General features: G+C 40.9%; 3 protein-coding genes across 5 annotated transcripts; 2 read left to right on the top strand and 1 right to left on the bottom strand.

Moving 5' to 3' along the window:
* The first annotated feature begins 1,173 nt into the window (after nt 1–1,173).
* pclaf (PCNA clamp associated factor) lies at nt 1,174–3,165 on the top strand. The gene is made up of 4 exons (XM_079412464.1): nt 1,174–1,420; nt 1,816–1,902; nt 2,090–2,267; nt 2,371–3,165. The coding sequence occupies exons 1-4, from the start codon at nt 1,234–1,236 to the stop codon at nt 2,405–2,407; spliced, it is 489 nt and encodes a 162-aa protein (XP_079268590.1). The 5' UTR covers nt 1,174–1,233; the 3' UTR covers nt 2,408–3,165.
* A 543-nt stretch (nt 3,166–3,708) lies between these two features.
* On the top strand, nt 3,709–10,800 carry LOC306866992 (small ribosomal subunit protein eS17). Its single transcript, XM_079412463.1, has 5 exons — nt 3,709–3,784; nt 4,641–4,792; nt 8,428–8,533; nt 10,144–10,209; nt 10,681–10,800. Exons 1-5 carry the CDS (start codon nt 3,782–3,784, stop codon nt 10,756–10,758), a joined length of 405 nt encoding a protein of 134 aa, XP_079268589.1. The 5' UTR covers nt 3,709–3,781; the 3' UTR covers nt 10,759–10,800.
* A 4,595-nt stretch (nt 10,801–15,395) lies between these two features.
* On the bottom strand, nt 15,396–58,265 carry srpk2 (SRSF protein kinase 2). 3 transcript variants are annotated; one of them, XM_079411620.1, is made up of 15 exons: nt 57,860–58,216; nt 41,744–41,901; nt 41,121–41,229; nt 37,580–37,667; nt 32,962–33,049; nt 32,771–32,877; nt 31,055–31,220; nt 30,948–30,973; nt 30,109–30,364; nt 26,899–27,654; nt 25,585–25,685; nt 25,390–25,497; nt 25,246–25,315; nt 20,947–21,039; nt 15,396–17,227 (listed from the first exon to the last, which is right to left on the bottom strand). In XM_079411620.1, exons 1-15 carry the CDS (start codon nt 57,895–57,897, stop codon nt 17,043–17,045), a joined length of 2,349 nt encoding a protein of 782 aa, XP_079267746.1. In that variant the 5' UTR covers nt 57,898–58,216; the 3' UTR covers nt 15,396–17,042. The 3 variants fall into 3 exon arrangements, with proteins under 3 accessions (XP_079267746.1, XP_079267745.1, XP_079267747.1); XM_079411619.1 differs by lacking the exon at nt 20,947–21,039 and adding an exon at nt 20,227–20,319 and having other exon boundaries at nt 15,399–17,227; nt 57,860–58,265; XM_079411621.1 differs by lacking the exon at nt 20,947–21,039 and having other exon boundaries at nt 16,915–17,227.
* Nucleotides 58,266–72,089: the final 13,824 nt, after the last annotated feature.

Below are 72,089 nucleotides of genomic sequence, written 5' to 3'. Positions count from 1 at the left end.
TCTTCCTCTCCTGAAACCACTCTGATGAGGTGATAGAATTCCTCTACTTTCCAAATAAAATGCTGTTCTCTCTGTAATCCTTCTTTCCATTATCTTTCCTATATGTGAGGTCAATGCTATTGGCCGATAGTTCTTTGGATTTGACTGGTCCTTTCCAGGTTTCCTAATAGGAATAATCACTGACTCTTTCCATCCAGAAGGTAACTTTCCTTTTTCCCAAACTTCATTATAAAAGCCTAACAGTTTTATAGAGTTTATATACAGTTTAATCTTCATTTCTTCCATAGTAAACGGAGCATCCATTGTGCTATTAATTTCCTTCTGCCTCTCCATCCTTCCAGAATAAACTGATTTTATTAATTCCCTTCCTCTCTTTCCCTCCTCAGTTAGATTGTTTGAGCTATGGATTTCAATGAGTGCCTTTGCTATCCTTTCTTCATCCGATGCTGCTGCCTTTTCCTTCATAACAGGGTATTCCCATTCTCTTCTGATCCCTCTCATGCTTTAATCATGTCCATACCCCCACACAGGTGTTGAGCTCCCGATTTTATTGCAAAACTTCTGCCAGCAATTTTTGCATTCCGTATAATTTTCCTAACCTTTGCTTGCATTTGCTTATATTTAATGAAAGTTGGAAAAGTTCTTCTTAAAGTTGTTAAAGCGTTATTTCTTTCTTTAACTACTGCACTGCATTCATCTGTCCAAGGGACCACCTTCCTCTTCAGTTACTTTAGGAATGGACTCATTAGCAGCTTCAAGCAATACTGTTTTCTATTTTTTATCAATCTCCTCTTGATTTAAATCTATTGTATCTATTTCCCGCTCACAAATAAAACTAAACGTTTCCCGATTAGCACGATGCACTTCCCAATTCTTTTGTCTTGTTGTTTATTTTCCTGTAAAATACTGGATAATGGTCACTCCCTGATGTTTCATAAGTTACATCCCACTCATATCCCTGCTAAATTATTTGACACCAGAGTTAAAGCCAATACTGGCATATTCCCTGTGTCTGGTCCTTTTCCCATCATTTAAACAAACCGATTCCTTTTCCGCTAACAAGTGTTCAATCGCCTCCGTTTACATCTACAACAGCCTGTTAATGTTTCGCGCCGTTTTTCACTGAATGAATCTACTTCCGTCCCTTTGGCCTCCATTTCCGCGCCTGACGTCATCGGTGACGCGGATGTTTATGCCGTGTTCTAAATCGCGCGCTCGTTCACTCCCGTTACCATGGAAGCGCTCCTTCACCCACAGTCACATGTCCCGGATTCCCGCCCACCCATTGGCTGGCGGCCCGTGACGTCACGCGACCTGGCTGCTCTTTTAAACGGCGGCGGGAATCTGGGTGTTGTTCAGTTGGTGTCCGGCGCGATGGTGCGAACTAAAGCTGACCGCGTCCCCGGAGCTTACAGGAAAGGTGAGGGAAACCCGTCCTAACATCTCTTTATCATCATCTGATGCGACTCAGGGTGATTCGTGCTGTTTTTATATCTATATGAACGGTATTAATCTGTAAACATGAACCGCGGATCGGTCTTTAAGCACCGATGCTACTCTTAATGTAACACGTAAGTCATGAAATTAGTGTTTTTCCAGCCCGAATCGTCTCATTATTATTGTTTGAACACTAAAAGTCAGTAAGTGTCCGTGAGGTTTGTTTTTAAAGGAGTTTAATTCGGATTGAATGAAATGGCGCCACTTTCACATTCATCCGCGTCGCGCTCCGGAAGCGGAATCACTTTATTTCTGACCTCGCGCCTTGTTGCGCTGTTTATTAATTGTTCATCAATAATTTTCTATGTTTTGTTGCAGCCGTTGCCGCTTCTGCGCCCCGGAAGTCCCTCGGCGCTTCCGGATCCGTGAACGCGCACAGCAGCGGCGCGCAGTCGGGCACGCCTGGTGAGTGCGCGCACGTTTAGAGTTTATATCATAATGCATGTTGAATATATCAGTCGTGAAGGTGTTCCTGCTGATGAAGAGCAGCACTTTCTCTACAGTAGAGTTATGACTGATCCTCCAGCAGATGTGTGGGTCATTACTGCAGTAAAGGGACTCTGGTTCTGGTATTAATGCTTGTTGTGCTCAGCTGCCAGTAAATACGCCGGGGGGAACCCTGTGTGTCCACGGCCCACGCCACCCTGGCAGAAGGGCATCGGAGACTTCTTCGGCGGCCCCAGCAGAAAACCAGAGAAGGAGAACCTTCATCCTGCGTCTGATGATGAGGAGGAGGCCGGCGGCAGCGGTGTCGCTAAAGCACCCAGGAAGTGAGTGCTCAGGACTTCCTCTTCCTGTCTGAGGGGCTGCTCAGGACTTCCTCTTCCTGTCTGAGGGGCTGCTTGAGTCTGATCGGTGTTCTCTGTGTTTCAGGTCCAGACCCATCGTTGATGACGAGGAGGAGGATTAGTTTCATGTTTCTGACTCCTGGCCATTTTTAGTGTAAATCTTTGTAAATACTTTTAATTGGATGTTTGTTCATCTTGTACAGGTTTAATAAAGTGATTGTGGTTTTTCCCAGAGTTCTGTGTTTATCTGATCTCTTCACTGAATGCTGTCAGAGTTTATTAATATTTGATTCTAGAAGTGTTTAAGTCAGCAGTCGTGTGTTTTTGCTGTAACTGAGGAGTTTAATCTTCAGAACATGTTTATTAGTGATTGATCGAGTAATAAAGAGTTGGGGGTTTTCTTCATTAGACTCACTGCAGCTATAGTTCTGCTGCAGATTAGGCAACTTTAATAAATCAATCCATAAACTGAGGTTGTAAAGTCACTAAAAATAAGTTTAACACTGTTTGTCTAACTGCAACAGTTCTATCATAAATTGATCCGTATATGTTTAACTTTAATCAGTGTTTCATCAATACAGCCCACATCTGATTAAAGACACTGATTTGTTTTGAGAATTGATGTCTTTAATCCTGATCATTAACACACTTCCGTCAGCATTATGTGATGAACATGACTCGGAGATTAAAGTGATTCTGCAGTCTCAGCTTGGTTTGTTCTGCTGAAGGGTTAATGCTGTTATTAGTGTTTATTAAATCACTCTCGTCTGTTATTCACTCCAACACTCTTATATCAGTTCTGTTCAAAACCACAGACTTCTTAACAGATATGCAGTTCTATGCTTTAATGTCTGTTTGTGATTAAAGTGTTTCTTTGGTGTATTTATTTATTGCTGAATCATGTTTAATGTTTTCAGTCAGATGCACAGCGAGGGAAAACATTACTTCTTGAGTAACGGCAGATAAAAAGGATAATATGATAGTTTTGTGCGTAAAACTCATTTATTTCTATATTAGATTTGGCAGTGTAATAAGAGAAATGTACCTAAACTAAAGTTTAGAGATCCATAAAGCTCAGATGAATGATAGTTATATTATAGTGCACTGCAGAAATGAAGACAGAAATAAGTGTTTCTACTGAACTATCAAGATCACAGTGTGCTGTCAGACAAGCACTCTTCCGCAAGCAGACCTGTGTTTACTGTGATTTACTGGGGTATATTTGAACGAGTGATTCCTGTGTTTACTGTGATTTACTGGGGTATATTTGAACGAGTGATTGCTGTGTTTACTGTGATTTACTGGGGTATATTTGAACGAGTGATTCCTGTGTTTACTGTGATTTACTGGGGTATATTTGAGCAGCTGTGTGTAATGAAACGCAGCTGCAGTGTCGCTCCTCCGCCGCTGGGGGGCAGTGAGTGGCGCTCGCGCGGCTCTGTCGGCTCGACTTCCGGTCGGGCTCTTTTTCTTTCTCTTCCGCTCTCCGGATCATCATGGTGGGTACCTGATTGTTTGACTGCTAATAATCTGCAGTAATCCTCGTCTCTCGCCGCTCGCTGCATGATCGCAGACAGAGGAGTGTGACGCGGGGTTTCTCTCTCGCGCGCGTGTGTGAGTATGACGCGACAGATGAGCGGCGCGTGAGATTAGAGCGCGATAAAAGAGCGCGAGCCGCTCTCCGTAATACTCTGATAAAATACTCTGATACCGCGAGTGTTTCTCAGTAATACTCTGATAAAATACTCTGATACCGCGAGTGTTTCTCAGGAACGCGTGTTAATCAATACACCTGATCAGGTATTGCGGATCTGATCGGCCCATAATGCACTGCAGCAGACACTAGCATATATAAAGATAAGGATATGTTTACTCTCAGCGTCTGCCGCTTTAACTTCTCCAGCAGGACGGATTCTGATTGGCTGTCAGTGTTAGCATCGTTCATCAGCTGGGAATAATCCTTCTGAATGATTCTAACACATCGTTCCTCTGGGACTTGATCGTCTTATAGCTGTTATAGCTGTTATAGCTGTGTGAGCGGGCTGTTCTCGAGCTCTGCTGCTGTGACATCGGTATATATCAGTATATATGTGTTCTGATCTGTTCTAATCAGTATATATGTGTTCTGATGTGGTTCTGATCAGTATATATGTGTTCTGATCTGTTCTAATCAGTATATATGTGTTCTAATCAGTATATATGTGTTCTGATGTGGTTCTGATCAGTATATATGTGTTCTGATCTGTTCTGATCAGTATATATGTGTTCTGATCAGTATATATGTGTTCTAATCAGTATATATGTGTTCTGATGTGGTTCTGATCAGTATATGTGTTCTGATGTGGTTCTGCGCAGGGCCGCGTCAGGACTAAGACGGTGAAGAAGGCCGCCCGGGTCATCATAGAGAAGTACTACACCCGGCTGGGGAATGACTTCCACACTAACAAGCGCGTGTGCGAGGAGATCGCCATCATCCCCAGCAAGAAGCTGCGCAACAAGATCGCCGGGTGAGCCGCACTGCATGCTGGGATACAGTCTGTGAGGGTCTCGTTTGATTATTAACGAGCTGTTAGAGGTTTAGTGTTAATCGCTCGGTCCAGACTCGTTAGTTCCATTGAACTGTTAGTAATGAGCGTAGTTTCTCTGGATGTTTAACCTGCTAAATCAGCTCTCCACTAACTGAGGCATAAAAACTAATTAAATTAATAAAGTGAGCTGCAGTAACTGAAGCTCTTCAGTGTTTCGCTCTCGTTTCTGCTGCAAATATCTAAACATCATTAAATCAAGATACTTCACTTAGTTTCATCATTCAACTCTTCGTTTCCGAGAAACTTAACAAAATGAAGTGTTTGATTGAAATAAGAGCAAATATCTGCCGGAGCTTGTTTCTCTTTGAATGAAGTGGATTTTTTCTGAGCACACGGACGGATTTGTTCTTGTTTTGATCATAAACTCGCTTCATTTTGATCAGTTTCTCAGGGAACATGAATGAGTTTGTGTTTGTTCTCCTGTATATGTCTCTTGATTGAAGGATCTTCAGACGTTTGCAGAAACCCTGAGGAAGTTTGATCAGAAGAAGTCCTCTTCGTAGTGTTTGTGAGAGATTCAATCTTTCTTCTGTGAGTTGAAGAGCGATGGCGATCTGTTGGAAGATGTACGTTCATCAGTCGTTAGTGTTAACGAGCAGCCTCTGATCTGGTTTGTGATTGAGCTTGAGTCGTGTTGTTAACGAGCTGAAGCTCGTCAGTCCTGTGTCGAAAGTGACTGTGGAGTGACTGTCTCCAGGTCATTGATATCACAGGAAGAGGAAGTGAAAGTCCTTCCCGTGTTTGCTGGATCCTGTTCCTCACAAACCCTGAATCTTTCACACAATCTTCTACTGAAATTGAATGTCTTGGTTTAGATGAAACTGAAAAAATGATCTGATTCATCTAATATGCAAATCAAAGCTGCATGTAAACGTATAAATTGCTCATAAGGCAGTTTTCATATAAACTCCATTTGTTTCTACTCCGATGTCTTGTTGAAATATAAACATTTAAACAGTGGCTATAAGTTATTATATATATATTAGCAAAATGCTTGTCTCTACAGTTGCTGATATTTCTACTTGAGTTTATGGACACAGAATGTCCTTCCTGAGGAAAATGTGGTGTTATGAATACCTCACGCCACATTAAAGAGCAGCAAAACTATGTTTATTTATTGTATTTTGTGATAAAATTAACAATTGAGGCTTTGTTTCATATTTAAAATAGCAAAGCTTATTACAACCATTGGATGGGAGACATTCTACAAATAATGTTTATCTATAAATCTGTGTTCATCACCATGAAGCTTGATTAAAACACAGAAACAGATATTGTTAATGTAGCGCTAGCGCACAGCATCAGAGAAACGCTAACGAACACTCGCTGTGTCCATCAGTGGTTTCTGACCCTGGAGCACAAAACCAGTCATAAGGGTCAGTTTTCTGAAATTGAGATTTATGCATCATCTGAAAGCTGAATAAATAATCTTTCCATTGATGTATAGTTTATGATAGGACAATATGACTTGGTTCACACTGCAGGTCTTAATGCTCAGATCGGATCTTTTGCTGAAATCTGCGCTGTTCACATTGTCATTTAAATGCGACTGCCATCAGGCTCATGTGACCCGTATCCGGCCCTGAAGTGACCCGCATGCACAGAAGATGTGACGTCAGACCCAGCGCACTGTTTGAGGAAATAAAAATGGATGCTGCTCGTGTTAGCATGTGTTTAGCCATTTTTAAGTTGATGTGCAATCAGAGCCTAAATAACGAAGTGATATTATTGTCTGTCACATTTCAATGATGTAAAAATCGCAGGAAATGCGACATGGCTGTTCAGACTGAAGTCTCATTGTGAAACATTGGATATGTATCCGGTTTAGGACCACATATGAAAGTGGCCTGGGCCTGATTTGTGCTGTTCAGACTGTCATAAGAAAATCAGATATGGGTCACATCTGGGTAAAAAAAAAATTGGATTTGGGTCACTTCAGCCTGCAGTGTGAACTAAGCCTATTTGTCTGAGATACAACTATTTAAAATCTGGAATCTGAGGGTGCAAAAAAAAATATTGAGAAAATCTCCTTTAAAGTTGTTCAAATGAAGTTCTTAGCAATGCATATTACTAATCAGAAATGAAGTTTTGATATACACTCACCTAAAGGATTATTAGGAACACCTGTTCAATTTCTCATTAATGCAATTATCTAATCAACCAATCACATGGCAGTTGCTTCAATGCATTTAGGGGTGTGGTCCTGGTCAAGACAATCTCCTGAACTCCAAACTGAATGTCAGAATGGGAAAGAAAGGTGATTTAAGCAATTTTGAGTGTGGCATGGTTGTTGGTGCCAGACGGGCCGGTCTGAGTATTTCACAATCTGCTCAGTTACTGGGATTTTCACGCACAACCATTTCTAGGGTTTACAAAGAATGGTGTGAAAAGGGAAAAACATCCAGTATGCGGCAGTCCTGTGGGCGAAAATGCCTTGTTGATGCTAGAGGTCAGAGGAGAATGGGCCGACTGATTCAAGCTGATAGAAGAGCAACTTTGACTGAAATAACCACTCGTTACAACCGAGGTATGCAGCAAAGCATTTGTGAAGCCACAACACGCACAACCTTGAGGCGGATGAGCTACAACAGCAGAAGACCCCACCGGGTACCACTCATCTCCACTACAAATAGGAAAAAGAGGCTACAATTTGCACGAGCTCACCAAAATTGGACGGTTGAAGACTGGAAAAATGTTGCCTGGTCTGATGAGTCTCGATTTCTGTTGAGACATTCAGATGGTAGAGTCAGAATTTGGCGTAAACAGAATGAGAACATGGATCCATCATGCCTTGTTACCACTGTGCAGGCTGGTGGTGGTGGTGTAATGGTGTGGGGGATGTTTTCTTGGCACACTTTAGGCCCCTTAGTGCCAATTGGGCATCGTTTAAATGCCACGGCCTACCTGAGCATTGTTTCTGACCATGTCCATCCCTTTATGACCACCATGTACCCATCCTCTGATGGCTACTTCCAGCAGGATACTGCACCATGTCACAAAGCTCGAATCATTTCAAATTGGTTTCTTGAACATGACAATGAGTTCACTACTAAAATGGCCCCCACAGTCACCAGATCTCAACCCAATAGAGCATCTTTGGGATGTGGTGGAACGGGAGCTTCGTGCCCTGGATGTGCATCCCACAAATCTCCATCAACTGCAAGATGCTATCCTATCAATATGGGCCAACATTTCTAAAGAATGCTTTCAGCACCTTGTTGAATCAATGCCACGTAGAATTAAGGCAGTTCTGAAGGTGAAAGGGGGTCAAACACAGTATTAGTATGGTGTTCCTAATAATCCTTTAGGTGAGTGTATTTATGGTTGGAAATGTACTAAATATCTTCATGGAACATGATCTTAATATCCTAATGATTTTTGTCATAAAAGAAAAATGTATAATTTTGATCCATACAATGTATTGTTGGCTATTGCTACAAATATACCTGTGTTACTCATGACTGCTTTTGTGCTGCAGGGTCAGGTGTGTTAGTGATGCACAGCTAGTGTAAAGCAGCGTTGGGCGTCTGTGAATGACGTGTGTTTCTCTGCAGGTACGTCACACATCTGATGAAGCGCATCCAGAGAGGTCCAGTCAGAGGAATCTCCATCAAGCTGCAGGAGGAGGAGCGCGAGCGCAGAGACAACTACGTGCCCGAGGTGTGTGTGTGTGTGTGTGTGTGTGTGTGTGTGTCTGATGAACCTGTGTCGAAAGTGACTGTGGAGTGACTGTCTCCAGGTCATTGATATCACAGGAAGAGGAAGTGAAAGTCCTTCCCGTGTTTGCTGGATCCTGTTCCTCACAAACCCTGAATCTTTCACACAATCTTAAACCCTATTCGCACGGGATTAGTATTATCTGGGACCATGTGTGATTTTGAAATTATCCCCCACATCTGAATTTCGTGTGGTGCATTCACACGGGATAAGCGAAGCCTGTGATTTTACTCAAAATTACTGACTTATCTCCCGGATACCCGGATGTCAAGGCTTTGAGAGTCCCATTCTATGGTCCAATTAGATGGATTTAAAAAAAATGAAACTATATAGTTTTGTGCCCCGTGTCATTTACACTTCACCAGGTTATAATGTCAAGCTTTATGCTTGATTTATTTGTAAAACATTAAACCTTTTCAGCTTTCTGTGTCTGCAAATTGTATGGTGTAGCGATATGACAGCACCCAAAATACTATCAAACACTCCAACACAGCTCCGTTCTTTGCGAAAGATGGATAAAAAGGCGCACAGGAAACAAAAACCTTAATGATATACGACCCACCAAATCACAGAGATGCCGATTGGCACGGGATTAATATTATCACAGGACCTCGGTGTTCAGGGAAGTATGGTAGGTCATTTACGGGGGAATTCTTACTTTACAAATTACAGACATGGCCGATTCAAACGGGATTAATTATTACAAATGACTGGAGGTCACCAGGTGATACTAAGCCCTATTCGGACAGGATTAGTTTTACAGGGGTAGATGGGGTAATGTAACTATCACAGGACGTCTGTAATATTAATTAGAAATCTCAGTAAATCTCTTCTATCAGAAGTGGGAGGGGTAACTCGATTTACGCCCCGTCGTCACCTGCCTGTCGTCACCTGCGTTTTGTTACTTCCTGAATGTAAGTGCTCCTCATCGTTCTGTAACAGTACAAGACGAGTGATGCGCTGATGATTGACAGGAGGCGTGACTATGTATACCCCTTTTCCACCAAAGCAGTTCCAGGTGCTAGTTCAGAGCCAGTGCTATTGCCGGTTCTTAGTTGGTTCGACTGGCGAGCGCTTTAAAAACCGGTTGCTTTTCCACAAGCTAGAGAGCCAATACAGAGCCAGGTCTTACATCACTGAATACGTTTCATGTTTCGGATCACTAGCGCGGCACAACAGGCATCTGTACAAAGCATCAGCGCCACGCAGATCGATGGATCGGCACACAACACACTAAAGCACCGCGAGAGCGCTCCTGAAGCATAAAGAGCCGTCTGCTTTCCAGTCGCTCCCGCAGCACCCCGATATGCCTCGCACCGACCGGTCCACGCAGCGCTGATCTATCTTTAGTGACATCTGTAATGATTACTGAGATAGTGCATTCGGACGGGACTAAAATAACTGAGAAGCTCTGGTAATAATTACTTTACCCCACCTCTCCATGTAAAACTAATCCTGTCTGAATAGGGCTTTAAAGTGACCTCAGTTGAGATGTTTGAGAGGAGAGCATGTGACGTTTAGATGATGATGATGATGATGCTGTGTCTCTGCAGGTCTCGGCTCTGGATCAGGAGATCATCGAGGTCGACACCGACACCAAGGAGATGCTCAAGCTTCTGGTGAGAATCGTTCAGTCCTGTGTCGAAAGTGACTGTGGAGTGACTGTCTCCAGGTCATTGATATCACAGGAAGAGGAAGTGAAAGTCCTTCCCGTGTTTGCTGGATCCTGTTCCTCACAAACCCTGAATCTTTCACACATGCTTGTTTTTGTAATGTGATGTTTGTGTATTCTCATGTGTAGCGCTGCAGCTAATGATTCTATTGATAAATCCGCTCCTCTGACATCATCGAAGCGTTACTGTAACGGCTCGTGTGACACTTCAGCTTTTGCCTTGTTTGACAGGAGCTAACGATGAAACGCTCTACTTTTGAGTGAATTACATTAATTACATGACTTCAGTGAAGCAGAGAGCTCTCTGAGATTGTGACTGCTGTCATTGCATCGGTGTCAGCTGTAGGTTTGAGTGATCATGGTCTTGGCACAGAGTCATTCGTTCTCTCCTCGCTAACGGTGTTTCTCTCTCCGTCAGGACTTCGGCAGCCTGTCCAATCTTCAGGTCACTCAGCCTCCGGTCGGCATGAACTTCAAGACCCCTCGTGGCGTCTAGACATTTGTAATATATCTCTTAATAAAACCTGGGAAAAAACAACTGATGCTGTGAAGTCTTTATTTCTCAGGATTAACATTCACACACTAATTGTGACCGTTTGATTTCGTTCATGCAATTTTAAACATGTCATTTTTTTGTGTTATAGCAGCTTATTGATGGTTAAAGGAAATAAGACGGAGCTATTAATGCTTCAGATCTTTTGTTCTAACTCTCACTTTGAAATATGTTTGTAACTCTTTAATATGATCATCTGGAGAACTGTTGCAGCCTGCTAGTGCAACTATTTTAAAATATATATATTTTTTCAATAACCTTTTTTTCCCTTTTAAATATACATGCAGTTTTTAATACCACGTGTGAAGAGGTGCCATGGGAGGGTAAATCTGCGACAGCTGGTTTATCAGCAGTATTACTGAAGCAGAGCTGCTGTCTGGAGACTGAAGGAGCGCCACCTACAGGAATCACAGATAAAGCACACCTGATTCTTCCTGAGATAACTGGCAAAAGCCTGAGTTTAAGTTTGTGACGTGTATTTTGTCTTTTAATTTTGTAAAATGCTCGGAAAATAAACCATTTTAAATTAATCTGACGGTTACAGCGTTATGATGAGATGGTGAAACTATGTAAAAGTAGTGAAGCAAAAAGATTAGTTAAGGTCTTTATATCATTTAAATGGAACCCTCTATATTACAATTTCTCTTTGATTATTTTCTTTATGTATTGTCCTTTTGTTCTAATCTGTAAACAAAAAATATGGTGGCTACAGTAGCCACGCCCCTAACTCTCGCTATTGGTTGAGCTGGATGTATTAGGTGTGTTCTACAGACAGCGATCGGCGACAGCAGCAGTCAGGGGCGGAGCTGAAGACTCACTCTCGCGGTGTTTGCATACTCTATCACAGATGAAGTGAATAAAATGCAATAATTGTCAAATACACAGATGTTTCAGAAACGTTTTCATGAGCAACAGAAGCACTTTTTATATACTGCTTAATACAGCGCCATCTGCTCAAGAATAAAGTTCAATGTAAACTATTTAAATACTAATAAAGTGGGGGTATATATGCTTTCATTAGTTTTTCTGATAAACGGGACTCAATATAACATTGCGACTACTGTAAAAAAAAGCCTTTACTGTTCTAAAAGCAGATTTGTGAGCTGTATTTGAATTGAAGATGTTACAGTTCACACCAGACGCGACTTGCGCGAATAAATCTCGCTATTATTTATAGTTCACTCTGCAGGCGACTCCAGTCTCGATGAGAAATGGCTGGCGTGGATTTTGTTGAAAGGATAGTTGCACTTTATGTGCTGTGGAAACACTGGACGCGTGTATTTCAGCCGAGAATGTCTGCGTTTATTTATAAAAACAGCGCCTATTTGAGAATGTGCTTCGCTGATTTCTTCGGTCACCGGGCCTCGTGCTCATGTATGCCGAAGAGAGGAGCATCACCTCGGCTAGTCCTTCTGATATTTTCCGCTGGCTCTGATGTCTCTGTAGTGGATAAACAGAAGATATAATTCGTTTGGGGTAAATCTAACAGGTAATCTGGTCTATGGTACAGCTCCGGGTATCCACATACAGGACGATGATTTTGTCCTCTATTGTTGTTTCGGATTTAATCAAGTCACTACTAGAGCAAGGTCCTGATTCAGTGGCGTAACTTTGCTTTGAAAAGTGCTGGGGACACCGCACAACTCGTTTTGCTATTTGTTTATTTAATAACCGAATTTACTTGGGGACTGAGTTCAGAGTTGGAAATGCACTTAATTTTCACTTTGATGTACACATGCATCACATTCACAAGTATGTCTATAAACATCCAAATAAGCAAAACGTAACATTCACAATGTTTTGCTTATCACAACACATCCAGGGTAGAAAATATCAATCAAAATACGCAAGATAAATATGGTGAACTTACCATTTCATGGTCAGCTCAGCTGCAGCGTATTCATTAATTGCACAATTGTGTGTGTGTGTGTGTGTGTGTATTACGATTCATTCTACTTTGAATTACTTGCATATTTTCTCTTAATACCAGCAGACAACTTGCTAAAAGCAGGTGTGATCGATGCACGCGCTGAACATGGAAGAATCAACATTACGTCAAGAGTTAAGACAAGCCCACAAAATGTTTCCTCATCCAATCAAATAATTTACCCAATCCTGAACTAGCAAAACCTTGTGTAAAACATGAATGAGTTAATTTGTGTTTAAAATGGTTAAACTAACTACTCGGGGAAGTCGTGGCCTAATGTTTAGAGAGTTGGACTCGTAATCCAAAGGTTGTGGGTTCGAGTCTCGGGCCGGCAGGGATTGTAGGTGGGGGGAGTGAATGTCCAGCGCTCTCTCCACCCTCAATACCACGACTGAGGTGCCCTTGAGCAAGACACCGAACCCCCAACTGCTCCCCGGGCGCTGCAGCATAAATGCTGCCCACTGCTCCGGGTGTGTGTGTGTGTGTGTGTGTGTGTGTGTGTGTGTGCATGTGTGTGTGTGCGTGCGCGTGCATTTGTTCACTACTCACTGCTGTGTGTGTGCACTTGGATGGGTTAAACGCAGAGCACCAATTTCGAGTATGGGTCACCATACTTGACAATACGTCACGACTTTTTTTTTTTTAATTAAATAAATTAAATTGTTTTGACAAATCTTTTTTATTACGTTTTTATAAAAGCTCTATGTTTTCCTCCCCCACCCCACATGGTAAATGTTGCTACCTATAGCATAAATGTTAAAACATCAACAAAATGTCCAAAAGAAAGTGTGGAAGTGATATAAGAAGCATTTTAGTGAAGCAGCCACGCACAGTAAGTTACTTTGCTTAACACGAAAACATACTATATTTAAGTTACGTGAATATAGACATACTGTTGGTTTCTGGCGGCCACTGGAGCACGCTGTGATTTAATACAAAACTGAATTAAAGGACTATGAACTAAAGTCATAACATAGAATTGTCCTGTTGCCTAAAAGTGCTTTAACTATTATTCAGCCTTCAATGATGGACAAATGCCAATATATTGCTTATGATTGCAAATGTAAACATTTAGATCCTGGGTTGAACTAGTAATTTTTTCCCCAGAATCAGACAAATGTGCCTATAAAGAACAAGAACAGGGAGCAGAAAATGTAGAGGTAAGAGTAAGACTAAAATACAGTATTAACATTGTAGACTACAAATAAATTTTAAAAGAGGTACAGGATCTGTAGACTAATTATAGGGAAAGGAAACTACATATCCCATGACTCATATCGCGTATCTCACGATAGTTTCACAACGAGACTTAATATTCATCTTTGAGGACGTTGAAAAGCTTCTGACCGGCGGAAAAGTGTGTTAAATTAATGTATTAGATTATGAAGAGTGACGATTTGTAGATGGTCCTTTTCCTTTAATACATACCTTTCGCAATCTATTTTTCAGTTACTTTTTAAAAGTGGTGGGGACAATATCGAGCCTGGTAAAAAGTGGTGGGGACATGTCCTACCCGTCCCACCAGTAAATTACGCCTATGTCCTGATTGGTTAACGCGGCGCGAATATCCGCCAAAATTCAGATTTTTCAACTTGTGCGAATCACGCGTCAAACGCCCGAAACGCTCAATTCGCGCCGCAGGATGTCAAGACACGTCATTGTTGTCATGTGGTGAATTTGGCCAATCGTGAAACGGCTGAGTCGTCATCAGCTGAGTGAGCCGGCTGCTCCTGAAACCCTCTCGCGTGACAGTGACGTAGCGTCAGCGCCGGTTCAAGTTTTCTAACCGGCATGCACTGCTTCAAGTCAGCCGCCTATCGATCTGCGAAGCGCTGCATGAAGTCAAACGCACTGATTACTTCTGAAATAATGCCCATAACTAGAGCCTTTTACTGGTTAAATATTACTGATGATCCTTAGGTGGCAATGGCATTGACCCGAGAATCATTTTCTCTGATAATATTTCATCAAGTCATATATGAGGCTAATGAACAACAACAATTATAATAATAAGAGTTTTTAAACAGAATTTGCCTCATATTGGATGACGTGTACATCATTTTGCTGTTTATCTCTGTGAAGCTGCTCGAACGATCGAAGCGCTAAATAAAGCTGACCTGCTAAATATTGTTTTCGTGTAAATAACTGAATAAAAGAGAAGTAAAAACTCTTGTCTCAATGGTTTCTGTTCACAGTCCTGCGTCTGCTTGAGGCTCATGATGAGCTGGTTATTCAGACAGCATCACAGAAATATAGAGAAAAATATCTAACTGGAGTCTTAAACTTCATTCCCAAGGTTCTCTCTTTCCCTCGCTAGTGTACTTAAAGGCTGTATTATGTAGTGAAGATGTGGAATTAACGGGATTAAACAAGCAAACAAACACTTAAAGACAGTCATGTGGTCAGAATGATGCTGTTCTGAATGCAGTCCATCATCTGAATCTCTTACCAGGTTTCCTGCAGATCCAGCTTCACCAGACTCCTGCTTTACCTGCTCAGGTGTTCGCACATCCCACAGGAAACAGCGTCATATTGAGCGGATGATGCTTTACTGTGATATTCTTCATCACCAGCGCAGTGTGTACAGTAACAGTACTGACTACTGACTGAACTCACATGCAGAGCAAGAACCGTGGAAATGTTCAGGCAATGTAATCCATTCATTTACAATTTTATTAAATCTGTCGATGAAAAACAAGGACGCAGTTGTGGAGTTGGGAAGAACAGTCCGCGTGAAAAGCTTCCGGTGCAAAAGTTCATCATCATAATCACTATTATTGCAAAAATCTTCAATAAAATTCATGACTGTCACACGAGTCCTCACAGAGCAGCACGAGTCAATTTCATGAAGGAAGAGACAACTGAATAAAAACCAAAACAAAGGAAATAAAACATCTCAGAATAGACGAAACACAATCACCTTATTACGACTAAACTCTGTCACTGTCACAACATCAGAGAACTGCTTTTCTTTTAAATGCATTTAAATATTTTTAAAAATATTTCACCATCTACTTTTATTGCGAAAATAGGTAATTGGACTAACTGTGACGATGATGATGATGATGATGAATATGATGAAGATGATGTATTTGGAGCAGCGCGTCTCCATGACGACCGCGTGTTTATCTTGCGCTCAAGCAGTTGCGAGTTTTTGGACAGTTTGCTGGATCTCTGTACATCGGTACGTTTCCCTGAACAAAAAGTACGAACACAAGTGCAGCCCCGGAGTGCGACGGCCATCCTGCCGGAGAAACAGCAGAACGCCGCCACAGAATCAGGAATCAGGAATCCAAGCTTTGAATCAAAACATTAATCTAGACGGGGAACAGCCAACGGCGCCAGTTTGCGCTCCACAAACCCAAGCGTCTCTTTGTCTTCTGGGTTCATATTTCCCAGGGCAGTGTGCGCGTGTGTGTGTGTGTGTGTGTGTGTGTGTGTGTGTGTGAGAGAGAGAGAGAGAGAGAGATGAGGATTGTAAACAGCTCCATTGCCGAATCTGATTGGATGGTCGGGCGAAAGAGGCGGGGCTTCATGCAGAGGGACTCAGGTGGGCTTCCTGTCAGAAACATCAACTAGTAGTTTGTGTTGCTCACACACACACACACACACACTCTCAAATATTCACAAACACTCACACTCTCATACACGCACACACACACACACACATGTTGGTTTTTGTGGTTTATGGGGACTCTCCATAGGCGTAATGGTTTTTATACTGAACAAACTGTGTGTGCTATTGCCCTACACCAACCCTACACCTAAACTTAGCCCTCACAGGAGACTTTGTGCATTTTTAGATTTTCAAAAAAAAACACCATTTAGTATGTTTTTTAAGCCTTTTGAATTACGGGGACATAGGCAGTGTCTTCATAAACCACCTTCATATTGTAATACCTCTGTCATACCCATGTCATTATACACATTTGTGTCCTCATAAACCACATAAACATGCACACACACACACACACACACACTCACTCACATATTCACAAACACTCACACTCTCATACACACACACACACGCCGCCAATGATCCACCCTCCCGTTTCTTCAAATTAAAATATCAAGAATCAAATAAAGGAATAGAATAATTTGTATCTGTTTTCTGTGTCAGTTCAGTTGAATGAGGCTGAGGAAGACGGTGAATGAAGCTTGTGTGTGTGTGTGTGAGTGTGTGTGTGTGTGTGTGCGCTGAAGCCCGCCCTCGCCCCTCTGACGCCTCCTCTCTCTGGGTCTTTCTCTCTGATGACGGCAGCTGCAGTTCAGGACGGGGCCGCAGGGGTCGATGAGTCTGCTACGAGTTCAGCCACGGGTGGTTGAGGCATTCTGAGGCGGAGGCCCGTTTCTCCGGCACCATCTCCAGCATGGGCAGCAGGAAGTGTGTGAAGTGACCGGCGTCCTCGGCCGGCCAACCGTATTTCTCCACCAGTACGTCAAACAGAGACCAGGGCTTGAGCTTGGTGATGTGCCTCAGCTCACCTGCAGAGAGACACCCCGATCAGTTGCTGCTGCACACTATTAACACAAGACCTGCCCACACTATTACTGTAAGACCTGCCACATTATTACTGTAAGACCCGCTCACAATATCACTGTAAGACCCACCCACAATATCACTGTAAGACCCGCCCACAATATCACTGTAAGACCTGCCCACATTATTACTGTAAGACCCACCCACAATATCACTGTAAGACCCGCCCACAATATCACTGTAAGACCTGCCCACATTATTACTGTAAGACCCGTCAGCACTATTACTGTAAGACCCGCCCACAATATCACTGTAAGACCCACCCACAATATCACTGTAAGACCCGCCCACAATATCACTGTAAGACCCGCCCACATTATTACTGTAAGACCCGTCAGCACTATTACTGTAAGACCCGCCCACATTATAACTGTAAGACCTGCCCACATTATTACTGTAAGACCTGCCCACATAATCACTGTAAGACCCGCCCACATTATAACTGTAAGACCTGCCCACATTATTACTGTAAGACCTGCCCACATTATCACTGTAAGACCCGCCCACAATATCACTAAGACCTGCCCACATTATCACTGTAAGATCCGTCAGCACTATTACTGTAAGACCCACCCACAATATCACTGTAAGCCCCGCCCACATTATAACTTTAAGACCCGCCCACAATATCACTGTAAGACCCGTCAGCACTATTACTGTAAGACCGGCCCACAATATCACTGTAAGACCTGCCCACAATATTACTGTAAGACCTGCCCACAATATCACTGTAAGACCTGCCCACAATATTACTGTAAGACCCGCCCACAATATCACTGTAAGACCTGCCCACAATATTACTGTAAGACCCGCCCACAATATCACTGTAAGACCTGCCCACAATATTACTGTAAGACCCGCCCACAATATCACTGTAAAACTGTTCACAATATCACTGTAAGACCTGCCCACATTATCACTGTAAGACCCGCCCACATTATAACTGTAAGACCTGCCCACATTATTACTGTAAGACCTGCCCACATTATCACTGTAAGACCCGCCCACATTATCACTGTAAGATCCGTCAGCACTATTACTGTAAGACCCGCCCACAATATCACTGTAAGACCTGCCCACAATATCACTGTAAGACCTGCCCACATTATTACTGTAAGACCCGCCCACAATATCACTGTAAGCCCCGCCCACATTATAACTTTAAGACCCGCCCACAATATCACTGTAAGACCCGTCAGCACTATTACTGTAAGACCCTCCCACATTATTACTGTAAGACCCACACCACATTATTAATGCAAAACACACTATTACTGTATGACTCACCCACATTATTAATGCAAGACCCTCCCACACCATTACTGTAAGACCCGCCCACATATTAGTGCAAAACACACTATTACTGTAAGACTCACCCACATTATTACTGCTTGCAACTCACTTTGGGAACTGCTGGGAATTTGATCACTTGTATCAGGTTAGACTGAGCAGTGGAAATGACTCCATCATGAATGTTGTGTGAGAGGGAGGCCCAGTGTCTCAAAATATAACCGTTTAGCAAACCGCCGCTGTAGTCCCTTTCAGTGCTGTTAGCTCATTGATAGCAGCGATTACAGTTTACTCTCCGATAATGACGGGAGATTCTCACAGATGCTCATTAGATGTTCATGTTACTGACCTAAAGAACCAGCTAAAGAGGGAGAATGGATGTTTGTGCCACCAATAGTGATTGTGACTAGGGCTGCAAAATTACATTCAAAATAAAGTTTGTTTACATACTATGTGTGTGTGTACTGTGTATATTTATTAGGTATATGTAAATACACACACATACATGTATATGTTAAGGAAAAATGTGTTTATATGATTTATATATAAAATATTAGGGCTGCCCTTGACTAAAGATTTTTCTAGTCAACTAGTAGTCGTTCATTTGAAGCATTACTATTCTTATCTGTATGACGAGTAATGAGAGAGTATTTTAAGAGCAGGTGACCGCACCGGCGCCTCCATCTGTCATGCTACCGTTCAGCTTCCACACGCCGCACAAACACTGGAATAGCGCACTAGGTTAACCCTCTGGGGCCGGCTGTATTGCCGGCGATACCAGCTCGGTTTTTTTAAGATTAACACAGTAAAAATACTCTGTTGATTTTGGTCACACAAATAAGTGTTATACATCAATCGAAACTGTTAAGTGTCTATTTTGTTTTTGCGTACACTCACGATTACAATCACAAAACATGTCTTTAAAAATGTAAATTAATATATTGTTTTCTGTGAATGATTAAGGAGAATGACTTTCACATAATTGTGAAGTAAATATTCTAGCCTACACGACTGATTACTCAAAAGTCTTATTCAGGACTATGTAGTGTGGGTTTTATGGCCTTATTTCAGCTATATTTTTTTCCCCAAAACTTACTAACCACGCATAATATTTTTTTTTCTAAAAAATGCAAACATGTACATCCATCTTGGTCACATATTACTGTAGCACAGTTTGTGCTGCATATAAAAAAATACATGTTGGTCAATAGTATGTTATAAGTAGCTGAAATAAGCACAAATATCAGGGCATGTCAACACATCTCAAGGGCCCCAAAATCACCTCGGACTCCAGAGGGTTAACATTAGATTGAGCGGTCATGTAAAGTTGCTACTACTACATATATCTTTCAGATGAAAAGCCATATTTGAGGTCGATGAATCATAGGCGAGCATTTGGATGTCCTGCCCAACTGTATTACAACATTGATCAGCCGTTAACGATCTGTCCATCACGGATTGCATGACTGAATTGTGACATATCCCTAATTGTGCGATATATATTTTGAGTGATTTACATCAGCCAGTCCGGTATAATTTATTATACTGTATCTGATGAGAGAACGGAAGAAAACAGACCTCGGAGCCGAACCATTTGACAAAGTGAATGAAAGCTCCTCAACGGCGGAGCCGGACGTCAGACTGTCAGTGTTACCTTTCTTTGAGAAGAACTCATGCCTGTATTTTCCAGCTGCGATGATCTTGCGGGGGATTTTCCCCAGTAACTCCATAATCAGAGCGATGTGGTCTGACCCCCGAACACACACACACACACACGCACACACACACACACAAACAACATGAGTTATTCATGCAGCGGTGCAGGAGGATGGATGCTCACACACACACACACACACACACACACAGGTCTGATGTCCAGGTGAAACCAGCCCGATTCAGATTAGACCTGCAGGACCGACTGTCATTAAAGAGGTCATGAAATGTAAAATCAAAATGCCCTTGATATCTGCACATATAAGAGGTTATTCTACAATAAAAACACACTGCAAGTTTCATGCCTCAGCACAAACTGCACCTCTAAGAACTGAGCTTATCCTTTTAACAGCAGGTGAACAAGCATGTTTTAATTTTAATTATGTGGCCAGATTTCTCAATATCTTATATTGAAAGCTACAGCAGAGCCCGGCATTTTGATGATTGCTGCTTGTTTCTTATAGAGATTATGCCCAATGAAATGGAGTGAAAATGTGGATGAAAAATAATCATTTTCAAATATTTTGAAAATTGGTGAAAAAACTCAATGTAAAGAAAATGCAATTCATGACCCCTCTAACATCAAGCCATAAAGCTGCAGTCTTGCCGTGTGTGTGAGCGGCAGCGCTCGCGTCCATCCTCCCTCTGTCTCTAACACTACCTCTCCGGTTGAAGAATTCCCGGGAATATTTTCCAGAAAGAGCAAAGTGTCGAGGAATGCAGCCAAGAAGCTCTATGATGTGAGCTATATGATCTACAGGAGAGAGAGGAAGAGAAAGAGGAAGAGGAAGGGAAGAGGGAAGCGAGACGGGAAAATACGGAGGAAGGGATCAGAAGGGAGAAAGCGGAAGTTTAGTATTCGCTAAAAACACACTAAACACGATCTGACATCTGAATGCTAACAGTTACGCTAAGCTTTCAGCTTCATCCTGAGTGACAGCGAAGGACAGAATCAAGATGACAGAGTGAATGACAGAAGCGGATGTGTTCAGAATGGCATATTAGCGTACTGCACACGTATCGTTTTTAAGCACGATCTAGTCATGTTGCGTGTGTAGTTCAGAAAGGGCCTGAAATACTTGATTCTGATTGGTCACTTGTGCCATTCTGTGCTCTAATGACTCTTATTAACTGTATAATTGATCGTTGTCTCAGTGCTACTTTCTCTTCCTACACATAATAAAATCATTCATGCTGGCATCAATATCTCATGTCCATTTACTGATTTATGAAGTAGTCATGTGATCAATGGGATCATGTCCAGTCAGCTGGTCTTTGCTTCACATCAATCTGGTAAATATTTTTCCATTTTAATCTAAGTTGAAAAAAAAAAATCGAGTCAATATAATGTTAAAAAATCATGCTGATCACAGAATTATTGTTAATTCTCTTGTTAAAGGGGTCCTATTATGCTCTTTTACAAAGTCTTGATTTTGTTTTGGGGGTGTACATGCTCTCATGCTTGGTGCTTCAAAAAACATTATTTTTCACAGAATTTACATTATAATACCTTTCTCCCCAGCCTGGTGTCACACCCATGGATGTTCTGTGTTTGTGTTTTCATTTACCATGTGCCCTGTGTGACCCAGGTTTCCATCATTGTCTGATTGTGTTATCAACCACACGAGCGCAGTTGTCTGGGGATGGTCCTCAAGAGAGCCTCGCTGCCTTCATTGAGTGGGTGCTGGTGTCCTGCAAATCACAGCTCACCGTGGACATCACGGACGATAACACCAGCCACACTCTGGACCCAGAGCCCAGTCAACTACCACCCCATGGCGCGGAGCTGCTCAAACCCACCGCAAACAGAGAGCCATCGTCTGCTGTGGACGTTGAGCCATCGCCAAAAAGAACAACAGAGCTGACAATCCCCCTGGAGCCTGAGCCTCACGTGTCTGACCAGGTGAGCCGACAGCACAAGCGACAGTGGATACAGCTGTAGAGAATGGAAAGCCATTGCTGGGGGTGAGCACAAACTGGACCTAGGAGATTCATTAGACTTTCACTAAAAGATACTCGTCCTGAACTGTTAGCCTGGGAAAATATCCCACCCAATCTCCCTCTCCCACCTCCTCTCATAGACCTGTTCCCTTCCTCAACGCCCTTTCTGCCGGAATTCCGTCAGCCTCTCTGCTCACCCTCAGCTCACCATCTGTGGCGTGGGCTCGCCGCTGGTCTGCCCATGTCTGGCTCCATTGGCGTAGAGTCTTGAGGATCCCTCAACTCCGCCTTCAGCCTCCGAGGCCTAGACTCCGCCTCTGCCCTACGACCCAGCGGCTCCACCATGACTTCCAGGTCTCTCATCTCCACCGGAGCCCGTCAGTCCACCAACTCTTCCGGGCTCCCTCGTCCCTCTGGCTCTGCCTTGGTCAGTCACCTCGGGAATGCACTCCTCCAGCTTTGCTTCGTCCTTCCGTCCCTCTGGCTCCGTTGGGCTCCTCCTTCCCTCCAGCTCCACCTCAGTCTTCTGTTGCTCCGGCTCCGCCTTGGCCCTCCGGATCCTCGGCTTCATCCAGGCTCTTCGGCTCTCTGTCACCGCCTGGGGCACCTGCTCCACCGCCATTGGTCGGCCACCAGGAGCTGTCAGTCCTTCCCCCACCATGGCTCCTCCCTCTATCGGCTCCTCCGTGGGCCGCCATCGTGACTGTGGACTGGGTCCCGCCTGGCTCCTCCTGCTCCCGCCTGTCTTCTCCCTGGCTCCTCCCTCCGTCTAATCCTCCCTGGCTCCTCCCTCCGTCTGATCTTCCCTGGACTCTGTTGGTCGTCCTCCTCCGTCCGTCGTCTGCCCAAACCTCCACCTGTATGGTTTTCCTGCCAACCCTTCGCCATCCCCTATTACCATCCCACATCCACTCCTTTGTCCTCCTCATAAGTCCCCCTCTGTCCCTCCCTTTGTCTCTTCCATGCGAGGTCGCGCCTGTTTGTTAGACCACGAACCTGTGACACCTGGCACAAACGGCTCGATTAGTTATGGGTTTGATGAAAGCCCTCCTTCCGAAAAACAAAATGTGTTGTGATTGGTTAGCTGTCCCAGTGCGTTGTGATTGGCAAACAGCTTAGACGGTATTTCAGTACTGCCAAAGCAGCAAATTCCGTTTGCTCCGGTATAGTTAAGGATGGCGTCAATATCGCCATATCAATTTGAACCAGACTCAGACCCTGAGAATATTGAACAAGAGGATCGTGCAGAACCTTTGCATGGACGGATATTGCAAGACATATTAGAGTGGTAATGTTATTGTTGTTGTTTTTTTTTTTGGCTAAATCACGTTTTAGATGGGATGTCAACAACTGCTTAAAAATAATTGCATTTACTATGTACATTATAACATGAATTGCAGTGAAACTGTTATACAGTTGAATATATACCATAGTCCAGTGTTTCCCACAGACTTACACTATTTGTGGCCACATATATATGCAAATGAATTCTCTGCCAGCAGGAGGCACTGTTGGAGCGGGAGAGATCGAGGTTTCCCCGGTAACATCCAAAATTTTGAAGACAGTCGGTTTCCTTCAGAAATACAGTGATATAAAAACACTAGCACTGGGTTTCAATTTTGAAACGTGCAGTGCTCATGTTTATTCAACGAAGTAAACCCTTTTGGAAAATCTATTTGTGACAGTCAGTTTTGATATTGTGGCAGGCGCCAGGGCTGCACAGTAAATCGAAGTGAAATCGAAATCGTGATTAGGCAGAAGCTGCGATTTGTCATGCGTATCTTTCAGTGAAGCACAGTTCTGTGATCAGCAGTAAATCTTCATCCAAAGGCCAGAGGGCGCTCTCACGCAGAAACTCCAAATACACCCCGCAGAAAAAACCAATGAAATGCTTATAGCTGCATTTGAATAAACAGAAGATTGAACTGCTTTCATTGATTCGACATGACTAATAAACACATGACTATGGCAATATATAGTTTATCTGAGTTCTTATTATTATAATTTTAATTATAAAAGTATATTTAAAATATAATGCCTTTTATCACTGCTTAGAATACAACGAAATATGTTACGTGCCTTATTCTGCATAAGAAGCCACATCATCTCACAGAAGGATTTATTTCAAACACTCGACTGACGTTATAAAGTGAGTTTGGAGTAAAAAAACATGCTATTAAATGTGGTATTTTAACATGCTGTCAGTTGGAGCAGCATTTACTACACGGAGCCGTAGTTCACGGAGTAGCTACGCAAACAGCTGTCATTATCGTGAATGATTTCATAATCGCACAATAATAAAATTTCAAATCTTCGATTTTTAAATCGTCAAGTTAAATTGTCAAGTATTGTACTGTCAGCAATTTATAAAAACCTTTAACATATAATTGTAACATTTACATAATTATTCAGGTGCATGTGTAATAACTTGCAAAAACTTGACGCTACAGCAGCACTTCTTCTTCGTTGTCGTCTTGTCTGATGCACTCAACCAAGCGTTCTAACCGCGACCTCACCCCTCCCGAGAATATCATTTATTTGAATTATATTCTAATGGGCTGCTTTGTGACTTCACAACACTCAGAAAACAATGCGGTAGTCCAAACGAGCCGTTCGTTGTAGTTCTTGAAAAGGGATTTAAAAAAATTAAATATCTCCCTTTGGAGTGGACTTTTAGATTTGTAACTTTGTAGATCTTTTTTATGCTCAAACATACACACTACACACTGACTAAAATTCAAAAAGTGAAAAAGCATAATAGGACCCCTTTAAAGGAGTGCCTCTGATGCCTCTGAATCCAGTCTTACGCCAGTCAGTCTCGTTAATGGATTTCAGAGCAATGTAGTGTTGCAAAATCAATCATGACATTGTCTGATAAACCCTATCCCTAGCCATAAAAAAGCTGTTTGTTTGTAGAAAATCAAGGGTCATGGCAAACATGTTGAAGACAGCGGATTACGGTGTGCAGTATGAGCTCTACACCATTCTGAGCATTAGGAAGTGAAACTCAGGCAGCTACCTTCATCACGGGAGTAGTCTTCACCAGAGTGCGGCTCAAACAGATAGTCCCCAGTGGCCAACTCAAACGCCTGCGGACGACAGACAGATCAGACTCAGTGACAGACAGCAGCGGCAGACGCATGCCGGCTGGTCGGATGCTTACCATGCAGGCCGTGCTCCATATATCAGCGGGAGTGCTGTATCCCGCTCCGATCAGCACCTCGATGGAGCGGTACTGCCGCGTCTGGATGTCCTCCGTGAAATGCTTGTGCTAGAAACACATTGATCACACAACTCACGTCCAGCCTTACACAGGTATTTACAATCATAAGTCAAAGTGTTCTGTAGGACATCTTACCACCCAGCACGCATTGCCCAGATCAGCGATTTTGACTCTCAGAACGTCTGCGTTCCTTGGATCCAGAGGATTCACCAGCAGATCGGTCGCTCTGACCCTCGCTGCAGACAGACAGAAAGACAGAGAGACAAAGAGACAGACGGACAGACAGACGCACAGAGAGCTTATTAACTAGGGATGCAACGATACCATTTTTTCAGAACCGATCTGATCCTGAAAATTTGCCGATACCGATCCAATCAGATACCAGCGCAGTTTTCTTAAAATCGATGTAGAATTTCTATACTTCCGTGTGTGTTACTCTTTTGTGTGTTAAACACAATCTACTACATATAGATAACTTCATTTTAATGAAAAATAACAAATGAAAAAATATATAATCATAATCTATCACAAAGATACTCTAGAACAATCATGGGTGCACAATAATTTTATAAAACCTAGTGAAACATTTTTATTTACAAATAAAAGTGAATAAGTGTAGGACTAAATCTGGTGAAATGATACATATTGCTCTTTGAATTGTTGTAAAATACATTCATGAAAAAACAAGCAAATACATTTATATATAAATATATAGGCTACTATAAAATTAAAAGACATTTCTTTTAAATCTACAGCACAGTAATGAAGGCAGCAACATATGATAGATAGGACAGAACAAGAAAGACTGTTAATAATGTTTCATTGCGCAAAAGTGTTATAAGTAAGGCTCCAATATAGAGCAGCAGAAAGCGCTTATGAGCATCCCGTGCTGAATGATGCTCTTGAAGCGACACAGAGTCACAGCACAGCTCTCTGAGTCCACATAGAAACGCTCAAAGTACAAAGGGAAGAGATATTGATGCGTAGTGTATTAAATCTGTGCGTAACTGTATTAAGCCTTTTCTTTTAACAGTTTTAAAGCTCAGTAACTGTGCGCTCTTGAAGAGAGTTTGACTGCAGAAACTGAACGAGACACACAGTTTGATCGCTGAATGGAGGATGACCGACAGCCGCGGCGGAGAGAAGAGTTTACCTGAACTTGAATTTAAAGACTTATTAATATTAAGAATATAAATCTGTACCTCAGATTAAACTATGGAACAGCTTCAGAACACTTGAAATATAGTGTATGAAAACTTTATGGTGCTTTATAATGTTTGTGTGCCTTTCGTGGGGCTCAACAATAACACAATAGTATACACACAATATCGGATTGTGACCGTATTGGAGTCGATACCGATCCTGAGTATCGGATCGATGCATCCTTATTATTAACCCGCTCAAGGAAACAGCAGTTGTGAATGTATGCATGAATGAAGTGTAATTGACCTTTGGGTGTGTCTCCGGTGCTGGACGATGACACCGTTCGGCTGCGGTCGGTGTTGAGCGCCTGGGCCTCGTCGTGCTCGCAGTCGTCTGGCTCGGGATCCAGAGGAAGCTCGGGGAAGCGTGGCGTGGTACCGCGGTGCCGTGTTCCGTTCATCAATGTGGTCTCTCCGTTGAAAAGCTCGTATGAGGCGTCGGAAGCGTCGCGGTCGGTCGTGCTGATCTCAGACTCCACCAGAGGGCAGAGCAGAGGCGAGGATAGACGCTCCTGCGCACACATGATCACATGTCCGTTCGTTTTACAGGCGTCGTTGTGGTCCTTGTTGGATGGTTCCTGGTCTTTATCCTCTGCCTCCTCCTCCTCCTCATCGTCATATTCTTCATCTTCATATTCCTCCTCCTCCTCGTCTTCTTGTTTCTCTATCGTCTCTTTAGGTGGATCTGCTTCTTCCTCGTTTGGACACGCGTGTGTCTTCGGCTCGTCCTCAGTGCTCTGTGAGGGTGTGGCTTCCGTTTCCTCTTCCTCTGTTTTATCCTCATCTTCCGCTCTCACGTCTTCATTTCCATCCTGCTCTTGTTCTTTTGAGTTTTCACACTCGTCCTCGTTCTTAGGAGTGTCCTGTCGCTCGGGTGGAGTGTGTGTGCATGTGTGTGACTCTTCTTTGGCAGGACAGTCAGCGGTGGGAAGGATTTCACAACCTTCCTCGTTTTCCTCTATTTCCTGCTGATCCTGATCTTGATCCTGATCCGGCTCCGCACCTGAGAGACAGAGACATATCGATGAGGAAAGACAGCCATCAACTCAAAAAACAATACACAACCAAACTTTGTTGTCTTCATTATTGCAAAGAACTACAAATATACAAAGAAAGTTGATGATCTGTCAGTTCAGAGAGTTTCTGGGACCTTCTGAATACACCAGCATCCGCTGCGATCTCAAAACTCTGGCCATTTGATAATACCTAGAATATCAAAATCAACTGCGGGCGGCAGATCCTTCTATTTAGCTCCCAAACTCTGGAACAATCTACCTAACACTGTTCGGGAAGCAGACACACTCTGTCAGTTTAAATCTAGATTAAAGACACATCTCTTTAACCTGGCTTACACATAACACACTATCACATTTCTATAATTCAAATCCGTTAAAGGATTGTTAGGCTGCATTAGGTCAACCGGAACCGGGAACACTTCCCATAACACACAATGTACTGTTTATATTGTAAGAAGAATGGCATCAACGCTAATATGAGTCTGTTTCTTTCTTATTCCGAGGTCACCGTAGCCACCAGATCCAGACTGTATCCAGATCAGATGGTGGATCAGCACCTAGAGATGACCTCTACAGCAGGACACCTAGATGAGCCCAGAGACTGACCCCCAGTGAAGACCCTGTCTCCAAGACAGCCATCGGGACAAGACCACAGGAACCAGATGAGTCCTTTACACAATCTGACTCTGCAGTTGGAATTGAACTGCTGGTTCGTCTGGCCCCCCCGACTGAGTCTGGTTTCTCCCAAGGTTTTTTTATCCATTCTGTCACCGATGAGTTTTGGTTCCTTGCCGCTGTCGCCTCTGGCTTGCTTAGTTGGGGACACTTCATTTCCAGCGATATCGTCGACTTGATTGCACAGATACTATTAGAACTGAACTGAGCTGGGCTGTGTTTCCAAAAAGCATTGTAAGGCTAAGTTGATCGTAGCTCCATTGGTTTCAATGGGTCTACGATGTACTTAAGCTTACGATACTTTTGGGAAACACAACCCTGGATGATGACATCATTGAATTCAATGATGAACTGACTATATCTGAAAATTGAGTGTTTACTATTGTCCTTTTGCATTATTACACACTGTTGTCCTATTTAATTCTGGAAAGCTGCTTTGACACAATCTATATTGTTAAAAGTGCTGTATAAATAAAGTGACATACGGCCAAGTATGGTGACCCATACTCGGAATTCGTGCTCTGCATTTAACCCATCCAACACACACACAGCAGTGAACACACACACACACACACACACACACAGCAGTGAACACACACACACACAGCAGTGAACACACACACACACACACACACACACAGCAGTGAACACACACACACACACACACACACACACACAGCAGTGAACACACACACACACACACACACACACAGCAGTGAACACACACACACACACACACACACAGCAGTGAACACACACACACACACAGCAGTGAACACACACACACACACACACAGCAGTGAACACACACACACACACACACAGCAGTGAACACACACACACACACACACAGCAGTGAACACACACACACACCGTGAACACACACCCGGAGCAGTGGGCAGCATTTATGCTGCGGCGCCCGGGGAGCAGTTGGGGGTTCAGTGCCTTGCTCAAGGGCACCTCAGTCGTGGTATTGAGGGTGGAGAGAGCGCTGGACATTCCCTCCCCCCACCTACAATCCCTGCCGGCCCAAGACTCGAACCCACAACCTTTGGATTACGAGTCCGACTCTCTAACCATTAGGCCACGACTTCCCCGTAAGGTGACTTGACCATCACAACAAATGGCCATACATAATAAACATAAAAAATTTGAAAATAGAACAGCTTGACAGCAAGATGAAGAGATCTTCTGAATAAACTAATGGAATTGGATGCTTTTGTCCAGAAGAGGAGACAAACCTCTCTGAAGAGTTACAAGAGTGATCTGATTCATCAACAAAAGATTCATGAAATCACAGAAAATCAGACCATCTTCAACTGGTTCAACATGCAGCAGCTGGAGTCCTGACCAGAGAATCCGATCATCTGATCATCACTAGCAGTTTATCCATTATAAACTAGAGTTATACACTGACAGTATCTAAGCCATCTTCATCTGCACGTTAGGAGAAATCCTTGGCCAAAAATGTGAACAGAAAGCGTTACTTCAAACGCCGAACATTGGAGACAGTTTTGTTTAGTGTGTTGTTTTAGTGTTTATGTGACATGATCCTGCTTTAGGAACAAATTATCTACCATTTAAACAAGGGACTAAAAAGGGAGCAACAGCGACATACATGATCACACAGGGATAATTAGATGTTTCCAATATTAAAAATATGTTTGGTCTAGGGAAGCAGGATTTGTTTACATTCCTAAAACCAAGGGATCACTATCATCAACACCTCCTTTTTTTATAAAAGATGACATCTGTACTGAACTCACATGTGTGGTTGGTGAGTCTAACGGGCCGCTCGGCCTCCTCGTCCTCATCTGCATCCTCATCATCCTCTTCATCATCCTCGCTGTCCACCAGCGCCAGGCTGGGACCGTGTGTGGCGTCTGACGCTCCACCGGATCTCTGCTTCTCCGCCTCTCGCTCCAGAGCTTCGATCTCCAGCATGCGTCTCTCCAGCAGCTCCGCTTGCCGCTTCTGCTTCTTCTTCAGTTTCTTCTTTTTATTTTTGGAGATCTTCCCCACCTGCAGGAGGCGCCAAACCACAGCAGACAACTCAGACAAACACACTTCATGCACTCGGCCTCTCGTACTTCAGCGACTGAATTCTGATTGTTTGCTCGGCGGAGTCACTATCCAGTGCAGCTGCAACAGTTCCTAGACACCGCTGGCCGCTCTAAATAACACTGCGGATCACATGACATGCTCTCTTAATCATCAAAACTCACTTTCTAAGATGGCTTGGTTCAGTTTTGTAAAAACTGATGTGCATCACAAATATCTACAGATCAAAATATGTTTTGTATGCAGGGGCGTAGCACCAAACGTTGGGCCCCAGTCACACAACCAAGGGGGTGGGCCCCTCACAACACAACACCTCATCAATCATATTAATATTAATAATCAGTATATCATTATAGCCCCCCTCCTCGCCAAGGGCCTCTGTTTCTCAGTTCCACTATTACCCCTTGTCCGACGCCCCTGCTTGTACGTAATGTACAACTATACAGCAAACAAGAGTTTTGGATGTGTTGAAGATGGCAATCATTTGTCCACGTTCTTCAGTAAAACAGCTGCATGTGTGCGTGAGAATGACAGCTTCACTGACCTGTTGGAGTTGAGGAGCCGTGCTGACTGCAAACAAACACAGATAAACACGGTCAGAACATCACCAAGCGCATTGATCACCATTCATGAATCAGAACGACAGAATACCAGCAGATCCAGATGGGGGCGGCACTCCGGCTTTCTGCCACTCGGTGGCCTCCACCGCCATCCTGCGCACGAAAGCGTCATCCACACACATGAGGATGTTCTCCGGTTTGATGTCCGTGTGGATGATCTTACACTTACCGTGAAGGTAATCGAGGCCCTGCAGAACCTGCAGCCAAACCACAAACATATCCATTCCACAGGTGAGTCTAGAACACACTGGACCATCGCACCCCCAACTGCTCCCCGGGGCGCCGCAGCAAAAATGTGTGTGTGTTCACTGCTGTGTGTGTGCACTTTGGATGGGATAATTGCAGAGCACAAATTCCGAGTATGGGTCACCATACTTGGCTGTATGTCACGTCACTTTCATTTTAATTTGCTATTTAAAATGCTATTTTTAAAAAGACTCCAGTACATTAGTACACTGTAATTAAAACTCCAAAAACTTCTGTACACTGTAGAAACATTTTAAGTGGGGATGCATTTCCTCATCTCAGTATGTAGACTCTCAGACACACACAAACAAGAAACTGCACAGAAATTATTTAAACGCAAAACCAGTAAAAAAAAACAAACAAAAAAACGCTCCGATTGGTTGAACTCTTCATCTTTTGCTGTTGCTTGAGTGCTGCGGTCTGAACTAACTGGAGTTACTGGCTGACTGTTACTGCGTCCCAGTTCAGAGGCTGCATTTGAGGACCAAAAGCGTCACAGCCACTTCAAATATGGCCTTGTAATGCTTCCTTCCTTTCCAGAACAGATGGATCTTTCGCAGCCCAGACTATTCCAAGATTCACTGCATGCCAATAATGACAGGATTTTTAAAAAATTTTTAAAGAGAAAATGCTGGAACGCACTTTTAAATACAAGTATTGGTTTCAACTTAATCAGATATCTAACGCTACAAAAATTTTGACATATCTTACGAGATTTTAGAGATAGTTTGTACTTTAGGTAAAAATAAATAAATAAATAAATAAATGTATCCTGACTGCACGGACACTACTGGAAGAGAACTGAACTGAGCTGGATGACAATTCATCACTGTTTTCACCAGAGCTGCTTTACAGATTCATTCAACTCATCCCATAATTCATGGACTTTACAGATTGATTGAATTACACAATCAACAGTGAACTGATTTCAACTGAACGGTTCAACTTCAATGGTTTACTATTGTCTTTTTAGAGCTGCAGATTCAGAACTGTTTACATCACTGAATCACTCATTTCCTGTTTATGACTGTAAAGCTGAAACAACCTGCACTGTATAAAGTGCAACAGAAATAAAAGGTACTTGATTAAATAAATGGACCAAAGTGAACATACTTAGACAGGCTGTGAAGCCTGTTTTTTTTTCCAGACAGTTGAATATCACTTTTAAAACAGTCCAGTACAAACATTCCTGCCGCTCATCAACCGCAGCTCTCACAGTTGCTAGGCGACAAGAGCAATCCTCTGTAGACAAGACCATCCCATTTAAGGACGCTCAGATCGACCTCTGTGACCTTCGCAGGACGCAGCCTCTGAAGTGGGACGCGGCTAACAGGGCATTCTTTCAGTCATTTGTGTTCTGATTCTTGTAGCTCCGCCCACAGTGAAATCTCATTGGTTCAAAGCATCTCCAGGCAGCTGAATATGAAACATCGAATACATGCTGATGCTGTCTGGATGCTGGACATCTGTGTTTACGGATTCAGGAAGTGTGCGTGATTACCTGTCTAATGATGCTCTTGACGCAGGGTAACGGCAAACCCTGATAATTAGACTTAATGATCCACTTGAGCAAATGATGACCAAGAACTTCAAACACCATACAAACGTCTGAGAACCAGAGTTAAAGAAAACAACTGACTTACACACACACACAAACACACACACACACACACACACAGGCTGTGAGGATACGAATCCCGTTCACCCCTGAGATCTTGAAGTCGTCTATGAGTTGAACAACCATGTCCTTATTAGGATCATCAGGATCAGTCTCACGCACCTGAGAGACAGACAAAGAGAGAGACAGGTGTGTGTACAACTGCGTCTGAAAGCTGAGAACTGCTGCGTGAATTGTTGTTTTGCTGTATAATCACGATTATATCTGATATTTGAGGACTTTTTCCATTTAGTCATAATTATTGCACTTCCACGTAAGCACAGATCAAGACCAAATCTACTCATAAGCATGGTTTAATTGACCTCATCCAATTTCCTGATTTATTACTTTTTATTTATTATTATTATGATTTAGCATATCATATGAATAAATCCAGTCTCTATATTAAGAAGGCTAGTTGTCTCAAAAGCTAAACCTGTGAAATTCCTAATATTAACTTCATATTCCATATTATGTTAATGTTTTCTTAAAGACAAAAAAACAAGGCCACGTAAATGCATATATTTAGCAACCACAATCGCAAACATGGTTGCCAAGTTGGAAAGATTATCCATAACACTGAGCAGTCGTGGCCTAATGGATAGAGCGTCGGACTTGTGGTTGAGGGTTCGAGTCTCGGGTCCGGCAGAGATTGTAGGTGAGGGGAGTGAATAACAAGCGCTCTCTCCACCTTCAATACCACGACTGAGGTGAGACCCTTGAGCAAGGCACCGAACCCCCAACTGCTCCCCGGGCGCCGCAGCATTGGCTGCCCACTGCTCCAGGTGTATGTTCACTACTGAGTGTACACTTGGATGGTTTAAATGCAGAGCACAAATTCCGAGTATGGGTCACCATACTTGGCCACACACCACTTCAAAATTCTAATTCAAAAAATGCATTTAAAAGAACAGCTCTGATTGGGGGATTAAAACTCATTCCAGTTTGCATACCGTCCAGACCGTTCCACGGACGATACAATATCCACCACTCTCCACCTAGCTCTTACTCACCTGGAACAGAAAGACTCTTATGTAGTAATGCTGTTCATCGACTTCAGCTCAGCATTCAACACTATAATCCCACAACAGCTCATCCACAAACTAAACTTGCTGGGCCTTAACACCTCCCTCTGTAATTGGATCCTGGACTTTTTAACTGCAAGACCTCAGTCAGTCCGTGTCGGCCGCAACTTGGGGGAAGTCGTGGCCTAATGGTTAGAGAGTAATCGAAAGGTTGCAGGTTCGAGTCCCCGGCCGGCAGGGATTGTAGGTGGGGGGAGTGAGTGTACAGCGCTCTCTCCACCCTCAATACCATGACTGAGGTGCCCTTGAGCAAGGCACCGAACCCCCAATTGCTCCCCGGGCGCCGCAGCATGGCTGCCCACTGCTCCGGGTGTGTGTTCACGGTGTGTGTGTGTGTGTGCGCATTTGTTCACTACTCACTGCTGTGTGTGTGCACTTGGATGGGTTAAACGCAGAGCACCAATTTCGAGTATGGGTCACCATACTTGACAATACGTCACGACTTTACTTTACTTTTACTTTTTTAACTCCTACAGCACTACCACACTGAGCACAGGTGCCCCACAAGGCTGTGTGCTCAGCCCGCTGCTCTTCATGCTGCTGACTCACGACTGCACTGCCAAGTTGCTGATGACACAACTGTGTAAGGCCTCATCAGCAACAATGATGAAACGCTCTACACACAGGAAGTGGCACAGCTGGCTGAATGGTGTGGTGTTAACTACCTGTCCCTCAATGTGAGTAAGACAAAAGAGGTTGTGATGGACTTCAGGAGAAACTCTGTTGACCACCCCCCACTGACCATCGACAGCTCGACTGTGGAGAGAGTCAGCAGCACTAAATTGCTGGGGGTGCACATCACAGAGGATCTCACCTGGACCACCAACGTCACGTCACTCAACAAGAAGGGACATCAGTGCCTCCACTTTCTCCGCCGGCTGAAAAGGGCAAGTCTCCCGCCACCCATCCTCACCACTTTCTACAGGGGCACCATTGAGAGTGTGCTGACCATCTGCATCACTGTCTGGTACGGGAACTGCAGTGCTGCTGACCGCAAGACATTACAACGGATAGTGAACACTGCCGCAAAAGATCATCGGTGCCCCTCTCCCCTCCATCCTGGACATTTTCCTTGCACGATGCTCCAGCAAGGCCTCCAGCATCGTGAAAGACCCCACCCACCCCTCCCACAACCTCTTCCAGCTCCTACCATCGGGTAGAAGGTAGGCAAGGCAAGGCAAGGCAAGTTTATTTATATAGCACATTTCATACACAGTGGTAATTCAAAGTGCTTTTACATAAAAGAAAGTGAAATAGACATTAAAATCAATAAATAAAAATAATAAAAACAAGGAATTTTAAAATGAAATCAAACGCACAGGATTGTTCATCTGCAATATTTGCCCACTGGTTATTTAATCTTAATTTTTTTTCATTTGACATTTTCATTGGTAACAAGCCTCCACGAGTGTTGATGTTTGCAGTTGAAGTTGCAAAGTCATTCTGCTACATGTGTGGACATATAGTGGAACGAAATGTCGTGTCTCGCAGGACCACGGTTATTTCATGACAGCTGAGCTAAAAAATGGCATCTGAAAGTTTCATCAGGAGGTCAGTTTGTGTGTAAATGGATGGACAGCTGGATCTATCCTCGTGGAGATGGGTGTCTCAGGAACCGCACTCCAGTGGTTCAAGTCTTACCTCTCAGGTAGGTCCTTCAAGGTGTTTTGGAGGGTTGAGGTTTCTCAACTGCTTGCTACTAGGGTTCCTCAGGGCTCAGTGCTTGGACCACTTCTCTTCTCCATCTACATGTCATCATTAGGATCTGTCATTCAGAAGCATGGCTTTTCCTATCACTGCTATGCTGATGACACTCAACTCTACTTCTCATTCCAGCCAGAGGATCCGACGGTACCTGTTTGCATTGCAGCCTGTCTGACAGACATTTCAGGCTGGATGATAGACCACCACCTTCAACTCAACCTTGCGAAGACAAAACTACTTGTGATCTCAGCCAACCCAGCACTTCATCACAACTTCTCTATACAAGCTGGGTTCGTCAACCATAGCTCCTTCCAGGACAGCCAGGAACCTTGGAGTTGTGATTGATGATAAGTTAAACTTCACAGACCATTTTGCTACTACGGCCCGGTCCTGCAGATTTGCCTTATAAAATGTTAGGAATATTAGTCCCTTCCTATAAGAGCAGGCAGCACAACTCTGTAGACTGGACTATTGTAATGCTCTCTTAGAGGGTCTTCCCGCATGTACTATCAAGCGTCTGCAACTGATCCAGAATGCAGCAGCGAGTGTGTCACACCTCTTCATCAGTTTGCACTGGCTGCCAATAGCCGCTCGCATCAAATTCAAACTGGTGTACCAATAAACCTAAAATCTCTAGTTTAGACTTATGTGCCCTCCAGAAGCTTGCGTTCTGCAAATGAACGACGCTTCGTGGTGCCATCTCAAAAAAGGCACTAAATCACTCTCACTGACCTTTTTTCATGACTGTGCCCAGCTGGTGGAACAACCACCTCAATCCGAGCAGCTAAATCTTTAGCCATTTTAAAAAAATGTCTAAAGACGCATCTTTTTTGCCAGCACCTGACCAATTAATACTAGCACTTACCTATTCTATTCTATTCTGTTCTATTCGTTTTGGTCTAATTTATATAAAAAAATCATCACAAATTTATATAAAATAAAATCACAATGGCCACCAAAGTGCTGTATAAAATAACAACAACAACAAAAAAACCCTAAAGTAGGAGATGTAAAGTAGGAGAAGGACAGCGGAAGCTCATTCCGTAGTATAGGAGCTGCCACGGAAAAAGCTCATTTCAAGCGCGATCGAGGAACCGTCAGACACAGCTGATCCTTGGAGCGAAGAGATCTCAAAAGTTGATGTAAACTAATTAAATCAGAAATATACTCTGGTACCAAGTCATGGAGAGATTTGAAAACATATAAAGACACTTTATACTGGATTCTGTATCGAATTAGTAATCAATGTAATAAAATCATTACAGGAGTATTATGGTCTCTTTTTTGGTACCAGTTAAAAGCCTAGCAGCTGAGTTCTGAACCAGCTGCAAGCGAGAGAGGTAGGCCTGACTCACACACAGGTACACAGCATTGCAATAATACAAAATGCAATTCTATTGTTCTCCTCATTTGTAAGTCGCTTTGGATAAAAGCGTCTGCTAAATGACTAAATGTAAATGATTTTGACCAAATGTTTCCACTTTTTATTTTATTTCTAGAGAGAAATTAGTATTCATTAAATATTGGCTCAGGTATCATCAAAGCTCTGTTTTGTTATAGACCATTAGACCGTTATGCTGCATCCAAAGCCCGTCTGTAATCAGTTTTGTGAGACACCTTCATGCTGCTTGCAAAGTCACTGTCTGATTCACACAGTGAGGGAACAGTGAGCTTTCAGATGCTGCCTGTATATAAAGACCTCAGCTGTGTTTGTGAGGCAGTGAACCGGCATTAAAGGCATAACAGAGGAAATAGTCTGTAATTCTATGTGTCAGAGACATGGTGTACAATTAATTAATTTAAATTATAATTTTTTTTTTAACAAGAACCCCTGATGAACAATGTGTGTGTGGGAGATACTCACACATCTGAGTAATTTAATTTCGTCCAGTGCCGTCTCTGTGTAGTGCTGTGCGCTCTTTACGACCTTCATCGCAACAAAACGCTTCGCTCTGTTAACACACACACAAACACAGGTTATCCTTGCACTGAGTAACACACACATGTTCAATTCAGGTTTATTTGTATAATGCTTTTCATGATACAAATTGTTGCAAAGCAGTTTTACAGAAAATTTAAGTTTCTACATTATATGTAGGAGTAGCTTATCAGTGGTGACGTCAAGTTGATGTCCATTTCATGCAGTTAGTTAATGACATGAATAAAACAGATGGTGAACACTATTAACAGCAATGATTATATGTTGCAATCAACTTATAGCAAAGTTTGGTAGTTTTGTACAAACACAGGTTATACTCAAACTTATAACACACACACACACACACACACACACACACACACACACACACGCGCAGGCACGCACACACACACAGAATATACTTGCAATGAGTAACCCAGGTTACTCAATGCAAGTATAGCAGTAATGCGAGTAATGCGAGACAGCAGATGGCGCTGAACAGCAGCTTTCTAAAACGTATTTAAATGGTTTAAAGGGGCCATATGATGTTGCTAAAAAGAACATTATTTTGTGTATTTGGTGTAATGCAATGTGTTTACGCGGTTTAAGGTTAAAAAACATTAATTTCCACATACTGTACATTATTGTTGCTCCTCTATGCCCTGCCTTTCTGAAACACGCCAATTTTTACAAAGCTCATCGTTCTGAGAAGCAAGGTGTGCTCTGATTGGCCAGCTAACCAGTGCGTTGTGATTGGCCGAATACCTCAAGTGTGTAATGGAAATGTTACGCCCCTCACCGTATTGTGATGCCGTGTCCCGGCGCTATGACAAAAACAATAAAACCCATTATAAACGAGGCATTTCTTGCATCCAGTGGGGACATAATTACTGATTATAATGACTTATACAGTCTTTTTACGCGCCGCGATAACATGTCTGCATTTGTGATCAGAGAAAAGATAAACAAGCACTACTCTACACTGCTCAAAACTCACGTTTGAATCGTCAGTGGCAAATTCTTTAAGTAAGAAAACGGACTTACAGGCTGTGAGTCAAAAGCGCCAGACTGCCCTTGCAAAGCTGGAATTGTCCCACTTTATAGAAACAGCCTTTGTGCAGCCAGCATTGTAGGCTACTCTCTTCCAGCTTCAGGAAATAGTCCTCTGTAAAATGTGCTGAACACACTCTAATATTTGTGTTGACCTGTTCTGGAACAGTGTTGTAAAAACAGCTTAACCACTGATTTCTAGTTGTGTCCTCTTTTGGAAGTACTTTCTCTTTCACAATGAAACAGCGTCTCCAGGACATGACGCCGGCAGCAGCAACAATACTACAGCCAGAGTAATAGTTCCGCCGTCTTTCATTGCGTATACATTTGGGCGGTGTTATGCAAATCTTCCCACACCGTGACGTAGACATGTGGGGGCGTGTTTAAATGAGGTGTTTTAGGAGGGCGTGGTCGAGTGTCAACTTTGATAAAGAATATCTCTTTGGTTTTGAGACTTTAGTCTTTGCAACTTCAGGGATCGTATCTATATACAAACAGCTTGTAACACTCCAAAGAGAAAGGAAAACATGAATCGCATCATATGACCCCTTTAAATAGCCATTCAGATTTTTGAATTCGCAGTGGTGTTCATCACAGCGCCAAATACTGAAACATTTACACTTAATAGGCTATTTATTTTCTAACTTTTTAACATTTTAATCTGGATTACAACATGCCCTAGATATTGTTTGATTATTTATTTTTTGGTCACAATTTACATTAAGGCTCTATTAATTAACATTAGTTAATTAATTAGTTAAACTGCCAATGAAAAACTATTCTAAATATTCATTAATCTTTGGTAATTTCAGTATTTAATAACACATTGTTACTTAAAATCAAAAGTTGCAACTGTTATTTAATGATCTAACAGTTTAACAAAGATTAATAACTTCTGTAGCAAATGTAGCTATTGCTCATTATTAATGTTATTGCATTAATTAAGGTTAACTAACGAGATCTTATTGTAAAGTGTTACTTGTTGGTCTTTATAATTCTTTTGCACTTTAATCTGTGATTTTTTTTTTTACTTTATTTTTTGTAAATGTAATGTAAATGTTCAGTTCTTTTTGTTATAAGAAAAAAGTTATTAAACCTATTATACTTTATGACCACACTTTTTTGCAAGCAAATTTCAATACCGTGATAATACTGTATACTAGGGATGCGCGGTATACCGATACTGGAAAAATACCGGTATATATTATATTTCAAACGGTACGATATCATAATTTTGCTCAATTCGGTATTTCATACGCTGCAGTGCGTCCCAAATTGCTGCGCAACCGGTAAAATGTGACAACAGAACAACGCGACGGATCAAACAGATTCAACTATCAACGCACCCGAAATTAATAAACAAAGAGAACAGTAGAAGTGAAATATGGCATTACTTTGGATACAAAACAGATGACAAAGGTGAAGGAACTGACCTTACTGCACCTGTATGCAAGCGTTGCTATAAATCATGCGTTTCCACAGAGAACACATCAAACCTTTTTAAGCACTTGTCGCTTGCTCATCCTGAGTGCATCATTCATAAATTCAGATTTAATTTGAACTTTTATTTCCATCTGATCAACGCACACACAGATGTGATACAGTAAGATCAAACGTGCATGTGAGACACGCTAGAACCAGTGAAGATTGGGTTACGTAATATATGTACTTGCATTTCATACAATCGAATATTAATTGGATTTGAATTGAGCAATAATTTTGCTATATTAATTTTAGTATCAATGATATGAAGGGAATATTTCTGCCGCGCTGTCGACCGCTAATAAGAAGCAGCAGAGAGAGAGATTTATTTCATGCTTTTTCTTTGGTTTAGTCTGAAATCTGAAAACAATCCGAGAGAGAAATAATAATGTGATTTTGAATATTACTTTGACTGTTAGAATAACACTTTACAATAAAGCAATATTTATTGCCTTAATTGCACAACTTCAGTTGTATTTTTTTTCTTCAAACTCAGTCAAAATGTAACCTATGTTCCCTGTAGGTTTTTTGTTAGTTTGATACAAAGTTATTAAGATATGAATCTGTTTTTATTATTATTATTATATTTAATAAAACTGTTCTAAATTCACTTATCTTTTGAGGCTGGTTATTTGTCACCTATGGTATCGATTTAGTATCGATACAGAGGTATTACATTCTGGTATCGTACCGAAGCCAAAATTATGGTATCGAGCCATCCCTACTGTATACAGAGATTAAAGTATTAGCAATTAATTGCAACATGAAAATTTGATACTCGCTCTAAGTAACAAACAAGCACAACCACAGGTTATACTCACATTGAGTAACACACACACACACACACACGCTACACTTGCACAGCGTAACACGCAAGCACACACACAGGTTATACTCGCATTGAGTAATACACACACACACACACGCTGCCTGCACTGGTGACATGGTCACTCACTGAATATCCCAGCACAGCCAGACGGTGGAGAAGTGACCCCAGCCCAGCTTGCGGATGACATGGTATCTGCCGTTAAACAGGTCGCCGATCTTCACAGGATGGTAACCTCCTGCAGCATGAGAGAAACACGATACAGTCGACTGATGGTACATGCAGAAACGGGAGAATCCGGCTAATGTTTCCTTCAGCTCAACTGTACGGCTGGTGTCCTCAGACCAGCACTTACATTTATTAAAATTCTGTTTTGAAACTTGATTCCATTGGTTGAGTTTGATTCCTCCTTTTCCAGCACAGGTTTCTTTCACATTGTTTTTTTTTCTTGTATTTTTTACCATGGTATGTTTGTGTCATTAATGTGAATATAACCAAGAGTACTACTGGCACTTCCACCCAAAAGGAGAAGACGACAAACTACTACTGGGAACTATTTCTGCTACTAAAACTACAAGACTAATCATTTCACATTCAGTGATGACAGAAAAAATTACTTGAGGATGGACACTCATCCGCCTGTGAAGAACGAGGTATAAATCAGGTCAATGTCAGTCTAGCTTTTACTCAATACAGACATAAACCTGGAAGCTCTCCTGACAGACAGACAGACAAACAAACAGGTGCGGTACCTTTGCAGTAGTCGGCCGGATCCTCCTGCTCTTCGTCATCCGAGCCCAGAATCTCCTCGTCGGGCTCCGGCGGGGCCACAGGCTCAGGAGGGGGGGGTGGAGGGGGAGGAGGAGGAGGAGGAGGAGCAGGAGCGGACGGTACCTTCTGTGTGTCGGGCCTAAAACACACACACACACACACACATCCATTTACTGTATATTAAGGACTGAGTTTATGCAACACACACAGCGGTCAGCCACTGTCTCGGAAGCGCAGAGAACACCTTCATCCTGTTGCCATAGAAACTAGAGACATGAATCTAGAATCCAGCTTGACATCAGATTCATTTTATATAAGAATGAAAGACATGCAGACACACACAAACGTTCACTCAGATAATGGGGACATTCCACAAGCTTCAACTGTTTTTATAAACAGCAAATTATAAATACTATAGATTAATGCTAGGGATGCACCGATACCACTTTTCCAGTACTCACCCGATACCGATACTTTTATTTTTGGTACTTGCCGATACCGAGTACCGATACTGATATTTTCATTGCACTTGTACATTTTTAAAATATTGGGTACAGAAACCAAAAGAGTATGTATAATGTTAATTGGTTAACTTCATTTATCAAATAGATTCAGTCAAACCAACATTTATTCAAACACCTTTAAAATTTCTCACATTATCACGGTTGATTCGCTATAGTTTAGAAAATGGTAATAAAATATGACAAGAACTCACAGTAAAACTGTGTCTGAATAAATTTAGCTTGATAATGTCAGATAACTTTGATAGAAAGGTACATAATGGATTACAATCAACCAAAAATGATTCAGACAGCTGTTAGTATGACAATATTTACACACTATCAGTACTCTGTGGGCCACTCTTAGCCTGTAGTCTCCTGGCCTGCTGTCAACCAGCTTCATGCAAACCTCAACTGAAAGTTTTTTCCCCAGACTCGGTCTGAATCATTTTTTGTCCCAAATTTGTATCAATTTTACTGGTAGTCCAATGTATGAAGAATGTTTGATTATAATATGTCACAGTTTACTTTATTTTGATTTCACTGTATAATGTCTTCGGTTATTTTCACACTTAATTATGAAATGTATTTTACAAGTTTTTGTTACTTTCACTGTTCGTTGTTTTGCTGTATGGTACATCATCTTTAATTTAATAGCATTAGAGCTGCTCCATTGCAGCGGGTCAGTAATGTAATTAAGCGTTTTGCTGTAATAATGCAGGGAACCACTCGTTATAAATCTCCTAACTGTGATATTTTCAGAAACAAATGTTGCTTTTTTTTTTTTTAATCTGAAACGTGCTGCAATTTATATTCCAAAGCCACTCATATAATGCATAATCAATAATGAAGCAAGCTAAACACACAACGTGCGCACGTATTATTAATAGCTTGTAAGGCAGTCGCTGTAGTTGTTAAGTTTAGGATTATGGGATGCAGAATATGGTCATGAAGAATACAGAATTAATATGTGCTTAAGTACTAATAAACAACCAATATGGAAGCTAATAATTACCTACTGTAGTTAAAAATGAGAGCTGAGAAGTTGTTCATCATACTAATGTTATTTTTTATTTTTCTATATTTGACTAATTATGTGTTTTCTATGATTGGTCCATATATAATCCTACAAACGCTTGTGTATTATAGACGTTATACAATGTAAAAACAGCCAGGTGTTAAAAGCCACTCTTCTCACCTGTCACTGTGTCGTCCTGATTCTGCTAACAAACCTAGGCTGACTGTTTCTGGTTCATTCTTGACAACACATGAAAACGTCAAATTAGTGCAATAATGACAGAGCAGCCCTAAATGAAGATCGATCCTGTTCAACATTATCTTTATTCTTGTTTGAAGGGTTCTGATAACATACATACGTGTTAAAATAAAAGACGTTACAAAAGAGTTACGGAAAAATACACTGAAAATAAATAAGTGCATGTTTGTCCAGGCAGCTTTTATTTCTCCATATAATGAACATCAAAACTTGATAATTATTAATTGAGTCACTGAACACCGTGCAACACTATTCTGATCCCACATGACAACTTACGCTGCTTGACTTCTTCCTAAAAAAGGAGTGAAGAGTTGAACTCATGACCTCTAATGAATGATGGACCACGGGCGCGAGCCTGGGCATGACTGATTGCCATGGAAACGTAAACGTCATGTATAAATGATCTTGTCTCTTTGAATTTTAAATCATTCTGCATTTATATACATTGCTCCATTAAAACCTCAACATATCGAGAACACAACTGTCCAATGAAAAAGTGCGGGGGACGAATTTCCTTTTTATAAAAAGTGGGGGGGGGGGGGGGGGGGGGGGGGCACGTCCCCCGCGTAATCTACGCCCCTGGGCTGTTAGTTTCACTTTCGCCAGAATGCCTTATATGCTTAAGGTTGAAAATAAATGATGGTTTATAGTGAATACCCCTATAAATTGTCTTATATTTACGATTTAGTTTTAAGCCAAATGATGCGTGTGCCAAGTGAGCGAACATCAATAAAGATCACACAACAGAAGTGCGCGCACACGCTCTCTCTGTCCCTACCGTTAAGTAACTCGTGTATTGTTTTACTTACTTGTTTTTGACATATCCGTCCGAACTACAAACTATCCAGTGATGTCTGTGAGAAAGGGATATTCACTCGAGAGCTCGCGCATCTGCGCCGCCGCGCGCTCAATCCACTCAATCCACTCCATCAGCTCGCGCACATCAGCTATACAGGCGTCAATACTGAATGTTTAACATTAATTTCATTGCATGCATATACTTCGTAGACATCCTTAATCTCTAATAACTCCATGCTGCTGTCTGTTGCTCTGTTGTCTGTATTTCTTTGTCTGAATATGGCACTTATCACATGCTGTGTGGTACAGGAGCTCAGTATCGGTGCATCCCTAATTAATGCTAACTGCATTTAAAAAAAAAAAATAAAAAAAAATAAAAAAAGAATTATATATATATATATATATATATATATATATATATATATATATATATATATATATATATATATATATATATATATATATATATATATATATATATATATATATATATATTACACACACACACACACATATAATGTGTGTGTATATATATATATATATATATATTTTTATACACACACACACACACGTTGGTTTTTGGGGACTCTCCATAGGCGTAATGGTTTTTATTCTGAACAAACTGTGTGTGCCATTGCCCTACACCAACCCTACACCTAAACTTAGCCCTCACAGGAGACTTTGTGCATTTTTAGATTTTCAGAAAAACACCATTTAGTATGTTTTTTAAGTCTTTTGAATTACGGGGACATAGGCAGTGTCCTCATAAACCACCTTCATATTGTAATACCTCTGTCATACCCATGTCATTATACACATTTGTGTCCTCATAAACCACATAAACATGCACACACACACACACACTATTTGTTCCTGTATACAACTCTGGTTCAGTATCTTCATTCACACCCCTCAATCACATTCACAGACCAGCGTGACATTCTGACCGGCGTGTGCCGAGTCCACAAACACAGGGATGCCGTGAGATTGTGTGTATTAGAGATGTTTATAATCCATAAACTTCAACAGGCAGTTTTTATTACTCTACCTTAAAGACCTCAGTGTTCAGTGTTGTCATGTATCTGAGCTGATTTGATTGGCTGAGATGAGTTAGGGTTAGATCTCATCGCCTAGCTGGCATCTCACCATGGCTGTCTTGAATAAGAACTCGTTTCACACACACACACACACACACACTCTCTCTCTCTTTACCTGCGCGTGGCTCGATGCCGTAATCGCAGTGCACTGAGTGCTAAACCAAACGTCCTGCTGGAATGAGAGTGACTGCAGTCCATAATGATGGAGAGATGTTTGTCTAAAGTCTTCTGCTCCAGAACAGCCTGTCTCTGCCTCTCTGTGTTTCTGAGATGCTTTCAGGGAACGAGAGCGACGCCAGGAATCTCATGACCAATTCACATGCAGTCCAGAACTCACACTCACACACAACAAACCTCCTTCTCATTTCAGCAGTTCCACGTGTGTCGGTGGATGTTCTTCAGTGGCAGACGCTGATGTCTAGAGAGCAGAGATGTCAATATAATGCTGATATAAATGACACTAAAGCAACTTGTTCATTACAGTGATTCAGACGCCTGAGATACAGCAGCAACAGAAGTAATGTTCACTGAAGACTTATATTTATCAGAATAAACCATTCATCTTCATTATATATTTCAGCAAACAAGAAGGCAGTATAAAGCTAAACGTAACCCTACTGGTGTATCGGTGTACCTGCAGACAGAAAGTGACATCATCAGCACTCCTGCTCGACCAATCGGAGTCCAGGACGGTGTAAAATCCTATTTAATAACTACAAACATCTACTTTATCTATATGTACTACTACTAGTTAATTATTATTCATAATCCTTAAAAGAGAAACACTTTTGTTAGTCAGCGAAACAGACGCGGTTTACAACGACACATACAGCTGCGCCACTAACACTAGTGACTAGTACTCACAGCTGAAATAACATTTGACAGGTTATCTACTGGTTTATTGGGACAGTACATCTCAAGTGGTCCAAAAACTGCTGGTTATATGACTGTTTTTAATTTGAATGAGTACCTCTATGTATTGGTAATGCAACAATTAAAATAAAATGTATTGGTTTAAGCACAGCAGCTGTCTCTAACACAAACACATTAAAAAGGTTAAAGAGGTCTTTACAGAAACCTCAAGCATCGTATATTCTGCTGTGTCTGACAGAGCAAAGAAAGTCTTACATGTCTGAGACATGAGGACGAGTGAATGACAACAGAATCAACACTTTTCTGTGAATAGTCCCTTTGAGCATCCGTACACTGGTAATACACAATATATAAAATCAATAAATCACATTCCACAGAACCTACTCACATGAGAACACAAAGCCCTTTTCATGCTGGAGAATGTGCAGCTGAACTGTGTGTTTGAGTCTCTGCAGCTCGTTGATAGTCAGCAGACAGACCGATCACTGGACATGGACACACACACACACACACACACACACACACACGTAAAGACGGCCTTCATCAGCTGGTGTCATTTCCACTAACCGGATCACATGACAGCCGTGGGTTGATTCAGAAGACCGATGACTCATATTGTCATGCTTCACACTGGCCTACAAAACCTCACAGTCAGACGAGTGATCTTAGCTGATCTGATGATCTCTCTGGAGATTTATGGTCTACACCAGAGGAGGAAAACTACGGCCCACAGGCCACATACGGTTAGGTTTAGGGTTAGCCTGCAATGCCGTATACAACAGTTACGTATACGATTTATTCAGTCAGAATTAGAATGCACTCAGTAATATCGTGAGGGTCGGATTTAGCTCTCACTGTGACATAGGCAAAATCTGTATATTTCTGTACATATGTAACATATTGTAGGCACTGTATATCCTGTACCTCTGCTTATTGCACTTCTGGTTAGATGCTAACGGCATTTCGTTGCCCTGTACCTTACATGTGCAATGACAATAAAGTTGAATCTAATCTTGAATCTAATCTAAAAAGAAATGGGTCCCCCTTGCCCAATAATATATAGCCTAATATATAATATTACCACCCGAAAACAGCAAAACAAAAATTAATCATAATCCATGGAATTTATTACAGAGTTGTTACAAACTGTCATTTTATTTTAATGCTAGTAACAGAGGCTTCAGTTTTTAATATGCAGACTAATGCAGTTATGAGAGAGAGAGAGAGAGAGAGAGAGAGAGAGGGATTAAAAGTGTGTAAATTACCAGAGTACTGCATGTTTGTCTCTTAACATTATTCGGCACCAGCATCTCTAACAAAAGTGTCTAATAATTTTAAGTCTTCAAAAACAGCGGAGTTATTGAGAAATGTCATGTAGTTTTTCAGTTGTTTTACTGATAAAATTGAGGGTTAGCACTGACAAGTTTCTGTGTGTGTGTTTGTTTCACTTGTGCTCGCGTCCATGTGTCTGTACAGATACGGTTTAAACTGAACTGAGCTGGACGATGACGTCACTGAATTCAATAATGATGCCTTTAACTGAAAACTGAGTGCTTAATCTTGTCGTTTTATATTATTGACACTATTTTCCTATTTAATACTGTAAAGCTGCTTTGACACAATCTGTATTGTAAGCACTATATAAATAAAGGTGACTTGACTTGTATGTGTGTGTTTGTAGGAGAGAGTGGGACACACAAAGTGTACTTTTCATAGCTCAATAAAAAGTCATTTTGAGGGTAAAACATGGAACTGGTTTGTTGCTTTTATCCTTTTATTAGCTATATTTCTTTATTATTTTGCTATATTAGCTATTCTTCTGCTGTTTTCCAGATTATAAAACAATTTTTTTAATCATCTGAAACATGCTGCAATTTATATTCCAAAGTGGTTTATATAAAGCAATCAACGTCAAAAGCGTACACATTTGTATTGATGCATTGATGCGTTTCGCTTTAAATACATTTGTGACCCTGGAGCACAAAACCAGTCTGAAGTCGCTGGGGTATATTTGCAGTAAAAGCCAAAAATACATTGTATGGGTCAAAATTATAAATTTTTCTTTTATGCCAAAAATCATTAGGATATTAAGTAAAGATCATGTTCCATTAAGATATTTAGTAAATTTCCTACAGTAAATATATCAAAACTTCATTTTTGATTAGTAATATGCATTACTAAGAACTTCATTTGAACAACTTTAAAGGAGATTTTCTCAATATTTAGATTTTTTTGCTCCCTCAGATTCCAGATTTTCTAATAGTTGTATCTCAGACAAATATTGTCCTATCATAACAAACCATACATCAATGGAAAGATTATTTATTTAGCTTTCAGATTATGTATAAATCTCAATTTCGAAAAATTTACACTTAAGACTGGTTTTGTGGTCCAGGTTCACATTTGTTTAGGCTTTTATAAAAAAGCATTTATAATTGTTTATAATGAATGGGAGTATAATTTCAGTTTGTTTTAGGCCTGTATTTTTCCTTCATTTTTCTGTTCTGAATACTGCTAAATTTAAAGAATTTGTTGTGGAGGGGAAGAAAAATAGATGTTTATAATGTTTGCAAACATTTAGTTTATTTTACATTATTTATGAATGAAATGATAAAATGTGACTTACACATCAATCAACTTACAGTATATGCTCATAAAAAAAAGGTAGAGATGGTACAAGAATGGAGCTGCCATGTATACTTCCATGTACAAGTACTCAAACAGTACAGTAGTAACTGAGTCAATTTAGAATAAATAAATGTAAAAAAATCTAGTTAATATATCTAGTGAATTTTGAGTGAATATAGCGTATTCATTTTTCTGCTGTCATTCTCTTACTCTCTCTCTCTCTCTCTCTCTCTCACTCACAGTCACACCACGTTTCACACACATTTGCCATTAAAATAGTGATCTCAATAGGAATGTAACTGTATGTTTGCTTTGCTTTTTTTGTTTCGAAGTTCTGAGCTGGATTACTGTGTTTCATACTAGTTAAAACGTTAAAATAAATTTTCTTCTCATACTTGGTGTTCTTCAAGAATGTTGTCCCACGCTTTCTTTGAGAGCCTTCTCTCTTTCTCTAGTATCAACACAGAATGTTATCCATTATCCAATTTGTCTACAGTGAACTTTAAAGATATGTAGTCTACAGCTGGGGATTGATTAAAGAACTAGGATTGTTGTATTTCCTATAATAATTTATCGTTATGCGTTTGCACTTTTTCTATCTGGACACGGAGCATAATAAACATGCAACTTGTTCATTATCATTACCTGTGAAACTGTTGATTTCTACATGGCAGTTCAAATAATATTGTCTTTTTAGACCATTGGTATTGACTGGTTTGAGTTATTTTATTGGTATAAGCAAGGGACATGGGTGGCCTAAAATGCACTAGAATGCAGGAAATCACATCTATGAAATTATTTTTTTTATGGGGGAGGAGCCCCCAGACCCCCGCACAAACAGCCCCACCTAAAATATTTTTCACCAGCCGCCACTGGTCTGATGTGAGTTACACATACTCTGCTATGAATACATTTGAGGAAGATCTAGTCTCATGTTTGTGAGCTTTATGACATTAATTCTTTGAAAGATACTTGACTGATTTTGATTGAGACATTAGAAATTGAACCAGAGATCCCACTCATCAGATCTGGCACACAGAAGCTTTATTATGTCGTTCAGATGGCCACTTCCTGACATTTTGACACTATCGACCAAAAATTTATTTTGGGTAGACTACAAAATTATGTTAGCATTAGTGAAAGTGCATTAGCATGGTTCAAATCTTATCTGACATCAATTCATAGCAGTGAATGAAGAGGTATCATATCAATCACAAGTACAGTATGGAGTACATTTACATTCACATTTATTCATTTAGCTGACGCTTTTATCCAAAGCGACTTACAATTGCTATATATGTCAGAGGTCGCACGCCTCTGGAGCAACTAGGGGTTAAGTGTCTTGCTCAGGGACACATTGGTGTCTCACAGTGGATTCAAACCCGGGTCTCTCACACCAAAGGCATGTGCCTTATCCACTGCGCCATCACCACCACCAAATGTGACACTGCACTCCCTTACATTTACGCATTTAGCAGACGCTTTTATCCAAAGCGACTTACACTGCATTCAAGTTACTGTTTTTTTTTTTTTTTTTTTACATTTTATCAGCTCTTGCTTTCCCTGGGAATCGAACCCATGATCTTGGCGTTGCTAGCGCCATGCTCTACCATTTGAGCTATTGGAAAGCCCTTACGATGAGTACCACAAGGCTCAGTACTAGGACCGTTACTTTTCACGCTTTACATGTTATCCTTGGGAGATATCATTAGGAAACATGGTGTTAGCTTTCACTGTTATGCTGATGATACTCAGCTTTATATTTCTTCGTGACCCAATGAAATATACAAATTCGCAAAACTAACTGAATGCAAAGTTCACATAAAAATCTGGATGACTGGTTATTTCCTACTGCTAAATTATGAAAAAACAGGTTTTAATTATTGGACCAAAAACCTCCGCATGTAACCACCTAAAACACTGTCTAATACGGTGTAACTTCACTTCATTTCCAGCGATATCGTCGACCTGATTGCACAGATACTATTTAAACTGAACTGAGCTGGACGATGCCATCACTGAATTCAATAATGAAATGCCTTTAACTGAAAACTGAGTGTTTAGTCTAGTCATTTTACATTATTGACACACTATTTTCCTATTTTGATATTGTACAGTTGCTTTGAAACAATTTGTATTGTTAAAATGAGGGTGATCGATTGCTTCAGTCTGTCCCTGTCTGTTGTGCTGCTGAGAGGTTTGCGTTTGTAGCTCCGCTTTTTTATTGAATGTTTTTAAAGGGCTCGCCAGTCGAACCAACTAAGAACCGGCAATAGCACTGGCTCTGAACTAGCACTAGGGTGGCTGTAAGGCGGCCTAGTTGCGGGTCAAAACACCGCTCTTCCATTCTGATCAGAACATCAAACAGGTTCTCCCCACTCAGTGAAGCACTCACTGAGAAACCTGATGAAAGTGCTCTAGTTATTAGCGATTCTATTGTACGGAACATGAGAATAGAGACACCAGCCACCATAGTCCATTGTTTACCGGGAGCCAGAGTGCCTGACATCTTGGCAAATTTAAAAGTGCCGCTCTTCTGTGTAGAAATATGGCACATAGTCTTAGAGTTCGTACTTGACTAACTGGGGCCCAGGTCAGGAAGCAGACAGACTGGCTAAACCGACCGTCTGTTAGCCGCCTTACATCACAGAAGTCGGTTAATTCTCAGCACATAGAGACTCAAGGGAAACAAAGGGGAAGTCGTGGCCTAATGGTTAGAGAGTCGGCCTCGTAATCCAAAGGTTGCGGGTTCGAGTCTCGGGCCGGCAGGGATTGTAGGTGGGGGGAGTGAATGTCCAGCGCTCTCTCCACCCTCAATACCACGACTGAGGTGCCCTTGAGCAAGGCACCGAAATAAATAGCATAAATGGCTGCCCACTCAACACAGTGTGTTCACGGTGTGTGTGTGTTCACTGCTGTGTGTGTGCACCTTGGATGGGTTAAATGCAGAGCACGAATTCCGAGTATGGGTCACCACACTTGGCAGTATGTCACTTTACTTCACTCCTTCACCCAGATATTACTGTTCCCCGAACTAGAAAATACAGAAAACGTCCAAACCAAATTAAGAGTAACAAATAAAACAATGTTTGTTCAACAAATGATGTTCAACAAATAAAAAATGTTTACAATACAGAGAAACAATTGATAAAGCTTGGCTTACTGAATATCAGGTCCCTTTCTACAAAAGCACTTTTTGTAAATGATTTGATCAATGATAATAATCTAGATTTGCTCTGTTTGACAGAAACATGGCTAAAACCAGATGAATACATTACTTTAAATGAGTCTACCCCCCAAGATTACTGCTATAAAAATGAGCCACGTCCGAAAGGTAAAGGGGGAGGTGTTGCTACAATTTATAGCAATATTCTCAGTATTTCTCAGAGGGCAGGCTTTAAGTATAACTCGTTTGAAGTTATGGTGCTGCGTATAACATTATCTAGAGAAACACGTGTTAGTGATAAATCCCCTGTGATGTTTGTACTGGCTACTGTATACAGGCCACCAGGGCACCACACAGACTTTATTAAAGAATTTGCTGATTTTCTATCTGAGTTAGTGCTGGCTGCAGATAAAGTCTTAATTGTTGGCGATTTTAATATCCATGTCGATAATGAAAAAGATGCATTAGGATCAGCATTCATAGACATTCTGAACTCTATTGGGGTTAGACAACACGTTTCAGGACCTACTCATTGTCGAAATCATACTCTAGATTTAATACTTTCTCATGGAACTGATGTTAGTGGTGTTGAAATTCTGCAGCAAAGCGATGATATCTCAGATCATTATCTAGTCTTGTGTAAACTCCATATAGCTAAAACTGTAAATTCTACACCTTGTTACAAGTATGGTAGAACCATCACCTCTACCACAAAAGACTGCTTTGTAAGTAATCCTCCTGATTTATCTCGATTCCTCAGCATATCCAACAGCACAGAAAAACATGATGATGTAACAGAAACTATGGACTCTCTCTTTTCTAGTACTTTAGATACAGTTGCTCCTTTACGCTTAAGGAAGATCAAAGAAAACAGTCCGACTCTGTGGTATAATGAGCACACTCGCACCTTAAAGAGAGCAGCCCGGAAAATGGAGCGCAGCTGGAGAAAAACAAAACTAGAGGTATTTCGTATAGCCTGGCAGGAAAATACCCTATCCTAAGGAAAAGCATTAAAAACTGCTAGATCTGATTACTCTGATCTCTTCTAGAAGAAAACAAACATAACCCCCGGTATTTATTCAATACAGTCACTATATTAACAAAAAATAAAGCATCAACAGGTGTTGGCATTTCCCAACAGCACAGCAGTAATGACTTTATGAACTACTTCACTTCCAAGATCGATTCTATCAGAGATAATCATGCAGCCGTCAGCTACAGTATCGCATCAGAGAGTGCACTATATATCCCCTGAGGAACAATTTCACTCATTCTCTACTATAGGAGAGGAAGAATTGTATAAATTTGTTAAATCATCTAAACCAACAACATGTTAGACCCTATTCCATCTTAACTACTAAAAGAGCTGCTTCCAGAAGTCATAGATCCTCTTTTGGCTATTATTAATTCATCACTGTCATTAGGATATGTCCCCAAAACCTTCAAATTGGCTGTTATTAAGCCTCTCATTAAAAAAAAAACACAACTTGACCCCAAAGATTTAGTTAATTACAGACCGATCTCAAACTCCCTTTTTTGTCAAAGATACTAGAAAAGGTAGTATCCTGGCAATTATATTCCTTCTTAGAGAAAAAATAGTATTTGTGAGGAATTCCAGTCAGGATTTAGACCGTATCATAGTACTGAGACTGCTCTCATTAGAGTTACTAATGACCTGCTTCTATCATCTGATCGTGGTTGTATCTCTTTATTAGTTCTACTGGATCTTAGTGCTGCGTTCGACACTATCGACCACAGCATTCTTTAAATAGACTAGAACACTTTGTTGGCATTAGTGGAAGTGCCTTAGCATGGTTCAAATCTTACTTATCTGAACGCCATCAGTTCGTAGCGGTGAATGAAGAGGTATCATATCGATCACAAGTGCAGTATGGAGTACCTCAAGGCTCAGTACTAGGGCCGTTACTTTTCACACTTTACATGTTACCCCTGGGAGATATTATCAGGAGACATGGTGTTAGCTTTCACTGTTATGCTGATGATACTCAGCTTTATATTTCTTCGCGGCCCAGTGAAACACACCAAATTGAGAAACTAACGGAATGCATAATCGATATAAAAAACTGGATGACGAGTAACTTCTTACTGCTAAATTCTGAAAAAACAGAGGTGTTAACTATCAGACCACATGTAATAACCTAGAACACTATCTAACACTTGACGGCTGCTCTGTTGATTCTTCTTCATCAGTTAGGAACCTAGCTGTGCTGTTTGATAGCAATCTTTCATTTGAAAGCCATGTTTCTATTATCTGTAAAACTGGGTTTTTCCATCTCAAAAACATATCTAAATTGCGACCTATGCTCTCAACGTCAAATACAGAAATACTAATTCATGCGTTTATGACCTCAAGGTTAGACTATTGTAATGTTTTATTGGGTGGTTGTTCTGCACGCTTGATCAACAAACTCCAGCTGGTCCAAAATGCAGCAGCTAGAGTCCTTACTAGAACCAGGAAGTATGACCATATTAGCCCGGTTCTGTCAACACTGCATTGGCTCCCTATTAAACATTGTATACATTTTAAAATCTTGCTAATAACCTATAAAGCCCTGAATGGTTTGGCACCTCAGTACTTGAGAGAGCTCTTATCACATTATAGTCCTTCACGTCCGCTGCGATCTCAAAACTCTGGCCATTTGATAATACCTAGAATATCAAAGTTGACTGCGGGCGGAGATCGTTTTCCTATTTAGCACCCAAACTCTGGAACAATCTACCTAACACTGTTCAGGAAGCAGACACACTCTGTCAGTTTAAATCTAGATTAAAGACCCATCTCTTTAACCAGGCTTACACATAACACACTAATACGCATCTAATATTCAAATCCGTTAAAGGATTGTTAGGCTGCATTAATTAGGTCAACCGGAACTGGGAGCCACCCAGATCTAGTCTGTATCCAGACCAGATGGTCACTGCAGTCTCCCAGATCCTGTCCGTATCCAGTACAATCTGACTTGCTGCAGTTGGAATTGAACTGCTGGTTCGTTTGGCCAGAGGAGAACTGGCCCCCCGACTGAGCCTGGTTTCTCCCAAGGTTTTTTTCTCCATTCTGTCACCGATGGGAGTTTTGGTTTCTTGCCGCTGTCGCCTCTGGCTTGCTCAGTTGGTGACACTTCATTTCCAGCGATATCGTCGACCTGATTGCACAGATACTAATTAAACTGAACTGAGCTGGATGATAACATCACTGAATTCAATAATGAAATGCCTTTAACTGAAAATTGATTGTTTAATCTCGTCATTTTACATTATTGACACTATTTTCCTATTTTGATATTGGAAAGTTGCTTTGACACAATCTGTATTGTTTAAAGTGCTATATAAATAAAGGTGACTTGACTTGGATCAGGTCTAGAGATGACCTCTACAGCCCAGAATGTCAGCAGAGATCAGGACAACTAGATGAGCCCCAGAGACTGATCCCCAGTGAAGACCACATCACCTAGACGGCCATTGGGACAGAACCACGGGAACCAGATGAGTCCTTTACACAATCTGAGATTGTTGCAGTTTAAAATTAAACTGCTGGTTTTGTCTGGCCAGAGGAGGACTGGCCTCCCGACTGAGCCTACTTTCTACCAAGTTTTTTTTCTCCATTTTGTTACCAATGGAGTTTTGGTTCCTTGCCGTGGTCGCCTCTGGCTTGCTTAGATGGGGACGCTTGACTGATTGCACAGACACTATTGGAAGAGAGCTGAACTGGATGATGATATCACTGAATCATCAATGGACAGACTTGAGCTGGAAAATGACTTCGTTATTGTCCTCTTGCATTATTGACAAACTATTTTTCTGTTTGGTGCTGTAAAGTTGCTTTGACACAATCAGTATTGTATAAAGCTCTATATAAATAAAGGTGACTGGAGTTGACTTCCTGTCTCAGCGCTGGGTCTAGTGTGCTAGTCAGTAGGTCTGAGCAGTTCACCAAACAACGCAAACATCCCAGATCCTCTCTGCCCTGTTTTTGTTGTTGTATATGACCCACATCATCTGATTAGCCTGCTAACTGTCTGAGGCAAATCGTTCATGACCCCAACAAATTTGGCCCATTAAAATGGAAATCAGCATGCCAAGACACGCAGCACTCTCACTATCCATCCCATCTAGCACAGCCTGTGACTCACTGTCTGATGGGTCAGATCAGTCTATTTCCACAACCTGCTGGTTTCAGTGAGGTAGTTTTGAAGAAGCATTTTAAGTTAAGTTAAGTTAACAACTTTATTAATCCCACAAGGGGCAATTCAAGTAGGGTAGCAGAATCACACAGCAAACACAAGACATCACATAGAAGATACAAAAAAATAAATAGAAGAAAAAAAAAAAAAAAAAAAAAAAAAAAAACCGACATGCTTCATAATTCAATTCTTCTTGAAAAAAATAAATAAATAATAATAATAATACAAATAAAAACTAAAACACCTTAAGACTTTAAATTACAAAAACGAATAGCCTCTGGAACAAAGGTAAATTTATATCTATTAGATAAACATTTAATGCTTCTAAATCTTCTTCCAGAGGGCAGTACTTCAAAGTAAACCTTCAAGGGATGAGAGTCATCTCCCGTGATACTACGAGTTTTCCTGAACATTTGTTGCTCATAGAATTCTGCTAGACTCCGCAGAGGTACACCAATAATTTTTGAGCAAGTCCTAACTAAGGTCTGCAAACGATTCTTGTTCCTAAGAGAGAGTGATGAATACCAGCATAAAAAAGAAAAGCTCAAGATACTCTCAATAAAGGTAGCATAAAAAGTTCTCAGAATTTGTCTTGGATTATGTCTTAATATCGCATCTGGATCACATGATCAGAGCTGGACTGAGGGTTTTGTAGAGGCTCGCGTGACCCGCCTCTGGGGACCTTCACAAGTTCAAGATTCACAGCCGAACATCTTTAGAAAAATGTGTCCAACCTAATTTTAGGCAAGACAAACATCCTCCATCTCTGTCATGCTGCAGGCCAACAAAAGCTCTCTCCTGACACTTTAGCCTACTGTATGTCTGTCTGTATCCGTCCATTAGGAGTCTGTTCATACAGCATCTGTTCATCAGGAAGTTTTAGATCACACATCACATCATGCTCATGAACATATAGCTCCTGAAAGGCATTCAGGGCACGTCGGCCATACAAACAGCACAGTTACACATCCAGCAGCTCATCTGGAGCTCGATATTCATGTTCATACTCATTCAGTCACATGATGCTAAATGTGGGCGTTTATTCGCTTCCACATCATCTGAGACACATGTTCATTTGGCTCTGTGAACTGCATTAAAATGTCTTTATAAAGCAACGGTAGAGGAAGGGATTTCGTTTCTGCAGAATCACAATGAACCCTCTCTGTGTTTCTGTGATCTGCTTCTGATGCCCCAAATAACAGTGGTGTGACGACACACGCTGCAATAAATGTAGCGTTGATGCTGCACGAAAGAAAACAAGCATGCTGGTGTTTCTCACAGCGTTTGTGAAGCTTCAGCGTCTGACGCACAGCACTGTGTCTCATGTAGAGCTGCACTGAGACCGTCGTGTGTGTGTGTGTGTGTGTGTGTGTGTACAGTAAAAAACGCATTATAGCGCTTCTCTGTGTTTGATTTCATATCAGGCCCACACACACAACAGACGTGATCTTTACACAGACAGACAGAGAGAGAGAGAGAAGAGATGAAATAGAGGACAGCAGGACGGACAGACAGCGAGTGTGATGATGAGGATGATGATGATGAAAATCATTTTACCTTTCTGGGGAAGAAGATTTTTCTGAGTTGACAGACATGAGCAAGCCGCTCGCTCCCGAGAGAAGAACGGAGCAGAACCAGGGAGGAATAAAACTCTCTCTCTCTCGCTCTCTCTCTTTCCGGAGCGTTCTGCTGGCGCGAGGGGAGGGGGCGCTCTTCCTCCTCCTCCTCCGTTCTCCTCTTCCTTAAGGAGAATAAAGGATGGAGGACAGTCGCTGGAGACGGTGATGTGGAGAGCGGCGGAGGTGAGGAAGGCTCAGCACCGCCGCTCTCTCCGTCTGTAGCTCGTCCTCCGCCGCGGTGTTTCCTGAATGAGGCTGTGAAAGCACGAAGCTCTGTGTGTCTGTCTCTGTGTTCTGCAGCGCTGCACAATAACAGCTCTGAGCGCAGCGGGCCACACCACTGCTCACGCTGGCGGGGGGATCTGCGCTCTGAACACCAGCGTCTCTCTCTGAGCACAGCTCTCTGCGCCCCTCCGCACTTCAGCGCTCCCTCCTCCTCGTTACGACAGCCTGTCTCTCAGAGCAACGCCTCTCTCTCTCATCTCACAGCTGCTCTCTTTCTCAAGCTGCTGCTGCTGGTTTCTCTTTCTCTTTCTCATCCGTCTGTCTGTCTGTCTGTTTTACAGCAGATGGGTCGAGTCTCCATAAGCACAGAGAGATACAGACAGGAGGGCCTCCAGTGACCTGTCTGTCTCGCTCTCTCTCTCCAGTGTCTTCAGAAGAGAAAGACAAACTGCTCATAGACACAAAGCACTCCAGCAGATGAGTGCTGCAGTTCAGACGCGGCTCTGGTGTTAATGTGGCCATAAATAAATGCATATCATAAATGCAATGATTTTGCATATCAGTATCATCTGTACATGAATGTAACCAAAACACATACACACACACACACTATGATGTCGGAGGATCCACTGAACTTCCTGTGACGTGCAACACAACAGGCTGGAAGAAACCGGCTCTGTCGCCCTGGCAACCGTCAGATCTGTGATTAACTAAAGCAGAAACGATGAAGCATCACACAAACATACAGAGACAAATGCGACTCCATCCACCGCTGTTTCTTGCTGATATTTTAGGGGTCAGAATTTAGGCTGCTTGAAGCAGCTATCTTTACATGGCCTACTTCCACAGAGAGAGAGACAGAAAGAGAGTGAGACGCGTGAGCTGAGCTGGATTTTTCTCCAGAAACGCTGTGTGTGTGTGTGTGTGTGTGTGTGTGTGTGTGAGAGAGAGAGTGAGTCTGAGTGTGTGTGTGTGTGTGTGTGTGCGTGTTTGTGCATATGAGTGTGTGTGTGCGAGTGTATATGTGTGTGTGTGTGTGTGTGTGTGTGTGCGCATGTTTATGTGGTTTATGAGGACACTGCCTATGTCCCCGTAATTCAAAAGGCTTAAAAAACATACTAAATGGTGTTTTTTTGAAAATCTAAAAATGCACAAAGTCTCCTGTGAGGGCTAAGTTTAGGTGTAGGGTTGGTGTAGGGCAATAGCACACACAGTTTGTTCAGTATAAAAACCATTACGCCTATGGAGAGTCCCCATAAACCACAAAAACCAACATGTGTGTGAGTGTGTGTGTGTGTGTGTGTGTGAGTGAGTGTGTGAGTGAGTGTGTGTGTGCGTGCAAGTGTGTATGTGTGCCTAATATGCTGAGAACCACTCATCCAGTTAAGAATTACAAAAATCTAGTCAATTATAGCCTATATTTTCAATTCAAATGGCAAAATGTTACAAAAAAATTTGTAGTTTGCATAACTGGGTATTACTTTTGATCGTTTCTACCTTGAAACAATTGTGAATATTAAACGTTAGCTACTTACATCTTTTCTCAGACTCTCTGTTAAACACAGAAGCGCTGCAGTGGATTTCACACTCGGTTTCAGTGAACAGTAACGCCCCGCCCTCTTTGATTTGATTGGCTGTCTCAATTTGAAATTGACGATTGCTGTTAAGCAGAGGTGGAAAGAGTACGAAAATATTTTACTCAAGTAAAAGTACCAATACATTAATGAAATTTTACTTAAGTACAAGTAAAAGTACCAGTCTAAAAATCTACTCAAGTAAAAGTAAAAATTAGTTCATTTAAAATTTAGTAATTAAAATTTACTTAGTAATATTTAACAGTGAGAGGGATGCAAAAATGGGACAGGCCAAGGGTGACAAACTCAGTTCCTGGAGGGCCACAGCCCTACAACAGTATAGTTCACGAGTTCACACTTACATATATTTAGCACGAGTAAGGTAATGCGTAGTTGGCGAGTATAGTAATGCGTAGTTGGCGTGCTGTCCTGGGGAAGGGCTCCGGGCTCAGGAATGGCCCGAACCCAGAGTACCCCTCCATAGTGTGGTGATACTATGGTGATACCTTCTTGAGTGGAGAAGGGGTGGTGGAGGGATGCTGATTATCCGTCAAATGAACAGAGGTATGTCAGCTGTATTTATAGCCGTACAGCATCTGGACAGACCAGGGACTTATGTGAGGATCCTGTTTGTAGACTTCAGCTCTGCTTTTAACACCATTATCACGGAAATAATGGTGTTATGGTGTCAGAATAAACTAACCCAGCTCTCCGTCCCCACCTCCATCTGCCAGTGGATCAACAGCTTCCTGACAGACAGACAGCAGTTAGTAAAGCTTGGTAAATTCACATCCAGCACTCGTACCATCAGCACTGGAGCTCCTCAGGGCTGTGTTCTCTCCCCACTGCTCTTCTCCCTCTACACCAACGACTGCACATCTAAAGACCCCTCTGTCAAGCTCCTGAAGTTTGCAGACGACACCACACTGATCGGCCTCATCCAGGACGGTGACGAGTCTGCTTACAGACAGGAGGTTAAGGAGCTGGCTGTCTGGTGCAGTCTCAACAACCTGGAGCTTAACACGCTCAAAACTGTGGAGATGATCGTGGACTTCAGGAGAAACCCCCCTGCTCTCCCCCCACTCACCATCATGAACAGCACTGTGACTGCAGTGGAGTCATTCAGATTCCTGGGCACCACCATCTCTCAGGACCTGAAGTGGGACAATCACATTGACTCTATTGTCAGGAAGGCCCAGCAGAGGTTGTACTTTCTTCGCCAGCTGAGGAAGTTCATCCTGACACAGGACTTACTGAAACAGTTCTACTCTGCCATCATTGAATCCATCCTCTGCACCTCAATAACTGTCTGGTTCAGCTCAGCTACCAAATCTGACCTCAGAAGACTACGGAGGGTAGTCCGGACTGCCGAGCGAATCATTGGTACAACCCTCCCCACTCTCCAAGAACTGTACTTATCCAGAGTGAGCAAAAGGGCTGGTAAAATCACTCTGGACCCCTCACATCCAGCACACTCCCTCTTTGAACTGTTACCGTCTGGTCGACGCTACAGAGCTCTGAGCACCAGAACGACCAGACACAGGAACAGTTTCTTCCCTCAGGCAATACATCTCATGAACACTCAACAGTAAACGTGGAACACACAACTAATACATTATCCATTCACCACTCACTTATTTTATTTTTATTTTCTCATTTCTAATTCGTACATACTTGACCTGTACATACATAGTTGTCTATATTATATATTGTGTTTTTGCTGCTTTGTACATTGCCTATTTGGATATTTGTAAATTATTCTTTATTATCTGTGTCCTGTCCTGTTGCTGTCTTTCTGTTGCACTGTGGAGCTTCTGTCACTACAACAAATTCCTCGTATGTGTAAACATACCTGGCCAATAAAGCTCATTCTGATTCCGATTCTGATATAACCCTAATTAAACACACATGATCCAGCTAATCTAATCTTTTAGGCTCATTTGAAAACTACATGGTATGTGTGTTGGAGCAGCGTTGGAACTAAACTCAGCAGGGCTGTGCCTCTCCAGGAACTGAGTTGACACCCTTGGGAAAGGCCTATAAATCTCAAACTAGTAGTTTTTAATTAAAGGAATCAGTTATATAGAATAATAAGACATTTGGGCTGTTACCAGGCAAATTAAATCAATATCAACAAAATTCATTTTTGCAATACAGAGGAAACACGGAAGCTTAATCTGAAGAGGCATTTAGATGTATTTTACACACTGTTTAATGCGGGACATGAATGCATTTAACCTGCAGTTACAAATGCAGAAATAATGTTTTGATATATAAGACATAAAATGTTGAATACTCATTTGAAATTATAAAAAAAAAAAGATACTTTAAATGTGAAATTAAAACCGCCAGCAGATGTCACCAAGTCAATTGCGATTGAACCGAATCATTTAAACAGTTGATTCATTCAGGAACGAAACACCGTCATGTTGCTCAGAGACACAAAACAGTGCTGTGACTGTGTTTAACGTAGCAAGGACATCGGTAAAATTTCCATGTGACATCAGTGGTTCAACCGTAACTTTACGAAGCTACGAGAATAGTATTTTACCGATGTCCTTGCTACGTTCCTGGACCTGGTAACATTGCAGATGCATTGCTGTCTATGGAGGGTCAGACAGCTTTCAGAGTTGATCAAAAATATCTTAATTTGTGTTCCGAAGATGAACGAAGGTCTTACACATTTGGAACGACATGAGGGAGAGTAATTAATGAAATCATTTTCATTAACCCTTTAAATCACAATATGGACTAGTGGCTGTGAATATTAAACGGGGCTCTAGACAGCAACCAAAATGGTTGCATTTGCGACAATTTTTTAAGAATGTGCAAGTTAAAATTTGACGTGGTCACATTTGTGCAAGAGCATGGTCGGGGAGCGCTGCACATATAGCAGGAGTCAGATTTCACCGATCACGTGAAGAGAGGTGCCGTCAGTGAGAGCGCTTCAGGTGTAGAGCCTGGTTTAGCCTATACTCTCCACGTCAGCATGAGTGCGGAGGTGTGCGAATATTGAAGAAACTATGGTGAGTGGAGGATTTGGTTTTCAAGCTAAAGTCAAGTAAAAGACCGCTTCTTAAACCAGAGAAGGTGAACATGTTGGTATTCTTATGGAAAAACATGCAAGTCCTGTCACCGACAGCCAGTTTAGTTTGCTTTTCTTTTTGTTTTCATTTTGAAAAGCTAAATCCATCTTTTGTTTTAGTATTATAAAAGTGAAAGGTGTATAGATGTGACAAGATCGTGAATTCGAAAGCCAAAGCATTCGAAGCCTGGCTTATAACATAGCAACAGAGGAACTCCCGTTCACAAAATTCAAATCACAAATAATAGGCCTACTGCTAATAAAAAAGAATGGGTTGAATGACAACCACTTTCATTACCGTATACGCATAAACTCTAATAAAAGGTTATCAGCATGCATTGAATAAGCAAAAATAATTTTTAAAAAGCAATCAAATTATGTGCTCGTGCGACCAACTGAGAAAGTTAGTCCCAAAAGCAGTGGTGGCTCGTCGGTGAAAATGGGAGGAGGACGACGATACAATGTTAAAAAAGCTGTAATAGCTGTAAAGCTTAACATGCGACTGAAGTTGGAAAGCACCGCTTTTCTATCACGAAACCTCTAAGTGCAGAGAAGGGGAGGCGGAGGCCAAGGGAGCACTGAGCTCTCGTGCCTCCGTTGGTAAAAATAATAGCCAATCAGCATCGAGCGTTCACTTTCATCGCTGAGGAGTTTTGAGAAAAGAAATCTCGCAAGGGAGGCTAGCCTCCTCTGGTGTATCAACCAATCATTATAGAGACGTAAATTACGTGATATTACGAATTAGTTACTTCTGATGAGTAGCGATATTGAATATTTTATTGCCAACAGATTTACCAATCTGTCATTCAAACAGTGTACATACAAATTAAAAATAAAGGGAGAACATGTCTAAGCTGGAGCTGCAGCACAACAGGCAGCACTCTTTAACACAGACTTTTAAGAAGGGATGGATATTTGCTTCAAGTGATAGGCTATGTAAGTGAAATTATATTATATTGCTGTATGAGTCCTTTTCTTTACATTTTCTGACTAAAAGCAACCAAAAAACCATTTTAAAGTGGTTAAGCAAATCCGTAATGATACTAATCAGCAGGGATCCCCAGACCAATTAGTGTGCCTCCTCTATTTTAAAACCCACAAGCCGCCACTGCGCAGAAGAGTGACCAGTGGGATAAATGAGTTGAGTCCTGTTAAACCGCAAAAGACTATTTAAATATGAATCCTGCATGTTCTGCGTGTGTCTGTGTGAATGAATGATGCAGACGCGTGCTTTCGTTTACTACACACACACTGAAGTGCAATGACAATAAGACATCTCATAGGGCCTTAAAAATTTAATATTTATTAAAGTGACATACGAAGTACGGTGACCCATACTTGGAACTTGTGCTCTGCATTTATCCCATCCAACGTGTACACGTACACACACACACACACACACACACAGGGCAGCCAGCCCGAGACTCGAACCCGCAACCTTTGGATTACGAGTCCAACTCTCTAACCATTAGGCCACGACTTCCCACAAAAAGCGGTCATGACATGATTTTGTTTATGATTTTAATGTTCACTTATAATGTTTATAAAGTTTTTTGGACAAAAAACAAATAAATATGTGGGAAAATGATCATTTTCCATCCTTCTTCTGACCCTCTGTCTAAAATGGGCTGTTTTTAAGGGACGGGTCCTTGGCTTGTCAGGAATCAGCCACTGTTATGACTGGCTAACGCATAGGAAACAATATTGCATGCGAGTGTTTTGACAACATAATCAAAATAAAGCGGTCATTTCCAGACAAAGAGTTATGAAATGATTTACTTGCGGTTTGAGATGCAGCTGCAGTCAGATCTAGTTCTGCTTCATCTTTCAACAAATGTTTCTTTGTGACTCTCCATGACACTGTGCCTCGATTACAAAACAACATCATCAGACACGATCCGGACGCCATTATAATAAACTACCCCCTTGTTCCTTACGCTGGGATCCTTCTGATATCAGTATAAAGACGTGAAGGAGCTGTTTAACCCAAACGCGTCAAATCGAACGATCTTTCACTGCATGTGTCCTGACGACAGACTCATATCTGTAACTGTATCCAGTGCAGACAAGATAGCGCAGTGACTGTGGTTTCTATTTGCTTTTGACGCGACGCTCGCATTCAGCACGATCAAGTGTTAGCGACTGAACGCCAGTGGGCGGGGCCTATGCTGAGAAGAAGACTATTGGTCGATGTGCTGCTCTGGACGCATGTTTATGCAAATGTTTGTGCCCAGGTGACATCATCTTGACCCTCGGATACAAACAAGCCATTTTTGGAGCTTGATTAAGTAAAAACTTTGTTTATAATGAGGAGGACTTTTTAAGCTATGAAACTTGCAGGATGTTTTAATGGTACAAACACCTCTTATATGCCAAAAGATCAAGGATGATAAAATTTATGTCATCTTTACATTTTAATAAATTGCTGTTAAATAGTGTAAGTTTTATGAATACATTAGACATTTATATTTTTTTTAACCATTAAAACAGAGTCTGTAAAAGTTAAAATGGAAAATATGGAATCCAGAAAAATTTAAATGGAAAAAACAGACTTTGGAAAAAAATGTAATGGATTTCAGAGGGTTAGTTAGAGCAACACAAGTCATCTATGAAATTAAAAAATACAGGAAGTAGCTGGGATTTTTAGCACAAGAACATCCCAGAGAGAGCGTGTAATGAATATCTGTGTCATCATCAGCAGAGAGAGACCCACAGGGAAGAAAACAAGCCAGAAAAACAGCACCTCTGTACAGAAATAACCCCCAAGTCTCGTGCAGAAGGCCCGGTCAGGATAGGATGTGAGGGACACTTTAGGGATCATGGGGACCGTAGAGTAGATTATATGACACACGTACATCCTTCATCTCATCACAGACGAATCGCTGTGAATCTCCACATCAGCACACAGTTCAGAAGGACAGAAAACCAGCACAGCACCAACCCTGAGCAGAGATCAACCGTCTGCTCACTCACCGGAGAAACAACTCCTTAAAACTGAAGAAAACGGCAGAAACCAGAACGCAGAGATTCACCTGCTTTACTGTGAAACAATAAAATCAACAACAAGTCAAACAACACAAACAAAAACAGATCAGAATAATAATCCAGAATGGAGAAATATGGGCAACCCATGTAAAAATACATGATAAAGTAGAAACAGACACAAACTGGGAGCAAAATCAAGAAGCCAAACAAACTACTTGAGCTGGCAATTAGAAAAACATCATCAAAACCCATTACTGAAAATAAATTTATAAGACAAAATAAAAACCCTTAAACCCAAAAGGCATCTGGACCTGATGGGATTTTAAATCGAATGATAAACTAAACCAAACGACTCTGCCTGGTTCTGTGGTCGGTCACATGTTTGATCTGGAGTCAATGAATAACAGCCATCGTCATTAAAAACAGACTAATCTCATCCCAATAATGACCTTTGTGTCACTTGTGTGGAAGTTATTCTGTGGAATGAGAAAAAACTCCCAGATTGGGTTCATATTAATGCACATCTGATCGCTGCACACTGAAATAATACCCTTACCATTTCCCATTATAGGCAACATTTTCACCGCTTTTATTATTAAAAAAGCATTTAATTCAATCTGACACAAATGATTACTCAACAAGCTGAAAGTGGTTTAGGAGGTCAAACCTCATTCAAGCAACATACACTGACAGAAGACGCTGCACAAATATGATCACAAAACGAGCAAAATATCTGCGTGTAGTGAGAAAGATTAATCCAATCAAACTGTTAACACTAAATCACAAAGAACAAAATCAGTTTACATGTTTCAGCTATTCCTCTGAGTCACATCAAACTCTCAAAGCGACTGAAGATCTGTTTCTAGGCTCCATCATTAGTCTGCGTTCACTGCTCTCCGTTATTCTCCTCTTCTGGAACATCAGGGAAATGCAACAGAAGATTTTTTATTTTAATGTTGGAGCAAAAGAATGAATGAAAGAATACAAAATAGTATTTGCTACAGTCTCGCATATATCTCACGACAAGTTTATCTAGCTATAGTTTACTTCTGCATTTCTGACCTGGAAATGTGAAAAAGGTGTTTTTCCTGCCGAACTGTCTGAACTGCGGTCGTCAGCACTAATCGCTGTGTCCACTAGATGGCAGCACTCACGGCTGAGCCACTGCTTACAGAACTACTGAAGATGAAAAACAACAAACAAAACAATTGATGATGACAAAACCGCTCGTGACAGCACCTGCATCTGAACATCTGGAGTTTGAAGGAGAGAAAATGAGATGCAGCTCAGTGATGCCCTCTGCAGGTCGTAGCACATTTATGCTGGCAATATGTATCGTCAAATGCATTTATAAATAAATACCAGTTTGTTGAAAATTGCATTGGTTTTCATAAATCCTCTTGTTTGTGTGTGTGTTATTTATTATGTATATTAGTATGTACAATGAACACAGTCATGAGTCATAACGATCAGCTCATTGTAGTGAATACAATTAGTTAAATAATTATTTTCAGTGTATTTGTTAATTTATTTATTTTTTTTGCAATTCAAGTGTCTTTAAAGCTGCAGTCCGTAACTTTTTCTGGTTAAAATGATCTGAAATCAATATTTGAGCATGTACATAACTAGCCTGATTCACAACGGTTAGTTTATAACAATGTTTGAGTGGTACTGTCAGGAATTCGAAGAAAATTGGAGCATGCTGCTGTGTCATTACGTCACGTCTGTAAACATAAAGAGTCCCGGCTAGTAGCTATATCACATGTGAGGATCCTGCAGGTGGAGGATCGTTTATAGCCTTTTCTCACAGCAGCTAGAATAATTCAATGTATCATTTTGATGGCGGATTCCAGAAAGGATTATGTGTTTATGAAACACAAGTCACTGAAATTAGATTATAGTCCAGTTTTAAATGTGCATCTGATTACAGATTACACTAGGGCTGAACGATTTTGGAAAATAATCTAATTGCGATTTATTTATTTTTTTTAACCAATATTGCGATTTAATATGCAAATATTTTTTAAAGATCTTTATGTTCGGTATTATTCAACAAAGACAAGCAATAAATCATTGTATAGTATGACCAACACAATATTAGATAGATTAAACATAAATAATATAGTTTCCTAATCATGTCCTGCATAATACATTTTAATGATTACCATCAAACCAGAGGTACAGAGTCCCAAGATTGAACAAAGTTAGGCTGAAACACTCTTTTGTGCATCAGACAATCCTAGAGTTGAATAAGAGTATTGTGAACATGATGTAGTTGTATAAGTGTAGTAAAAGGGTAAGGTATATAAGTAATGTTGGGTGTGTAATGAATAATGTGTTTTGTTCTTTTATGGATGAAGTGTATGTTGTTGTTTAAAGATGATGATTGTTGTAAACATAGATACTGTTATGCAAGAATAATTTCAGACTTGTCTGACAATAAAGTGCTATATCATATCACATCACATCATATATCAAATTACATCACATCATATATCACATCACATTCAAGATTCAAGATTCAAGAGTTTTATTTGTCACATACACAATTATACAGAGTATAACCAGCAGTGAAATGTAGGTCAGGTCCGCTCCATCACACATCACATCACACGTCCACATCACATCATATATCAAATTACATCACATCATATATCACATCACATCATATATCAAATTACATCACATCATATATCACATCACATCATATATCAAATTACATCACATCATATATCACATCACATCACATATCAAATTACATCACATCATATATCATATCATATCACATCACATATCATATCACATCACATCATATATCACATCACATCACATATCATATCACATCACATCATATATCACATCACATATCATATCACATCACATCATATATCACATCACATCACATATCATATCACATCACATCACATATCACATCACATCACATCATATATCACATCACATCACATCATATATCACATCACATCACATCATATATCACATCACATCACATCACATATCATATCACATCACATCATATATCACATCACATCACATCATATATCACATCACATCACATATCATATCACATCACATCATATATCACATCACATCACATCACATATCATATCACATCACATCATATATCATATCATCTCACATCACATCACATCACATCATATATCACATCACATCACATATCATATCACATCACATCATATATCATATCATCTCACATCACATCACATCACATCATATATCACATCACATCATATATCACATCACATCACATCATATATCACATCACATCATATATCACATCACATCACATATCATATCACATCACATCATATATCATATCACATCACATATCATATCACATCACATCATATATCACATCACATATCATATCACATCACATCATATATCACATCACATCACATATCATATCACATCACATCACATATCACATCACATCACATCATATATCACATCACATCACATCATATATCACATCACATCACATCATATATCACATCACATCACATCACATATCATATCACATCACATCATATATCACATCACATCACATCATATATCACATCACATCACATATCATATCACATCACATCATATATCACATCACATCACATCACATATCATATCACATCACATCATATATCATATCATCTCACATCACATCACATCACATCATATATCACATCACATCACATATCATATCACATCACATCATATATCATATCATCTCACATCACATCACATCACATCACATCATATATCACATCACATCATATATCACATCACATCATATATCACATCACATCATATATCACATCACATCACATATCATATCACATCACATCATATATCATATCACATCACATCATATATCATATCACATCATATATCACATCACATCACATCATATATCACATCACATCACATCATATATCACATCACATCACATATCATATCACATCACATCACATCATATATCACATCACATCACATATCATATCACATCACATATCACATCACATCACATCACATATCATATCACATCACATCATATATCATATCATCTCACATCACATCACATCACATCATATATCACATCACATCACATATCATATCACATCACATCATATATCATATCATCTCACATCACATCACATCACATATCACATCACATCACATCACATATCATATCACATCACATCATATATCATATCATCTCACATCACATCACATCACATCATATATCACATCACATCACATATCATATCACATCACATCATATATCATATCATCTCACATCACATCACATATCATATCACATCACATCATATATCATATCATCTCACATCACATCACATCATATATCACATCACATCACATATCATATCACATCACATCATATATCATATCATCTCACATCACATCACATCATATATCACATCACATCATATATCATATCACATCACATCATATATCATATCATCTCACATCACATCATATATCATATCATCTCACATCACATCACATCATATATCACATCACATCACATATCACATCACATCATATATCATATCATCTCACATCACATCACATATCATATCATATCATATCATATCATATCATATCACATCACATCACATCATATATCACATCACATCATATATCATATCATCTCACATCACATCACATATATCACATCACATCACATATCACATCACATCATATATCATATCATCTCACATCACATCACATCATATATCATATCATCTCACATCACATCACATATCACATCACATCACATATCATATCATATCATATCATATCATATCATATCATATCACATCGCGATATTATCGCAAATGCAATTAATCTTTCAGCCCTATATTACACAAGATTTATATTTTAAAGTGAACCAGTTCGAAGGAAGAATAATTTGCCTCCTGAGTTAAAAGAATTTCTTTATATACAATTCAAATGGTATGATAATTAGAGATTAGACTGTACAGAAATTGAAATCTACACACTAATACTGTAGTCACACAATGCTGATGTGACATGAACAATTTGAGAACAAAGTATAACAATAATAATTATTTTGCACAGTTTGACGTGATATGAGATTTAAATCACCATTGGTAGCACGATTTATAGTAATACTTTAATAATAACATTTGGGTCATATATACCAAGATGTAGACTAGAATCTGTGATCGTGAAGTACATGACCAAAACCTCACTACACACACACACTATCTCTTTCTCAGTGCATGCTGGGAAGTGATCGTGTGGGAGGGTGAACACGGTGAGAGGGAAAATTGAATGTTTTTTCCTAACTATTCTTTTGGGAGTTTTTGGAAGGGGTTCTATGTATTAATTTTCACAAGATTGGTTTGATTCAGCAAATTTATAATTTAGTTGTTTGTGTATCAATAATGAGGATGTGGAAAATGATAAAAAGATTCCTACTGAGGAAGTAAGGAATGATGAGGATATTGTTATTGAGAGTGTAAGGAAGGAAAAGGAGTTGTCTGATGAGAATGAGCAAAGGGTTGAAAGAGATGAGGAACAGATGTCTGATATAAATGAGGTGGAAAGGATGGAAGGTCAGATAATCAGGGAATGTGAATTAACGGATTCTAGAGAAACTGGAAATCAAGGTGATGTTAAGAAGGTAAATTCATGTCAACCTAAAGAAAAGGTGCAAAAATTAGGTGAGGATGAGATGAATGAGGTTGATGATGACGAAGGTGTTTTATCTGATTTTTCAGATTTGTCAGATATATCCCAGGTAGGTTGTGATCAGGTTTACTCTTTGGATGAGATAAACTCTTTTTTGGATGAGACTTTTGGAAAGGTTGCTGATGTCAGGAATATTTTTCCAAATTTGAGTGCAGGGGTGGCAATTCTTTTTTCTAAACATTTAGACCTAAACATTTTGTCCACTATTGAATTAGAAAAAGGTAGAATTTTAATGGCTATAGTAGAAATTAAAGAGTTAAAGTTTATTTTTATCAACTGAACACTGAACAAAATGATAAACCCAATACTTTTGTTTTTGCCCCCATTTTTCATGAGCTGAACTCAAAGATCTAAGACTTTTTCTATGTACACAAAAGGCCTATTTCTCTCAAATATTGTTCACAAATCTGTCTAAATCTGTGTTAGTGAACACTTCTTCTTTGCCGAGATAATCCATCCACCTCACAGGTGTGACATATCAAGATGCTGATTAGACAGCATGATTATTGCACAAGTGTGCCTCT

The sequence above is a fragment of the Barbus barbus genome, assembly GCF_936440315.1.
Source record: "Barbus barbus genome assembly, chromosome: 48".
NCBI lineage: Eukaryota > Metazoa > Chordata > Actinopteri > Cypriniformes > Cyprinidae > Barbus > Barbus barbus.
The sequence above is the reverse complement of the archived record's forward strand: the minus strand, read 5'-3'. Positions and strand labels throughout refer to the sequence as shown.

Bases quoted from the DNA above. Each gene is read 5' to 3' on its own strand.
- pclaf (XM_079412464.1), top strand. From the start codon at position 1,234: ATGGAAGCGCTCCTTCACCCACAGTCACATGTCCCGGATTCCCGCCCA. The intron at 1,421-1,815 runs GTGAGGGAAACC...GTTTTGTTGCAG, and splicing joins CCCCGGAGCTTACAGGAAAG to CCGTTGCCGCTTCTGCGCCC. The intron at 2,268-2,370 runs GTGAGTGCTCAG...TCTGTGTTTCAG, and splicing joins GTCGCTAAAGCACCCAGGAA to GTCCAGACCCATCGTTGATG.
- LOC306866992 (XM_079412463.1), top strand. The intron at 8,534-10,143 runs GTGTGTGTGTGT...GTGTCTCTGCAG, and splicing joins GAGACAACTACGTGCCCGAG to GTCTCGGCTCTGGATCAGGA. The intron at 10,210-10,680 runs GTGAGAATCGTT...TCTCTCCGTCAG, and splicing joins AGGAGATGCTCAAGCTTCTG to GACTTCGGCAGCCTGTCCAA.
- srpk2 (XM_079411619.1), bottom strand. From the start codon at position 57,897: ATGTCTGTCAACTCAGAAAAATCTTCTTCCCCAGAAAG. The intron at 30,974-31,054 runs GTATTCTGTCGT...GTTTGTTTGCAG, and splicing joins GCCCCCATCTGGATCTGCTG to TCAGCACGGCTCCTCAACTC. The intron at 30,365-30,947 runs GTCAGTGAAGCT...CGCCTCCTGCAG, and splicing joins CGGCTCCTCAACTCCAACAG to GTGGGGAAGATCTCCAAAAA.